The sequence below is a fragment of the Protopterus annectens genome, chromosome 13.part0, assembly GCF_019279795.1.
Source record: "Protopterus annectens isolate FY-2018-M chromosome 13.part0, PAN1.0, whole genome shotgun sequence".
Taxonomy (NCBI): domain Eukaryota; kingdom Metazoa; phylum Chordata; order Ceratodontiformes; family Protopteridae; genus Protopterus; species Protopterus annectens.
The window spans coordinates 621454340-621526428 of NC_056747.1; positions in this window are offsets into that span (position 1 = coordinate 621454340).

Here is a 72089-nt window from a genome sequence, read left to right on the forward strand (position 1 = left end):
GCAACCATACAATAAACAGGAAGCATAGCAGACAAATCTCAGTCAGGTAGACAGACAAGTAGCTGTCAACAGCAGAAGCTAAGGAAATCCTTTGGCACACTTCTTTATGCTGACCTGGTCATAGTATTGTCTCTAATACCCCGCAGTCTACATATTTTCATTAAATAAAAATCCCTTTTATGGATTTCCCCGTTCTTTGCTTTTACAGGTACTTTTCACTGTTTTAAAAGAGTATATTTATGTGTGTTCACCTGTGTTACTGCTGAATTATGGTACAAATTCTATATATTGTTTTCTTACAGCATTACTGATGCAGAGAATGTGTATTCTAAGGATGTGTCATGCACTGAGCTACAAATACAAAAATCATCACATATTCGTTTTATTTAAGACTTCGAAATGTATATTTCAGTCTAAAAGTATAAAGCAGTTCTTCATCTATTAACAATAAAAAAAGAAAAAAACGAAAAAGAAAATATATTCTAATATCTCTGGAATAAACTAATTTAACAATCTTGTAAACACCAAAATGGAAACCATTATTTTGATAACGCAGCATATTTTTTATCCATGATATGGAAGTTTTTAATGTTATCTTAAAAAAACACTCCCAGGTATCAACAAAAGCAATAAAAGAAAAGGTCCTCTTCAGTCAGTTCATTTACCTTGTTATCAAATAAATTGAAAAAATGCTATGTCTTGTTTTCATTCTTCCCTTTCTTTTCCCTGTATGTATATAAAGGAGTATATATACTAATTTGCTAAGAGCAATATATCCCACCAAATCTGCAATATGATATGAACTTTTGAAATTATTCCTCTTTAAAATGAACGCACATTTCTTCCTCACCACATTTCTTGTGCGAACATGACTGCCACCTTTTTCTACCACTTCATAGGTGAGTACTAGGCTTGTTGCCATCGTGGACAATTTTAAGCCTCGCCAATTACCATTTGCAAGAGTCAAACCCTGTACCTCTCACCTATGAGGTAAACACCTTATATATATAATGCCAACTCCCAACCTCTAGTTTTCTGTCTGTATCTCTATGTCTCTCTCTGCATCTGTTCCAATCATAACATTAGATACACATATCTGATCAGTATTACTTCTCCCAATGAAGTCTTGTTCTGGTGCCCTTTCTCACTTTACTTACATTAAACCATCTGTTCTCTATCAGGACCTCCACAGTTACTGATGAATAAAAACACAGTCAAAAGTTCAGAAGCATATTCTCACACAAAGATAAATCAGCACAGTTAGGAGGATACTCCCATATAAATATACATCTTCATGCCCAGATGCACATAAGCATGAATAAGAGCATACACACACACACACACACACACACACACACACACACACACACACACACACACACACATACAAATAAACACAAACATAGCATACATGCACACACAAATGCATGTGTACACACACACACACACACACACACACACACACACACACACACACACACACACACACACACACACACACACACACACACACACACACACACATACACACACACAAAATCATGGAATTTGTTGCCTATCCACACATCACTTGGTAAGTACTGAATGGTGACTCCATCTTCCTTCCCACGTGCCTGCATGGCACCAAACAGCAGCTGCTTTTTGTGCATTGGAGCTTGCACAGAGAGTGGCCAATTACTTTTATTCTCAGAAGCTGAGAAACTCATGAACTGTAATTGTATTTATGGTAAAAAAAAGTAGATTCTACATATCCTTTTTTACACACTTCAACACACTGGAAATACACTGTACTGCATATTTGCTACATGTGCAACACTTAGGAAGACAGAACCTAGTAATGCCAAGTGGTCTGGGAGATCTGCCTAAGGTTCTAGGCATGTCATCAGCTAGGAATGAATAAGCATAATATCTGCAGCTTCTTATGCTTCTACAATCACACAGCAAGTGCTACTCTTTTAACAAGGTGATGGTCGACATACAATGCACTTATTTGGTGGCAAACAATTCATAGCACAGGCCATTTTATTTTTTCAGAATTGTCTCATCTCTCTGAATCCAGACATTATAAACAAGCATCACATTATCCCTGACAACATTAGTATGAAGCCACACATTTACAAGTCAATGCCACTTTTCAAGTACTATAACTTTGTGTAAATGTGTCCATCTATTTTTCTCTTAATTTTCCAACAGCAGATTATTTTCTGTTTCCATCCAGACTTTCTTCAGTGATAAATGTCACACTATCATATACAATTTTCAAGATAGCCAGAACCTATCCTCAGTTTCAAATGCTAGCTGAGAGCTATTTACCCTTCCCCTAGGCTTAAACAGACAAAGGCAGTACATTTCTCCTTCCTTGCTTAACCTTCCTCTCTTTCATCCACTGGATGGATTAAAAGTATATAAGATATATTAATGGAAAACACTCACAGATTTACTTCATTAAATCAAACACATTTAAACACCAGCATCCATAAAAAAAAAAAAAAAAAAAAAAAAAAAAGAATTTTTACTATCATTAAATCATTCCCATTCTCCTAACAATGTAGCTGCCTTTCATTCATGGACTTTGAAGGTAAGAATGCTTGTACTGCATTTCTCACCATGATGTTTTACTACACTGATTATTCTTGTGTTTTGGATTCAGTGATATGGGCCTTTACAACGTTAAGAAAATGTTTTTGGCTCCTATGGAACAGACCATTGGGAGCCCATTATGGAACAGACCATTGGGTGCCCATGGTGCTTCTCCTCAGTCTTGGACGCTGGAAGTCACTGCTGACCTCTTCATACTTAATCTTAAACACTCCCTTTGCCTTAGAGGAAACTAAAGCATCCTGGTGTAGAATAACATAATATGGATTTTTTTATTTATATACCATGTGCATATCCCTGCCCCATGACCCAACCTGTAGTGACATAAGACCATTGCTTTCAAGAGCGTCTGTTGGTGTATGCCCCCCATCCAAGTATTTTGTAAGCAAGGGATCCATACCCTGTTTTCACCACTATGACTGCCATCCATACCTCTCAATCTCTTAGAGCAAGAAATCTGGGCAAAGCCCAAAATATCTGGGGGACAAAGGCCCAAAAATAGGGATGTATTTTAAATATTGCTCTTATAAACTTAGAAAATGGCTAGAATAATGGGATTTGTGTTAGCATGAATTGTTTGAAAGATATGAACCTATGAAACTCAAATGCATGTCATTATTTAGTGACATCAATAATTTGCTAGAAAACACACATTTTATGAGGAAGAGACCAAAAATATGCAGCAAAAATCTGGACATTCTGTGATAATCTGGAAAGTTGAGAAGTAAGCTACCATACATGCGTATAGTCCATCTCCTCCCCTTGGATAACCAACATGGAAAAACAGTGCTCCCTTTTCTGTCTCTCCAATAAGCTCCTCAATTGTTGGGCCCACTAGTTGAACCCAGGTTGCCTGGACTCCCTCCCTTTAAGCCATGGAGGCAACAAAGTTAGTGAATGACTTTGCCATTTTAGAAATGCACGCTCCTTACCAGCTTGATTATATACTCTCTAGTTAGCAGGAATGAAAGTGAACTGGAATGCATGGGAACAGACTTTCTGTAATTCTTTTATAAGAGGAATAACTTCTTTCTAGTGATATTAGAAATGGGAGTATTATATCAACAGCTTAATAACAGATCCAAAGCTCACTTCATTAACTCTTCAGACCAAAGCTTTTCATTCACATGCTTACATAAGAGTTCTTGTATTAGATACCTACCATTTGCTACAGTAGACAGTGCTCCATTATTTCAGCCTTCTTTTTTTCCCTTTATCCCAAGGGTAAGAATTAGACGTCTATGTCTATACAGAAATGATGGCAAGATCTGGGGTTGATGATCTGTGGATTATGCCTCGGTATTATTCTCACTTGTCTGAAATGTATTCATGTTCTTTACCAAATGTGCATCTGTGCCAGTGGGTCACAAGCAATCAGCATGCTAGTTTCCTTAGACTTAGATGAATATACAGTAGAAGAGTTTAAGCTCAGCAATTTCTATTCCCTGGCATGGAATTTCACGATCAATTTTTTCATAGGAATCCTTGCCTATATGTTTAAATTATTATTATTATTTATTATTATTTGTGTGGCAATAGTGATTCAAAGTGTTTTGGCTTTTCCTTTTTTTCTGTGTTTGCACCCCTAAGAAACTTGTATACGGAGGGCTTGAGGGACACTTATTTCTATATATTTATTTATTTATATAGTAGGAAAATCGGTCTTCTGACACTGCTACTATGGTTACCTCACAGGCATTAAAGCTATTAACTGCAAGTTTCTATTAACAACTACTCCATCTGCAGGAGCAAGATGCTTCCTCTTCAGATGCATGCTAAAATAACTAACAGGCTGTTTACAAAATCTCTTTCACCTTTATGGAATGGTCAAATGCTTAAATGATTCTCACATCTTTAAAGGTTTGGTTAAAACATATGACAAACACTCAGTTTACCATCCAATTTACAGAATGCTCTCATGTTTACTAAAGCAGCCATCTTTACTTAGTTGCTTAACATGTACATTTGTGGTTTTAAACATATTTTTTACCCATGCCTCCAGACATGATCTCAAGCCATCTTGGGTTGTTTTGTTTCTTCCTGCATAACTTTGGCAGTAGAAGCTTCATTTCAGTTATATTTTATTTTTTTATTTCTGATTTTTACTGTTGGTGGGCAGAAAGGGGTCTCTGTAGCAGGCATACTCCTGCCCACCCAAGGGACCAATATAGTTATAACTGGGTAGATATTCTAGTAAGACACTCCAGATCTAATCTCAAACCATCCTGCACTGTCTTGCTCTTTCCTGCCTAACTATTAAGCAAGAGAAGCTTTATTCAGTTTATATTTTGTTTTTCTCTACCTGCTTTTACTGTTTGCAGAAAGAGACAGGCGCAATCTACATCTGCCCTAGTTCAAACTTGAGTCAGAACTGTGAGCAGTCAATAACATGGGCTGTCACTGCAAAGACGCAAGTAATATCTCTGGGTGACATGCACAACTGGCAAGGTGGGTCAGAATAATTCCTTTATGAAGCACTTCACTTTCTATGAGGTTAGTTCCCTATATTACATTTTTAACATTACTTTGTATATTGTTTGTATGATTAACTTGGTACAATTTGACTTAATTTACTACTACTTCTAATTTCCATGAATTCCATCCCATGGTTATTGGTTTAATTATTTTTTTCTGTTCAAATTTTTTATTTGTATCACTGGTCAGCCTCAGTAAGAAGCTGAGATCCCTTATAAGATCCTCCAAAGCTAGCTACACAAATAAAATTGCCACTAAATCCAAGGGCAACCACAAAGCATTCTATAGCTATGTCAAGAATCTAGATGGCAACACCCAGATCTGCTCTGAGTTACAGCACAAAGGCACGAAAATTACAGAACCAACTGATATTGCCAACATCCTGGCAGATCGGTTCAATGCTAACTTTACCCCCCTCTCACCCCCTAAAGGGCCCATATCTATACAGGAAGAACGCAGAGTCCCTGTAATCACAACTATGCAGGTAAAAGCTGCACTCTCTAAAGCCAAAAACACAGCATCCATGGGACCGGACAACATCCCAGGCTGCGTTTTACATGAACTTCAGAACGAACTGGCTCCCCACTTAAGCAACATGTTCAATAATAGCCTCACATCGGGCTTTGTGCCCACTGAATGGCAAACAGCAACAGTTATCCCACTCCACAAAGGGGGAGCCACCACTGATCTCGGGAACTATTGACCTATTAGCCTGACGAGCCTGGTCTGCAAGGCCATGGAACATATCATCATGGAACTCATAAACAAAGACATTGGTAACCTCCAAACTCTGGATCCCACCCAGTTCGGGTTTGTGAAAGGCAGATCATGCCTCCTGAACCTGATCGACTTCTTTGAGGCAGTCACCAAAGCCATGGATGAGGGTAAGGTGGTTCACACAGCCTATCATGACCTCGCCAAGGCTTTCGACACCATCCCCCATTCTGGAATTATAGCTAAACTCACTAAACTAGGTATAAATCCCTACATCACAAGATAGGTTGCCAACTGGCTCACTGACAGAACCCACACTGTAAAAGTAGCAGACTCCAAATATGACCTCAAGGCAGTGACAACTGGAGTGCCACAGGGTTCCATCCTGGGGGCTCTCCTGTTTGGTATCTACTTCTCTGAAGTACAGGCTAACACAGAAGGCCTCTGGCTGATGAAGTTCGCAGATGACTGCAAACTAGGAGCCATAGTCATGTCCCCAAATGATGTGGACATCCTACAGAAGGGCCTCACTGAGACAGATGCCTGGTGTCAGAGCCATGGCCTCAAGCTCGATGCCAAAAAGTGCAGTGTCATCCCCTTTGGTAAAAACTCTGTACCCATGAACTACCACATAGGCAGCAATCTACTTCAAACTGAATGCGTGATAAGAGACCTTGGGACCCAGGTGGACAGTAGTCTCTCCTTTGATAGTCACATCGCCACAGTAGTCAGGAAGTCCTTCTACGTGGCACACCTCATCATAAAAGGGTTCTCATCCAGGAAAAAAGAGGTCATTGTTCCCCTCTACTCATCACTCATTAGACCCATTATAGAGTACAACGCCCCTTTTGGAATGTACCTCACAAGACAACTGCAGCAGCTGGAAAGGCCACAGAAGTACCTCACAAAGAGGATTACTGGCCTCAAACAAATGCCCTACACTGACTGCCTCAAAAAACTCCAGCTTTACTCCGTAGCATATCGCCTACTCCGAGGTGATCTCTGCCTAACATATAAAGCTATGTCAAACCCAGAGCTGTTGGACATGCTACACCTAAAGAAATCCCAATCCCTCCAAGCTACATGGTCTAGGGACCTAAACCTTGTCACCACAATAAACAGGACATGCTGGAGGGATAGATTCCTCTCCCATAGACTTCCTATACTTTGGAACAAGCTACCCATCTATGTCAAGCAAAGTTCTTCATTAGCACTCTTCAAGAAAAATTTTGATGAGTGGATGGGAAATAGGAAATACACCCCAGGGATCACTTCTGTGTCTCTGCTGGACAGTGGCACAGGAAAATAACTTTCTTGGGTGGCATAAGCTATGGTACCTTGCTGGCTAGGCTTACGTAGGCCCTTGGGCCGATAGCCTAGTACCTACCTATGAACCTAATGGATTCATTAAATAATATGTCACCAAAGATTTGCTGAAGCATAAGTATTTTGTCCAGTGTACTAAATTATGTGTATATATAAAGGTAAAACATGATACAAATGGAGACTTAAGTTTCTCATGTCAAAACAAAAATTTGATCACTATTTTTGATGATAAATCTAGACTTTCTGAGAGTGATTGCACTTTAGTAATTGGCACATCTTGGCAAGCTGCTTTTACAAATATTACTGACTGGGCAGCTGAGATAAATAATATATACCAAAATGCAAATAGAACACATTAAGAAAAGGAAGTACCCTCTGCTACTAAGATCATTCAGCATCTATTAAATTTGACATTACATCTATGTAATTTAGGAAATTAGCATATTATAGGATTAAAGGAGGTTACTAGGCTATTGGCCCTAAGGTCACTACAAGCCTAGCCATGTTATACCCTTGCTCCCTTATGGACCAAGATATCTAGTCCTTATTTGCACACACATCTAAGACCAGCACTGGCTGCTCCTGTTTAAGAGGGACATAAGTGAAACCCCCGGTGTAAATTTATGGTTTCCCATCCAATTGTCCAAGTTATACTTAAATAGGGTAATTGAGGAGCTCTGTTTTACATGAATTGTGAGTTTATTCCAGAGGACTGGCAACCTCTAGGAGACATCGCTTTCTCCATCATATCCTGTTAATATCACACACTAGGTTAAGATACCTAGTGTGAGTGATCTTTCCCCATTAGATTTGCGGATGTGCAGCAGCTTCATCAAGGCAGGGTCTGAGATTTCTCTGTAGGCCAGGCACAAGTCGCCTCTAAGCAGTCTATATGACAGTGAGTAAAGTGATAGGGCCTTCAGTCTGTCCATGTAGGTCATGTGTTGCAGGCCCTGAATTTTCTTGATGAGAAACCTCTGAGGTCTCTCCAGTTGTTGCAGATGCCTGGTGAGGTACATACAGAAGGGAGCATTGCACTCTATTATTGATCTGATGAGAGCTGAGTACAGGGGAGTTATAATCTCCTTAGCTTTGGATGCTATACCCTTGCTTATGAGGTGTGCAGTGTAGAAGAACTTCCTTACTACTGTGGATACCGGATGATCAAAATTAAGGCTGCTCTCAACTTGTGTTCCTAAATTTCTCACCACTGGGTTTGAACTTAGGGGGGTATTATAAGGTTGTAATTAGCAGGGGTTTCTCCTTTGCTGAAGGGGATGCTAATGCATTTTTTGTGTTTAGTTTATGTCCATGGCTTTGACACCAGATATTTGTCTGTGTAAGCCCATTTGGTAGTATGTTGACATCTTTGGGGGATTCAATGATTGCACTCAGTTTGCTGTCATCAGCAAAAAATGTAAGCCACAAGCCATCTATTTTCGCCCAGACTTCTGAAAAATAAATACCAAACAATAGGATGCCTAGTACAGATCCCTGTGGAATCTGGAACACCATTGGTAACAGGTCTGCTAGTAGAGTTGGCAACCACAATTTTTACCATATTTGTTCTGTTTGTGAGCCAGTTGCCAACCTATCTAGTGATGTAATGGTTAATCCATAACTGGGTGAGTTTCTCAATGATGCCTGAGTGAGGGATTGTATCAAATGCCTTGACTAGGTTAAGATAGGCAATATGAACTGTTTTCCCTTCATCCAGAGCCTTGGTGACATTCTCAAAGTCGTCCACCAGGATTAGCAAACAGGATCTGCACTTAATGAAGCCAAACTGGGTTGGATCAAGAGTTTGAAGGTCACCTATATCCTTGTTGATAAAATCCATGATGATTCTTTCCATGGCTTTGCAGATAAGGCTGGTTAGGCTTTTGAGTCTATAGTTCCCAGGGTCGGTTGTGGGACCCCCTTTGTGCAAGGGGATTATGGTTGATGTTTTCCACTCAGCTGGGACAAAGTCTGTGTTTAGACTGAGACTGGACTGAACAGCATGCTTAGTGGTTCTGCTAACTCCTATTTTAGAATATTTAATAGGCAGCCTGGGATGATGTCCGGTTCCCATAGAGGCAGTGATTTTGCCCTTGGAGAGTGCGGCTATGACCTGCTCTCTGGTGAGATTAGGCAGAGAACTGGTGACAGGTATGTTATGGGGTATGATTGGTGGGGACGGGGGGGGGGGGTTGTGAAGTTTTCACCAAACCTGTCCACTACCAGGTTGGAGGTGTCCTCAGGTTCAGTATAAGTGGTACCGTCCACAGCTAGTTCAGCACAAAGCTGGGCCTTTCATTTTAGATTCTGGATGTAGTTAAATAATGCTTTGTGATTTATCTTAGCTAGGAATGCTAATTTAGTTTCATAATTAGATTTAGAGGACTTTACAAAATGTCTAATCTGCTTGTTTATGTTTTGGAGGGAGTTCTTCCTTTGCTGGGACCATTCCCTCTTGCTTTTTGACAGCAGTTTCTTTCTCTTATTGTAACCTCTTTATGCTGGATGTCCAACAGGGTGGCTTATTTTTTGTGAGGATCTTGATTTGACTGAGTCTATATACATTTATATAGGTGTTTATACAGGACATTTGTGTACACCTCAGTATAGGGGTTATTGCTGTCAGTGTTGGCAGGAGGACTGAAACTAGTGATGCCATATCTCAGTAGGCTATAGTTTTCATTTGGAGAAACTTTTAACCTTTTTGCTCCTAGGGGTGGGTCAGGTATGATCATTACTTTGAACAGTGATTTATGATCGGACTTTATCAGGGAGGGCCCAGCAATGATGTTTAATCCGTTCACCCTCCGGTCTTTTCAATCTTGTGATATAGGCACCCTCTATCTCCTGGTTTTAAAGCTACTTAGATAAATACAAGACTGTCAAATGGCAACAGGAACTCTCCAAATTTCAACCAGTTACTGATGGTGTACCCAAAGAGCCATATTAGAATCTCTTCTGTTCAACATATTCATTAATAACCTAGATGCTGCCTCTAAGCAAACCACTATTATTCAATATGCAGATGACTGAACCTTATCTGCACTGCTCCCTTCAACAGTTACAAGATGTGATACCCATCACTGCCACCAATACATGATGGCCACCACTGCCACCAATATGTGATGTCTCCATGCTGGGTCAGTAATCAAGGATCCTAAAATCTTTACCACTGACACTAGAGAGGGATGTGGACTTGGAATACAAATGGATACACTCAGTATTTCCAGATGCAGACCTCCCTGCATCAATTACACTTTCTCTTAAGAGCACACAGGGAACACACTCAGCCCAGGGTCTGGATTTTTCTATACTGGTCTCCCTCAAGGTCCCCAGTAAGACTCCCCACTGGTACAGCTTTAGGGTTAGGTCACCAGCAGAGTGTTCAAGCCAAGTCCTCCAACACCTTCTGTGTGAACCCAATGCTTCATGTCCCTGCCCCAAATAGCTGACACACAAACTCTAAGATTTAATTTTCACACACACACAAACACACCTGGGAAATGCTGGCACAGATTACCCGCTCTACCAACTTTACCCAGACTGTAAGGTAGATTCACTGCCACCAGTCAGTTACTATAAGGCTCTTAAAAGGGTATCCAATTATGCTAGGTGAAGGTAATATTAATACAAATGATAGTAGCTGTCCAAGACAGCTAGGCCTTCTGCAGTGGCCCACACAGTGTGTCACCAAATCAATGTAAGTACTCTCAAAGGTTAGATACTTTCTACAAGGACCAGCCACAATACATTTTTTAAATATATTTAATAATAAAAGAACATGAAAATATTGAATATATATTTACAGTAAACCACAGAGTCCAAATCACAGAAAATATTGAAATTAACATTAATGATCAGACTCCTACAAATAAAGAAAAACACTCTCTAAACTATGCTTCACTATATTCCTGACTAAATCTAAGAGAATTTACTGTTCCCTAACAACTTACTTGGTCAAGGCAAGATGAAATATATGAGCCACGTCCCCAAACAGAATACTCAATAATCTTAGACATCTCTTTGTAATATCTAAGATAAAATTCCCAAGAGGGCTGGCAGAATGACTTTATCTGACTCTAGGTTCTCGGAGTATTCCCCTTTGAAGCTTTGACAAGAATTTAGCATAGACAGCTACAATACACATCTAAATGTTTATTGCATTGCATGGGGCTTCCTGTCTTTTTACTGAGCTAATGAACAAAAGCTTTTTTCCCCAGACCTGTAGTCTCTGGTCTTATTCACCACTGTGGGATGCCATTTTAATGGTTTAATAGCTCATTTACATTTCCCTTATCTGTCTTAAAGTAAGCTAGCTGGTATATTTAATTCAGTTGCAGTAATGCATGTACATTGCTTTTCGTTCCAGCAGGGTGCACTGTTGATAGATTTTAACACAATCAAACCTCAAAAATACATTTTCAGCACAAGCATCTGTACAAATCAGTTTGATATACAAATGACATACAGTTCTAATACATTTGTAACACAAGCATCTTGTATAAATCAGTTTGATATTTAAAGGACATATCCTTCTCTACAAAACTCTAGCTGCCTATGCTGGCACTTGCCCATATGATCACACAAGAAATTGCTTGAGTCTTTTATGGCTTGATCAGTCACAACTCCTACTGAACCCCACCCCCAAAAACAAATTTCTTATTTTTACCCCCAAAACATTCTCACAGAATAATCTCTCTTTAAAATTAATTATTTAAATAATACTCTCATCAAACAGGTTTGTTTGTGTCTTTCGGCTTTTTCCGGTTAGGGGTCGCCACAGCGGAACTCCGGTCCGCTAATGATTGGCAGTAGATTTTTATGTACTGGCTTGCCAAGCCTAGCACACAACCTTCAACGAAGAAATGCCCATTCATGCATGTTGCCACACAGAAGACGCTCTAACTGAGAATCGAACGAGCAACGTCTAACTGTGAGGAGACAACGCTACCGCAGCACCACCACTGCACGTACCCCAGACTAATCTGTGTATCAACATCAATGACTCAGTGAAATTTGACCTACATTTTATCAAACAAGACTCATCAAAAACTCAGCTCCTATATATTTCTAAAGCCTTTCTCACCAACAGAGCAAGGAAAATTATAATCAACACCTACCTCTTTCCAACTCTTCTATATACCTTCTCCTTTTAACCAACCTACAAACATTCATTCAAACTAAGCTTGAGCAATGCCTCTTTAGACCCCAACACTGCATGGCTCTTAAACAACTGCAATGGCTAGAACTTCCCCACAATGTCCATTATATTCAACTATTCCTAGCCCATAGTACAACCTATTTCCCAGACAAATACCTGTAGTAAAAACATGCTCCAACTCTATCATCCTTACAAAAGCTCTTTCATCTAAACAAAAACTCTTCCTCACTATCACAAAAGCCCAAAACCCCTCTGGAGCTTAATTATATTTTGACTCTATTGCTACCCTCTAGAATGACTTCCAGCCTACTCTAAGGCTTCACCAAAATCAACATTCCTTCAAAACCAGCCTAAAAGGTTTTCTTAGTATATCCTGGCAACATAAATGTTTAACTCCAAGTTACAATTATAATCTCCTCAAACCCTTTCTCATCTGTCCACTCCACATCTCATCCTCAGCTCTATATAGTAATATCTTTATACCCTGCCTTGCACATAGCCTCAGTCTATACATTTTTTCTCTCTTCCTACTTCTCATCTTTAAATAGCTTTAATTAATTTCCATTGATATAGACCAAAGTCTCTACATCATTGTAGCCATATTTATGAACTGTAATTAATCACTAATAGTATGTCCATCTCTGTGTGCCTATTTCCTTATAGATGTATTATTTATAATTACTTTGCCATTTGTTTCATGTTTGTATTAAGATTATCTCTTTTTATGGTTTTCTTGATTTCTTTGTTTAAGCAATTCTTACTTGGTACGATGTATTATTGTGGAACTTACTTATATACAATGTATTGTCATGGAGCATTTCTCCCCGGGCCTCCACTGAGAATGAGCCATTGTGGCCAGATGGACTTCCCTAGTCAACAAATGTTAAAATAAATAAATTTGGAAATTGCTAGGTATGTGCAGGAACAGCAACTGCTGTACGCTATAAATCTATGAGGCAACAGAACATACAGGATATAGTTTATGTTCACAAGGAGATGTCTGTTACTTTATATCAAGTTTTACCACCTTTGATGTGCAGTGATCATGGGATTATAAAGTTAAACTACTGCCAAATTTGTATGCCAAAATGAAATATAAACCAATGCAGAGAAGATTAATAACTGACTACAGAAGCAAAAGACTCACTGTGTAAAACTGCAAAAGTAATTGGAGTGATACATTCATTGGAAAGACAGCAGTAGGAATAAAACACATTTTGAAAGGGAAATTGCTTGAATGTAAAACATTGAAAAAACTATCATGATCTAGGCTGACAGAATCAGGAGAACCTATTTCTATAAGCACAAGATACCAAATTAAGATGAGAGATGAAAAAAAATAAGAAAACTGAAATAAACTCTAGACCCAAATTTAAACATAGTATGAGATAAGACCAGGAAAACATTGAGGTCAGTTTATTTAAATATGTTGATGATAATAGGAAACCATTTTATAGATATATAAGATGTAATGTGAATAGAGACATACAAAGTGAGTGCAGTTTCTAAAACTTTTATCATATAGAACAGATTGCAGATACAGTTACAGAAAATCTTATGCAAAACAGTTTAGCTCCACAAAGGGGAAGGTAATTTGTGATAGTAACATCCAGGAACTTCAGGTACTGAAACTAAACAAGATTGTTCTGAAAATGTAATGAGCAAACTGGTCCCTAGTAAAGCCCAGGAAGGAGATGGCATTGGTAACAATGACCTGAGGACACCTGACAGTGAATTGCAATACTATTATACCACTTATTCACTAAGTCATTTAAGTATGGAGCAATTCATCAAGATTGGAGACATATATATTTAAAAAAATCTTAACATACATACATACAAATATTTCAAGCATGGGCATTAATACCCTTTTAGCTTGCCAATACACCAAAACACTTGTTCCCATAATAAGTGTCCAGGCTGTTCTTAAAAATGTCTAAACTAGTACTTGATTTAATGTAATTTGGTAGTTTGTTCCATGTATCGGCTATTCTGTCAGAGAATCAGAGAACCAATTAGTACACTTCTCATTCCTATAGAATCTTCTACATAGGTTGTCTGATGATTCTCTAGTACTTTTTGATAACCCCAAACATTCCCAGAGATAGTTGTCTCTAAATGCCCTATATACCTGAATAAGATCTCTTCTTAGGTATCTGTAAGAGACACTGTACAAGTTCAGTTATTTTAGTCTTTCATAATAACTTAATTTTTCATATCCATGGATGCTCTTGGTGTATTTCTGCTGTACTCTTTCCAGTTTATGTATTTTATTTGCAGTTTGTTAACCGGGGAAGTCCATTGGGCTGAAAATGAGCCCATTTTCATGGAGGCCCAGGGAGAAAAGCTCCATAAACAAATATTACAAAGCTAATATCAACAAAGTTAACAAGTACAATACAATTTTCAAAAACTGCTAAAACATAGTAACATACAAGACAGAATAATAACATTTGAGCAAGGAGCTGTAATTAATCATAATTGTTTTCTTATTGGGTTTCCATATTGTTATTCCATACTTAAGTTTGGTTTAATGTAACTAACAAAAAGTGACTTTATTATTTTTGATTTCCTAGACATTATAAATCTTTTTATACAACCTATAGTTCTATAACTATCATTAACCAATTGGGTGATCTGATTAGAAAAAGTCATAGCTGAATCTATCCATATACCCAGGTCCTTAAAGGGAAAGTGGACTAGGCGAAACCCAGAATCATATAGATCCATAAGTCTACTTTCTTCTTGTAAAATAATGCAGAAGGGTTTTATGATAAATTATTCTCAGAACTGGAAAGATTAAGGTTTGAAAACATGTACCAGCATGTGGAAGTTGAAAATAGGTCTATAGCTAACTATCTATAACATGATGTTCTATCTAACAGCGTTAAATTAAAAAGTGTGTTGTGACATAATTTAAGTAGGCCTATCTTTAGCCTTTGATAGGGTCCTACACAAACATTTACTGATAAGTAAGAACAACTAGGCATTAATGTAATCTTAATAAGATAGACATCTGCTTGGGTTGCAAACAGGACATGGAAAGTATCATGCAGCAATTAGACAGGTGGAATTCTAGAATTCTAACATGTCTCTCAAAGCTTTCCTCTAGGCCAATATTTGTTTAGAGTGTATCTATTTCATAGCTTAATGGGTCCTAGGCTATCAGGCCAAGAGCCATTTTAAGCCTAGCAAGCTTACCCAAAATTTACCAAAATATTGCTGATTTGTCAATACTGCGGTGGTGGCGCTGCAGTAGCGTTGTCGCCTCACAGTCAGACGTTGCCCATTCGATTCTCAGTTAGAGCATCTTCTGTGTCGACATGCGTGAATGGGTGTTCCTTCGTTAAAGGTTGTGCATTAGGCCCGGCAAGCCAGCACGTAAAAATCTACTGCCAATCATTAGCGGACCGGAGTTCCGCTGTGGCGACCCCTAACCGGGAAAAGCCGAAAGACAGTTTATTGCTAATTTGTCAATACCACAAAGAATTTTGCAGTTATAATATAGGTGTGTGCAAATCAAGCATTCACAATCTCCCCCTGTCATTTAGAGATATAGGTGTCAAACTAGGGATGAATTTGTGATTTCCCATTCACTGATCCAAGTTACATTTGAATAGGGTTAAGGATGAAGTTTGCTTCACAGTAATAGGAGGCCTGTTCCAGAGAAAGGGTAATCTTTATGACACATACCTTTTCCTCAAACATGTGATGTTTATGTTGCAGACAAGGTTTAGGGCCTTAGAATGGGCAATTGTGATGCTATTTGTTTTGTGGATGTGCAACAGGTCCATCAGTGTGGGATGCCTTGTATGCTAGCACTGATTACTGTGCAGCAGTCTGTTGGAAACAGAGTACAGATAAGGCTTTGAGACAGTTCACATAAGACTTGTTGTTTACCCCTTGTATTCTTTTTTGTGAGGAATCTCTGCAGTATCTTAAGCTGTTTCAAGCCTGGTCAGGTATATGCTGTAGAGTGTGTTGTACTTAATGACTGGTCTGATGAGAGCTGATACAGCACAACAATGACCTCATTTTTTCTAGATACCATGCCCTTACTTATGAAATATGCAACATACAATGTTTTTTCTCACCACAACACACACATGGTGTTCAGAGTTCAGGCTACTGTTAACATGTGTTCACAGATGTCTGACCACTGAGTCTACTTTTAGGGGTGTAATATTAATGTGTTACTTTCCAGGAGTGGCCCTCTTTCCAAAGGCCACTATCATTCATGTTTTCACATTACATTTTAGTCCATAGCTCTGGCACCAGCTATATATCTGTCAGACCCTCTTGAGAGATATTTGTGTCTTTAGGGGATTTATTGACAACACCTAGTTAGCAGTTGCAGATTTGGTCAACTTGAGGCCCTTAATGTTTGTCCTGACTTCAGAGAAATAGATGCAAAAAAGGAGAGGCCCAAGCACCTATCCCTGTGGGACTCTGCTAGTGACTGACCTCTTTGTGGGGGTGGATTCCCTTATCCTTACTTCTTGTGTCCTATCAGTGAGTCAGCTGGCTATCCATCAGGTAATATATGGCTTAATGCCTAATTGTATAAGTTTATCTACAATGCCCAAATGAGGTATCGTGTCTAATGCCTATGCCAGGTCAAGAGAGACAGTAGGCTCTGTTTTGCCCTTGTCCATGTCTTGTGTACAGAGAGACAAAAAGTCATAAAATATCAGGATTACAGGCAGAAATGAGAGCAATGTGGAAGAAAGATACCCAGACAGTTCCAATAGTAGTAGGAGCAATGGGTCTTATAAAAAATAATCTACAATCATATTTATATATGTTACCAATACATGTAACCCCATATGAATTGCAGGAGGAGTCATTACTGAGCACATTGCGGGTGCTGCGAAGAGCACTTCTGGCTGGCATCAAAGAGTGAAAGAATACTAATTTCATGAACTTTAAGCATACTTTAACTTAGGAATGTGGTCCGTTCCCGTCATGGTATTAGAAACCCAAAAGATTTGGAGAAATTAAAAAAAGAGATGGAAATTATTTATTGTTACTATTAGACAAAAAGCCCAGAATTTCTAGACACAAGATATACATACAAAAAGATTAAGAGAGAAATTAGAGGAAATAAAAATACTTCCATAAGAAAAACTGCCAGAAGCTTTAAATAAAACATTTGTGTTCATTAAACAGATTTGTGAAAAATAGTACATAGATCAAGAAACTTTGATGTGCTTGGAAAAAGAAGCATCTGAGGAAGTGCGAAAATATAAACAACAAAACCTAGAGATTTTTGAAAAGTATAAAAAGGAAATATGGACATGGGAAAGAAATAGAGATTTGATAAGGTGCAATATTTATGCAACAGCAAAAGCCAAATTAATCAATATAAAGATGGCAGCTCCAAAACTATTCAGAGAGAAATACAGGCAAAGACAACTAGATATGGAAAATTTCACAATAAAAAAATTATCAGAAAGAGGGAATGTAGAAAAGAAGAAGTTAAAAAAATAGAAGTTGAAGTTATGGAGTGCCTGAGAAGAGAAGGATTTGGTGTAGAGGATCTACACAGCATAATGGAATAAGTCCCCAGAGTAAGGAGAAACAGGAAGATCAGGAGACATCTGAAGAAGAAATATGGACATGGGAAAGAAAAAGACTTAATATGGTGTAATATCTATACAAAGGAGAAAGCAAAACTAATCAATACAAAAAGAGCAGCACCAAAGATACTTGAAGAGAAATACAGGCAAAGGAATCCAGACATGGAAAACTTTACAATACAAAAAATAAGAAGACAAAGAGGAAAAGGAGATCAGTAATGGAGAAGTTAAAGAAATAGAAACTGAGGATATGGAGTACCTGTGAAGTGAAGGATTCAGTGTAGAAAATGTAATTCAGAAAGCGGCAAAACAGGATAGAGCAATGGACATCCAAATTTAGGGGAAACCAGTGGAATGTGAAGCAACTGGTCAGGTGTCATATGAAGATATTATGTAGCCTTCCACAGGAAATCAGTATAAACATTGACATGAAGCTGGATAGCAAGGGAAGGAACAGGAAACTGTGGAAACTCTGACACAGTCAGTGTTGTGGAGTGATAGGCTAGTGAGCTCCCATATGACAGAGTAATGGATGGCACATGATGAAATGGAGATTGTGGCACAGGATGATGCTACAGAACTTTCTGTAGAATGCCTGCAGGAAATGGAAAACAAAAAAAATGTGCCCTCAGTTTAGAAGAAAATGAGCTAAGAGAACAGTTTATTTATTTAATAGACTTATAGACATATTAAAATAAATGAAAGAAATAGACTGCAGAAGGTCAATAAAACCCAAAAAGTCAGAAGTTTGATAAAACAAATGAACATTGTAATTAGGACAGTCCATAGAGATACATGTGACATAAGAGAAGTAAACAGGATATATACTGTCACCAATGAACGGAACTCCAACTGTTAAAATCCAAAAAGCACTGAGTCCCAAATGGCAATAGTGCTTCCAATAAGTTTAGTCACACTTCCAGTTAAGCCACATAAAAAATAATAAAAAGCAGTAAAAAACTCCCACGTGTTGTTGCTGGAAATTGCAACTATAAATGTAAAGCGCTTTTCGTCCGGATTCTATCCGGACTTCTTTAGACCTGAAGACTAAGAGATCAGATGATAACAACACGTGTGAGTTTTTTTTACTGCTTTTTATTATTTTTCATGTGGCATAACTGGAAGTGTGAATAAACTTGTTGGAAGCACTACTGCCATTTGGGACTCAGAGCTTTTTAGGATATATTACTGTGCAGATAAACTAATAACTGATAAAGTTCTACCACAAGAACACAGGGTAGTGAGGGAAAGGAAGGGGAGAAATCGAATGCCATCATGATAGTATGGACCAGAGAAAACTATAAAACAATTAAGACAAGAAGTGTCACTGTTAGAAGAGTATAGAAGAGGTCAACAAAAATATTTAGAAAGATAGATGTGATACAAGCAATGAGCAGTATTAGAACAGATCAGAATCTATCACACACTATCGCACATAAACTAAAAATCTCAGCATGGGTGGAAAAACTTAGAAGATACACAGATAAATATAAAGGAAAAGTACAAAATAGGCAATTTATTGATGACCCAAAAAAGTTTTATAGAGAACTGGGAAACAAGGCAAAATGAATTGAAAGACCACCATAAAAAGAAGAAATATATATATTTTGGAGAAGTATTTATGAAGATCCTGCGGTGGTGGTGCTGCGGTAGCATTGTCACCTCACAGTATGACGTTGTCCTGTTCGATTCTCAGCTAAAGTGTCTTCTGTGTGGAGACATGCGTGAATGGGCGTACCTTCGTTGAAGGTTGTGCATCAGGGCTGGCAACTCGGTACGTAAAAATCTACTGCCAATCATTAGCGGACCGGAGTTCTGCTGTGGCGACCCCTAACCAGGAAAAGCCGAAAGATACAACATTTATGAAGATCCTGTGGAACATAACAAAGATGCTAAATGCTTAGAAGAATTAAAAGAAAGAATAAGAAGTTTAAAGGTAGAGGATATGACATGGGATGAAGTAACAGCCAGAGAGATTGAAACAAAGTTAAGAAAAGCCTCTAATTGAAAAACTCCAGGCCCAGATGCAGTACCTAATGTCTAGATAAAAGTATTAACATCTTTGCACGAAGATTTAGCCATGAGTAAGAACTATTTATATGCGCACCCCAAACAGACACCAACCTGGTTAACAACAGGAAAAACAATGGTCCTACTTAAGAGTGAACCTGCAAGTTACCCTAAAAACTATAGACCAATAACTTGCCTTCCAATGACATATAAACTATACATGGGAATTGATGCTAACAGAGTTTATAGTCATTTAGAAGAAAACTCAATTATATCAATAGAACAAAAAGGTAATAAAAAGAAGTCACATGGAATAAAGGATCATTTGTTGTTAAAGTCACAGTGGGGAATTGTAAAAATGAGAAGAATCTAAGTATGATATAGCTAGACTACAAAAAAGAATTTGACAGTATCCCACATTCATGGATAAAAGAGTGCTTAAAAATGTATAAGATACACCCTACACTGATAAATTACATCACAGTGACAATGAAACAGTGGCAAACCACTGTGCAGTTAAGTCATGATAAAGGACAAATTATTATTCCAGGGAAAAAATGTAAAGGGAGATATTCCAGGGTGACTCTCTGTCACCTCTCCTCTTTGTCTTGCCCTTAACCCATTAAGCTGTCTGCTTAACAGATTAGCTCATAGATCCCAGAAAGCAACAAAGTGTAAAGGCTTCTCATCTTCTCTTTGCAGATGATTTGAAACTGTACAGCTCATCAGATGAAGCACAACTGCAAGTAGTCAAAACTTTTTTCAGATGATATAAGAATGTCATTTGGCCTTGATAAATGTGCAAAAGCAACCTTTGAAGCAGGAAAGCGGCAGCACCAAGAAAACATTGCTTTGGGACAAGAATGTGATATAAAAGAACTTGAGCAAGAGGGGGGGTGTATAAATATGTGGGAAATGATGAAGGATCAACAATAAAATATGAATAAATGTGAAAAAAGATTAGTAAGGAATATTTTAGAAGACTTAAATTAATCCTGAAAACAGTGTTGACATCTAGGAACAAGGTTCAAGCTATAAACCAATTTGCTCTTCCTCTCCTAACTTAGTTTTGGAGTGACTGACTGGCCCCAAAAGGTACTGGATAAATTAGAGAGGAAAACAAGAAAGATGCGTCATGCTAATGAAATGAATTATAAAAATCAGTGCATACCAAGATTTCCCATTCTGAAGGAGGTATGGGCCTCCTTGAAACTGATTACATGTATATATCCACAATTGTGGGACTGCATACATATTTGCTGACCTCACAAGACCCAAACATAGTGAAAGTTTTAAAACATGAGGAGAACAAATCTAAAAAGACTTCCCTACTTAGTCTAGCAGAAGCATATTGGCATCAAGTGGGAATGGAAATAAAACCAAAAGTAGATAAAAATCAGGCAGCAACTGGCTGTGCCAAAAAAAAAAAAAAAAAAAAAGAAAGAACATAAGGTGAAGGATCAGATGATGAGAGGGCAAGAAATGTGGAAAATGCATAAATATAGTTGCAAGTATAGAAAACTCTTGGAACAACCTAATGTTGATCAGGCTCAAATGCAGGAATGGTTAAGGAAAGGTGAATTCAAACACAAAGACGAAAGGTTAATATAGGCGGCCCAAGATTGTGGACTACATACACATTCGATTACAAAGTCCATTGAACATGTTGAAGAAACAGACAAATGCAGGTTTTGTAAAACAGAATTGGAAACAGTTTCACACCTTGTTGCTGGGTGTGACATACTAATGACAGAAGGACTGTACACTGAAAGGCATAATAATAATATGACAAGACTGTTGCACTGGGGATTGTGCAAACATTATAATATTGAAGTAGCTGAAAAACACTGGAAACATGAGCCACAAAGCATCATAGAAAATGATGAAGTCTGCATCACATGGATTCACCCACCAACAGTTCAAAAGATAGATGCAAGAAAACCAGATATAGTGGTCCGAGAAAAGTAGCATTGATCATTGAAATCATCACACGCAGTGACTATAGTGTCTTGTGTACAGAGAGACAAAAAGTCATAAAATATCAGAATTACAGGCAGAAATGAGACAGTTTCAGTAATACCAGGAGCAACAGGTCTTATAAAAAAGAATCTACATTTGTATTTAGATATGTTACCAATATGTGTAACTCTGTCCGAATTGCAGGAGGAGTCATTACTGGGCACATTGCAGATGCTGTGAAAAGCAGTTTTGGCTAACATCAAAGATTGAAACAATACTAATCTCATGAACTTTAATCATACTTTGACTTAGGAATGGGGTCTATTCCCATCATGGTATTAGAAACTCAAAAAAGACTTGGTGAAATTAAAAAGGGAGACATCCTGGAATATCATCAGGGCCCATTGAAGCAGTGCTTTTGGATTTGGAGAGCACAGTAAGGGCCTGCTACCTAGTGGTACTTGGTGGAGAAATGGTAGACAGTATTTCATGGTGGTATTAGAGGGATAAAATTGGAGCTAAATTTATCAGCCGACAGATTTGTTGTATCCTTTGACTCTGTATAGGTGATTATATTTTTTACCTGAAGTGTTCTGTTGTCAATATACAGATAACTTGACAATTGGAAAACAGATTACATATGTTAAAGACAGGGCACGTCTGCAAAAGAACTGGACTAAACTGACCAGTTCAGCACAGGAGAATAATATGCTAATTAATAAATCAAAAACTAAGCATATGAGATTTGGGAGACAGATTGAATAGCAAATATTTAATATAACATGCAGTGATCAAAACTGGGAATTTATTTAAGGACCTGGGTATATTGATAAATCCACATTTGAGTTTCTCTGATCATATCAACCAATTGGTTAATGATACCTATAAAACTAAACACTGTATAAAAATATTTATAATGTCTAGGAAAATCAGAGATAATGAACTCATTATTTGTGAATTACATTAGACACAAAGTAGAGTATGGAATAATATTATGGAAAACGTATAATAAAACTAGTATGAATAAATTGGAAAGAGTACAGCAGAAATATATCAAGGGCACTCATGAATGTGAAAGCTGAAAAATTAAAATATCTGAACTTGTATATGCCTCATATAGATATTTAAGAGAAGGCCTTGTTCAGGGATATAGGGCATTTTGATACAACTACCTGTGGGAATGTTTGGGGTTATGAAAGAGTAGCAGAGAAGCATCAGAAAAACCTGTATGGGAGGTTAGTTAGGAATGAGAAAATAGTTGATGCCTGGAATAGGCTAATCAAATTATATTAAAGCAATCACTAGTATGGATATTTTAAAGAGCAAATTGACACGTATTAAGAGAATGACAGTTTTGATACACTGATAGGCTGGAAGGGCGTCATTGTTTGTGTCTGTGATATTTGAATGCATGTATGCATGTATGTATTTATATAAAAAGTACAGTTATTTTGACTGACTCATACTTCTCTGAATCACAAATAACTGAACAAATTTGTCTGAAAACACATTTGACTAAAAACTCATATTTCATAGAATTATATTTGACTGAAAATTTTTATTATAAAGATATACCTTAAAACTTGATTTTTACAAGGGGCAATCCCCCATGCACCACCCTCCTCTCTCATCACCCTACTTAAAAATATTAAATCCACAGTCAAATAAAGACATGAATACAGAAAAAAGACATGCACTGAATCACTGTTAAGGCACAAATACTTATCACAGAAAACTTCATTACAGTAAATATACCTCAAAAATTGCATTTTGTGGAAGGCAAGCCCCCCCCCCCCCATCACCACCACCACACCCTTTCTTAATTCCACTAGCTCCACAATCACACAACAGTTGGAAAAAAAGAAAAAAACTACATTCAGTAACGTGATTTAATTAAAATAACTGCTATCATCTAAAATGTAGACAATAGCAAACTACAGACTGGATACAAATAGAAAACCACAAACTCCTCCACACGACTTGCCCCCATGTATGCAAATCTTTTTATGTCCTATTTTGAAAAAAGATTTTTATTTAATTTAGAGTTTATGAAACAGAATGTACAGTTTTATTTTCGTTACATAGACAATTTAATTTTTATTTGTGACGGTGGAATAGAATTGGGTTGATAAATTTATGTTGGATGTACATAAAAATCCCTTTGGTCTGTCCTTTGATGGTTTACAGAAAGGTAACAAGGTGATTTTTCTGGACCTTGTTTTAGAAGGTACGGAACAAGGGAATATTTTTTCCAACATACATAGGAAGTTTTTGGATGGCAACCAATATCTTCATGCCTCTAGTTGCCATCCTAACCATGTTATGGAAGCCCTACCTTATGGGGAATTGGCACGAGTTTCAAAATTATGTAATGTTTTTAGTAACTTGGAGAAGGAATGGGAAATAACATGTAATATGTTTTTACAGAGGGGGTATGATCCAAATACGTTGACACAGGCACTTAACAGGGTGAGGAAAGAAAAGGGTTTAGTAAGGAATAACTTCCTGAGTAGAAGACATAATTTTTATTCCAAATGTACATCTGAAGTGAGGGACAAGGAAAGAAATAATATTTATTTTGTTTCCACTTTTAATGTAAAGAGCGAAGAAATTAGGGATATTATAGAGTACTATTGGAAATTTTTAACAGATGATAGATCTTTAGTAAATATTCTTCCAAGGAAACCCCTTTTTTCTTATAAAAGGGGTAGGAACCTAAAGGATATGGTAGTACACGGGAGATTTTTGATGCCTCAGGCCAATGTGCTGAGGACTTTAGATAATTTTGGTACTAGGTGTTGTAACAGGTGCAGTATTTGCAAAAACATTGTTAGGACGTTTGATAATATCAATGGGATTAAATTTGTCCCAAGAGAAGTTTTTACATGCAGGAGTAAGGGGGTTATATATGCACTTAGTTGTCCATGCGGATTGTATTATATTGGTGAAACAAAAAGAGAATTTCGCATCAGATTAACAGAACATATTAGGGACATAAGACATAAAAGAGAAAATAAGACTATTGCAACACATTTTATTGCATGTCATGAAGGTGATGTTTCTTTATTAAAAGGAACTGTTTTAGAAAGTGTTAAGTGTTTATATGGTGATGAAAATGTTTTGAAATATAAATTATTGTATAAATAAAGTGTTTTTATTTTGAAATATAAAACTATGGTACCTGTAGGTCTTAATAGTGAATTTAATTGGAAATGTTTGCTTTAAGCTTTTAATGGTGTTTAATTGAATAATTATATAATTAAGAAGAATTTATTAATTGTTTGATCTATATATATGTTTGCTTTTTTATATGCAAATGTTTATACTCTTGAAAGGTGGTAACACCGAGGCGCTGGAGAAGAAAGAAAGATATCCTGTTTCCTTGATTGCTTTCTTCTTTTTTACAGTCGGTGAAAGATTTTTCCATTTGTGGTCAGAGTTGTGGATACAAATAGAAGTTAGCAGTATTCTCACTAAGAACCATTAAAGACAATACAGCGAGAATAAGAAAACAAAAATATCCATATAGGACTTTGTGTTCCATCAGTACTGTTTAGCCCCATGCCTGCTAGTATGTTCAGAAAAACTGAGCATATTTAAAAAAAGTGAATAATTTATCCAAAGTATCTATAGAAAACATGACTACTAGCTTTGAACTGCTGAAGCTCTAAGGCTTTTCTAAATGTGCAGAGGAGGAAGGCTTCCAAAGTGTGAAAACTAAGGCTGGAAAAAACACATACGTTAGCCTGGTTCTCATTCTTGGAATCTCATGTTGAATGGAGATTTCATATGTGCCACACAAATGTAATGGAATTGCAGTTACTCTAGCCTGGAGTGTTTGAGTCAGAGGAGAAAAATATGTCAGATACTATAACTGTGGGCAGCAGAGAATATAAAATCAAGTCAGCAAGTTCCTTGACTGGTGGCTATCCAGCTCTGCTAAAAATAGAGCAACTGTAACATAGGCATGAGTACACACTTGATTATTCTGGACTGTACTGAATGTAGACTTCTGCAATAGCAGATCCAAAAATTTACCAATGAGGGAGCACATGTGATGAGATCTGTCATATGTGTGTCTGTGTGTGTTTCTACCAGATGGACTTTAACACTCCAGGTAGTAGTCCTATCCTATTAATAAGAAGCGGTGCACACATCCCTGTATCACCCCTGACACCCCCCCCAGCAGGACTCATTTCACCCTGTAATCCAACCACCATTCACAAAAACAAGAAAATACTTAGACCTATAAGAATGTAAGAGTCACTAGCTGTCATCTACAGGACATGTACACACATATTAATAAAAAACACCCCCTCTCCCACCTCAGATAGTGAGTACACATTAAGCTGTAGGCAGTCCATTCCTCAAAACAGTTACACACTTAACACTTGAGACTCTGCCTCTGAAACACAGTCACACAATGATGGCTACGAGTTTCTGGCCTCTTTTCATTAAAGAGCAGCCTTTACCACTCTCTGCAAAACACTTACATAGTACCCAAACAAAATCTGCCTCTTCTGCAGAATTCTTGACATTCCTGCTTAAAGCTGATCACCATCTCAGGAAAAACTCATATTACTATGTTGCAGTACATCTAAATATATGAAAAGAACACAGTAATGCTTAGACTGGTCTGTCATGTAAGGAATGCAAAATAGATGCAGAATTAATTCAGCAGAGAAGTTGACAGGTAAACGTGCATACAGAAAAATATGTAAATGTTTATGTATGGTGGAAAAAAACACAAGGTGAATTGTAGTAGTAAGTCCTTAGAAAGATATACTGCTTCTCAGATCTAAACAGTTTCTTCAGACCCCTCCCCACCTCCTGCTTCTAGTCAATATGTGCAATGCAAACAAACAGCTGGATAGAAAAGCTAATTACCTCAGATCCATTTTCTGCTCTATAATAAATAGTTTCACTCTCCCAAATGATACTTTATTCTAGAGATATTATGGCTCAAGTGCAGTAGTTTGCATATGTGCACAATAAACCTCAACTACCATATTCTGCCTAGTTAGCTTTTCTGGTTTCTATTGTCCATCGCAGGACAATAGCACAAAGTACACACATCCATTTATGTGACTGTGGACTACATCTGTGAATACTCCAACATATCTAGCATTCCATGTTTTGGGTACAGTCTCACAGCAGCTTTCTGATCCACACTTGGTCCAAGACCTCAGTCATTTCTCACTCTCTGTCTGCTCTGGATCTTGAGATCTCCTAGTCTGCTCACACCAGAAACAGATCCCCCATAAATATAACCATTCCTCTTCAACCCTGCTTGTTTATTCTTCTCTAATCTCTACTCTTCATCTTCTCCTTTTGGCTGCTCCCATTATGGGTCGCCACAGTGGAACACTGGTCCGCAGATCCAGTGGCAGTAGAATTTTTATGGTGTTGAGCTGCCAACACAGTGCCCAACCTTCCTCAGAAGGCACACATATCCATCCACACACACACACACACACACACACACACACACACACACACACACACACACACACACACACACACACACACACCTAGGGCCAATTTAGAGTGTCCAATCCACCTGCAGCATGTCTTGGGAATGTGGGAGGAAACTGGAACACCCGGCAGGAACCCACAGGAACACAGGGAGGACGACATACAGACTCCGTATGTTGCTGATCATTGCTGCAGGCCAGAGGTGTGCAGTGGGCATTGTCCTTAGGAAGACAGGACTGTAGCTGCATCACCAATGGGGTAGTGTTAGTACATCAGCAATGATTGCAAGTTCTTCCTGAATATGAGATGCATAGGGGTAGGAATGCAACCATGTATCAAAAAAATCTTTCTAGGCAGCAGTATGACATTTGATCTCCTCACCAGCCCTGGAGGAGGCTTGCTGGATTTGTTAGACAAAGTGGATGACAAGAGTTTCCTGGGAACAGCTGTAGGAAGGCAAAACATGCACTGCTCAAGACAACAAAACAAAATTATTATAATGACAAAAGAATTACTACAATGATCAAGAAACGAAAAAAGTAGGGTTATGCATTAAAAAGATATAAGAAAATAAGAATAGCATATTCAACCAATGGAACACAGAGTGTATATATATATATATATATATATATATATATATATATATATATATATATATATATATATATATATATGTATAAACAGATTTTTTTTATAAACATTGTAGTTCTCAGACTTGCAGGTAACAGCAGTATAATCCAATCTAAACCATATTTTTAAACATTTCATCTCTGCAGATTAGAATGAGGTTAAATGCTGACATTACTAAGAGATCAGATGATAATATGCATTTGCAAGTTGTCTGTATAAGCATAACGCAGTATGGCATGAATAACAAAAGACACAGAACTGGCAGGCAGAACTTATGATGGGGCTCTATAAGACAAACATGCAAGGATGATTATCACAACTGAAGTATATATGTAATATACACTCATCCTTTTTATTCAATTTATATGCTGTATATATCACGAGAAATGCTGTGTTAGATGAATCTGATACTGGAATCAAAATCACCAGGAGAAATAGTAACAGCCCCAAAATGGAGGGGTACAACTCCAATAGCTAACGTGAAGACGCACTGAAGAGCCTGTTGCTGAAGGTGAAAACAGAAAATGCAAAAGCTGGCTTGTTGCTCAACATTAATAAATAAATAATACATACATTCATACATATATTTCTTTATGTCATTTAGTCCTGGTAATTCTTTGCAAAAAGATGGAGAAGTGGATCCAGTGATATCTTTTTATTTTCCTAGTTTCAAAAGAATGGAAAGGTGTGGTAAATCTGGATATGATTTTAAAGAGCAAACAGATCACATTGTTAACAAAGATGCATAATGTCAAAGCTATGTTTGTCTAGTAGTAACATATTACTGTGAGAAGTGGACTTTAAGTATGGTTGCGCTGTAAAAATCGATGCTTTTGAACTGAGTTGTTGGAGTCAACTTTTGAAAGTTTTATGTACTGAAAGAAGATCAAATCAGTCAATTTTCAAGTAAATCCAGAATGTTCACTGGAAGGCCTGATAGTAAAATAAAAACTCAAAGACTTTGGCAACATAATGTGAAGACAGGATTCAATAGAGAAGGCACTGATGCTGGGAAATGCAAAGGAGGCGGCCTAAAAGCTAAGGTGTGTGGACAGACAGCATTACTGAAGCAATGTGTATGAATTGGCAAGCAGCAGTTCCTGACAGACTGGCCTAGCATGTTAATGTCCTTGAGGTTGCAAAGAGTAAAATTTGACTAAACAATGACAAAACAATTTGCATATATAAAGAAAGAGAAAAAAAACACTTTCATAATCTGCTAAACTAAAAACATAAAACCACTGTCCCAGAAAAAAACATATTCCATCAAATACTAAACCCCCCCAAAAACCATCCTACTTCCTAAATGTGACCTGTATATGAACACATGTACAACTTCCTCAGAAAAGGAATACAGATTTTTTCACATCTGTACTTTATAGCTGACATATTATTCACACCTCTTGCATGTCAGACAGCTCAGTACACTGAAAACAAACATTCATGTCCCCACATACCCTTACTTTCTGATGACACATTCTCTCAACAGTATTGCAATTATAAAATAAAACAAAACTTAGCAACGTATATTCAATTAATCGTGTAATCAATGAAAAGTGCATTCAAGAAATCACCACACACAATCCAAAATGCTGAAGAAATTAATTTTGCCATAATACATTGCACCTTTAATACCAATTAGTTATTAGCCAAGAGATATGAGTCCATTTTCAGAGAAGAATGGCTTGCAACTTATATCACTACATTTAGATGCTGCATAGGTTCGCTGCAATCTGCAGTCATTTTATCTTACCAGCTATGAGCTGTGACTGATGCCTTTATGAAAACAGTGGCACTAACTCCATTGCCTTGTCGCTAATAGCTCTCAGAACCCTTAATCCTAAATCAATAACAATGCTTAAAAAATATAGAAAAGATCTTAGAAGAATCAGAATGCTTTAATAAGATATTTTTAATGTATTCTATGAAGAATTCTAATAGTTCTGTGCTTCCTGTTTAAAACAATGATTTTACAAGGTAATTTGGAAACACTTCAGGTAAAAATAAGTGAAAGTTGAATGGATCAGACTGTTAACTCTGCTGTGTTTCTTCTTCATATCTGGGACTAAGACAGTGGGGTATGCAAATGAGCAAATATTACTGAATCACTAAATGGGAGACCATTTTTTGGCTGCACCTAACAGTGTAGAAGCTATAAGGCAGTGGTGAAAGCAGGAGAAGCAGTTGACATGAAAAGGGGGTGTGTCATGCTTGGTGTAAGCACATTGGAGCTCCACGACTCCCATTTGAGCTTAGCTAAGCACAGCTAAGCAAGGGGTGTGTCTGAGGCTGTATTGACTTATTCCATGAAGTAAAGAACATGTTCATGTTTGGGGAGGAACATTTCTGCTTCAAAATGTTTACTTTAGCTAAATTGGTTTGTGTGGTGTGCACTGGATCTTAAAAAAATGGAAATAGCAGAACTGTTTACATTTGGGTAGCGGATTTGCATGGCACACCTTGAGGCTTAAAGGGGGTGGAAATGGTAAGGAAAAAAAGAAAAAATGGGAAGTAGCAGAATAAAAGCAATCAAGTACAAATAACACAGCTGGCAGGTGGAATGCATCATAGTCAGCCAATCATGCAGACAGCATCTGGAGCACAACAGTATAAACTATGCAAACACCTTTCGGTGTGTTTTTCCCACAAACTCTGCACCATTGGTGTAAACATTTGGGGGAATTTTAACTGACATAATGTTAGGTTCTGCTGTCACTTTGATACATCACTATGCGCTAGAGGCTGATGGTGGTGAGGAGGATAATGCTGACTACTGCCACAGACTGAGGAGGAGGAGAAGAGTGCTCAGACCCAGGGTAACCTACCAGGGGCTACATGATCTGGAGATAGTAGAACACTACAGGGTAGACAGGGACTTACTTCAGCAACTGATCGAGCTGTGCCGGCCTCATCTCAGACCCAGAGACAACAGAGGGGAACCCATCCCAGTGGATACCGTGGTATGTGTAGCCTTAAGAATACTAGCTACAAGTACTTTCCAAAGACCTACTGGGGACATCATAGGGGTCTCACAGGCATCTGCATCCAAGGTATTCCACCAGTTCCTGGATGCCATGCGACCACATACCGCTGAGCACATTTACTTCCCCAGCACCCATGAGGAGAGAACCAGCAATATTTGCCTCTTTCATGGTGTAGCAGCCTACCCGGAAGTACTGGGTACGATAGACTGCATTCACATCCACATCAAAGCATCACCCGGTGAGCAGGGTAGGGTCTACCTAAACCACAAGGGCTTCCACTCCATCAAATACCAGGTCATGTGCAATGCCCTGAGCATTATCATGAATGTGTGTTCTGGCAGCCCTGGAAGCTATCATGACTCCCACATCTGGCATTCCTCACAGCTGTATCAGGGATTTGACAGGGGGGGACATCCCATATGACCATCTGGTGGGGGATGCTGGCTATGCACTGGAGCCATGGATGATGACACCCATCAGAAATGCACACATACCCACTCAAGACTGCCATAATGAGGCACATGCACACACCAGGATCATTATAGAGCATTTGTTTGGGATGTTTAAGTCACGGTTCTGCTGCCTTGACATATCTGGTGGAGCCTTGCAGTACTCTCCAGCCACATGTGCACACATGTTCGTAGTATGTGCCATGCTACACAATATGAACCTGTGGAAATAGATGCAGCAGGAAGAGCACGAGGAAGGGCCACAAAGTCCCACACCATTGCCAAGGTCCCCCACAGACACAGAGGGAATAGGAAGAGGAACCCCCTGAGCCAGCTTCTGTAGGTAGATGGAGGCATGCCCAGTATGCCCTGGCCTTGGCAAAGAGGCAATGCATAGCACACATACTGACACTGTATGGATTCAGGGACTGACACCTCTCTCTGACTTGCGCACACAGTAAAATGGATGACGTACACATCACGCTACCTGTAACTTACCATGTATAGGCAGTGTACTGCATGCATCCGACATAGGCAGCCCTCAAGCACCATCCGCATAACTGCATAACAGACACAAGGTAAGTCAGTCTTAACAATAAATGAATGCATTAGTATGTTCTGGTAGCATATCTATGGTATCACTGCATGCATGCAAGGGAATGGGATGGCCTACTGGGATAGCAGCAGACAACTGACAACTATGTAGGACACCAGTAAATGTTTGCCCAATACTGGCCTGCCCACATTATGCAGTAGTACCCAAGGTAACAAATCCCTCTGCAGTATATGTGGGGGGGGGGGCAGCTAACTGGGAGGTTATAGGTCACATGCATGGATGTCGGTGTGGGGGTCCCATACTCACCCCTCAGCCTCACTCAGCAAGTCAGCTGTAGAAAACCATAAACAAATATCTGGCAAAGGCCTGCAAATGACAACAATGATGAAATATCCCTCTACAGACCTACACAGTGATAGCACAGCAGGTATTGCAGTTGCAGTAAGGCTCTGAAGGGTAAGAAGTCTGAAACTCAAATGTATACCATTACAATCTGACCTGTGGTCTTTACTGATATGCCTCTAGTCTCCAAGACAGGGCACAATACTATGCTAAATGGAACCAAAATGTAAAGCAAATATCAGTACAGTCTGTGCAAATGTGTACAATTCACAGGTGTGCCCCCCATACCCATATTCCCATAGAAATGCAGTAGCATGTATGTTTGCAGGGAAATAGCAGCAGAGTGCACATTGTCAAGGCTGCCCAATCAGCATGATAACTTGTTGCATGTCCACAATATGCAGGGGTCAATGAGCTATGTATATGTGTGGTTAATACTGTCAGGATGTGGCGAGCACTTACTCCCGGCTGTTGTGTTGTAGTGGTCTAGGTACAGTGCTGTCTTTGACAGGACCATGTTCCAAGGACTGCAGTGCCAAGTATTCTGTATGTCAGCTACACCTATGGTAGGAGTAGTACACACTGTCCAGATGTAAATATCTGCAATGCAGGAAAGCTGTACAGGTCATGGACAGGGGGCCACACATATGGACAGTACACAGCTTGGAGTAACCTACACAGTGCCTATCATACTACAGACCTATTGCAGAATGTCCAGAGGTTTGCATCATAATTGTGGTCTGTGTAACATGAAATAATGGTAGTTTGGCAATACACTGGCAAATCACGCCAGACTAAGGCTGGAAAATAATGACAGATTGTAGTGTCAGACTTTATACCCTATAGAAACACGCATGCTAATGCAAAACCTGTTATTGAATCACTTTTCTAGGTTTGTAAGGCCAATACTTAAAAATGGTCCCTATATTTAGGCCTCTGTCCCCCAATCACTTATGGCTTTGTCCAGATGTCTGGTTCTCAAAAGTTGAGAGGTATGGTGCCTAGCAGGACAGCAAGTACCTGAATGTCAGTGTACTGCCAGTGTATAAAAGGCACTGGCCAACAGTCATACCCCTGGAATGACACAGGTTGTCACAGAAGGAGCACAGGTAGGCCTTGTATATCTGTTCTGCATGTCCTAACATTGCATTTGCCTGCCAACTATTCACAAAACAAGAAAGGGTAATGTCAAAACAGCAATGGCAGACAGTGGGGAAGCAGACGTCAAACTCATAAGCGCAAACAAACAATTACCAAACCAGTCTCCCAACTGTCTATGTTTGGCAGAACGTTATTAACATCCTGTCCCCATGTGTGGGCGTTTGTCTGACTGTCATATTTGGGACTCTCCAGATGTCAATCTGTGATGGTATGACAGCTAGTCCCACATGTAGCCTCATAATAACATATAGCAACACAAACCGTCTAAAAACCACAGCAAATGGAGTGATGCAATGATGAACCACCTGCTAAATAGGTACACTCAGAGGTGTGCAGTCCACAACCCTGTGTGTGATATAATGGCATGTACCCCACCCACATCAGAATTACAAATATATAACAGCAGCCACTCTGGCCAAAGCCTGTGACTGGACTACAGAAGGACAAAGAGACACACATAAGGGGAAGAGGAACCACTGGCCAGACAAATAGAGAATGTGCACACCAGAACAGATTGTGCAGTAACATAGGTGCCATGCAGTGTAAGGAGTCAGTAAACACCACCTGCAAATACACAACACACACCCATATAAGTGGAGGTCCGCAACAAAACAAAACCCAAACAATGGACACCTAAGAGGCAAAATCACATGAGAACTCCACAAACATACACACCACAGACCATGTAGGCTCCACACACCAGGGTTTTGCAAGGCCTTACCCCAAACCCTAAACACCTACCCTACCACAGATAGGATAAATGCACTGTCCCTCTACCCCATTCCATACAGACTCTGCTGAGGTGACCTCTGTCTGGCATACAAAGCAATCCAGACCCTGCCTTGATGGGACTGTTGCACATCTGGAACTCAAGGCCCACTCCATCAACCTGTAGGCACAGCATCAACATGGGCTATGATATCAGTATGGCTTGTTGGTGTGACAGATACGTGTACCACACACTCCCTCATCTGTGGAATACACTTCCGGTCAACAGCAAGCCAAGTGCCTCAATACCCCTAGTGATGTGTTGCCTGTATAACTGCACGGGAAACACAAAATACAGTCCTGTGATCCCATCTGTGTCCCTGCTGGACAGGGTCTCTGTGTGCTGACATGTTGTAACATGGGCTACACTCTTGCCTGCATGGGTTCTCAGGACTTCAGGGCCAATACCCTGCTAATGTCATAGAAATCTATCAACCTATACACAACTGTCTGTCAGTGGTTCACCACATAACTCTGTACTGCTCTGCCACTGACATACCCTGGAAGTCACAGTGCTATGTGGAATATACTACACATATAATGGACATGTCTTCATGGTAGAATGCACTCTGTACCCACACCCATACCTCCCAACTTCTGACAAGAAGACATCTGGACAAGGTCATAAATATAAGTGGGACAAAGACACAATGATAGGCATGTGTTGTAAATATTGCCCTTACATACTGAGAAGGTTGGTAGGATAATGGGTTCTGTATTAGCAGGAATTGTCTGAAAGTTATGAAGTCTGAAACACTAATGTCTGTCATTATGTTTAACATTAGTCTTCAATTATTTGCAACTAACTTGCCACAAAACCACAAGTTTATGTAGACTGGATGAAACATCAAGACAAACACCTGGACAATCTGCCAAAAAATATACAGTTGAGAGGTATGGCCACAACAGGATATGATGTTTCAGGCAAGAAGAATACCACACAAGCAGGTGATCCCAGCCAGTATATCACCAAGTTGCTGGACTGTTTACACAGCTTCATCAGCCAACAGGCTGTAGCCACACCTCTCAATTGGCATTTTTTGGCAATAATGTATATAGTCAGGTTCATAATATTGGTCTGTGCATCATACATCTTGTATTCCTCTGGTAAAGCACTGTGATGATCTTAAGGATGTCAGTCACTAGGTAATGACACAATACATTGCAGTGTCAGACTTCAAATATGTCAAAAAATGTCTGCTAAAACAAACCCAGAATCTGTAGGAAAGTCCTGTTTACTTTTGAGAGGTATGGCTGTAGCACACAAAACCCCAGTACAGATAGGAGTACACCCATCTCTGGAATGGAGTCCCCCTTTCACTATAGAAGGTCACACTGGGCATGTTCCTACACTTAGAGAATCACAGGCCATGTTGGAACCCACATCGGACTATATAACTGTATTGTGCATATATGTCTTTGCATACAGACAGCTATGTACACCTTAACTGTCCCCACACACACCCATCAGACAGAATTACCCTCAGCTAGCTGTAGGTGGCCTATATGTGATATATCTGCATCTGTTGCATGTGATACATAGACATATATATGGGTAACAGATACCAATATGTCAAGCATACCCACACATAGACGTGGGGAAGAGAGAGACAGTGATAGAAAGAGACACACAGGGGGACACACACAGAGTGAGTCACACACACGGATACCCTGAATGGCATAGAGTGATGTCCTGTGGGCGGACAGTGGCATACCAGTCATAACCAGTTACACGTGCCAGCATGAAGGCGAGCTCCATTGTGTAATAGTACTGAGGTGGGGGTTATGATATCACATAACCTGCTTCTGTGTGTGTGTGTCTCTCTCTCTGTAGGTTTAAGTATTAGGAGGCTGTTCCCACTCAGTACACTTCCCATTGCCCTACTTCACAAGATCTGGTGTTGTCATTCACATTAGAAGTACCATTGGATACCTGTCTGCCCCATAAGCTCTGTAGCATGTGTGATAACTGTGAAACACTATAGTACAAATAACTAGATAGGTAGGGGTTCTAATCTCAGGCCTGGAAAATGTGTGTGTGTGTGTGTGTGTGTGTGTGTGTGTGTGTGTGTGTGTGTGTGTGTGTGTGTGTGTGTGTAGGTGAAACAGTTTTAAGCCTTCCCACACAGTACACTTCCCAGTGACCTACTTTAACAGTCCTGCTGATGTAATTCCCCTTAGAAGTACCTTTGCACAGCCCCAGCCCTATAAGCTCCGTGGAACTTGCAATAACTATGTAACAGTATAGTACAAATAAATAGGCAGGGATTCTATTTCCAGTTCTGGCAAATCTTTGTGTGTGTATATGTGTGTATATAATTGTGTGTAAGTCTGTATGTTTGTAGGATGGAGTATTTTGCGGACTTTCCCATCCAGTGCCCTACTTTAGAAGTCCTGCTGTCATTCACCTTAGAAGTACCTTTGTGCACTTGTCAGCCCTGTAAGCTCTGTACTGCATGTAATAACTGTGTAACACTATAGTACAAATAACTAGATAGGTCAGGGTACTAACCTCAGTCCTGGCATATGTAAGTGTGTGTGTGTGTGTGTGTGTGTGTGTATGTGTGTAGGAACAAGAGTTTTAGTCCTTTCCCACCCAGTACACTTCCCATTGCTCTACTTTACAAGATCTGCTGATGTCATTCACCTTAGATGCACCTTTTGATCGACCTCAGTCCTATAAGTTCTTTGGCATGTGCGATAATTGTGTAAAAGTATAGTGCAAATAACTAGATAGGTAGGAGTTCCACTCCCAGTACTGGCAAATGTGTGTGTGTGTATAAGTGTGTAGGTTCATAGGATAAAGTGTTTTGCAGACCTTCCCATCCACAACATGCCCCAATGCCCTACTTTACATGGGCTGTTGATTTCATTCACCTTAAAAGTACTGTTGGACAACCCTCAGCCCTATAAGCTCTATGGCTCATGCAATAACCATGTAACAGTATGGTACAGATAACTAGATAGGTAGGAGTTCTACTCTCAGTCCTGGCAAATGTAAGAGTGTGTGTGTAAGTGTTTGTAAGTGCGTATATTTGAAGGATATGGTATTTTGAGGCCTTTCTCTCCCAGTATACTTCCCCATTACCATGCTTTAAAAGGGGTGGTTATGTTATACACCTTAGAAGTACCTTGGTACACTCTTTAACCCTATAAGCTTTGTGGCACATGCAATAACTGCATTAACACTGTAGTACAGACAACTAGATAGGTAGGGATCCTAAACTCAGTGCTGGCAACTGTGATACTGTGTGTGTGTGTGTGTGTGTGTGTGTGTGTGTGTGTGTGTGTGTGTGTGTGTGTGTGTGTGTGTGTGTCTGAGAAGCATATTCCCTGTTACTGTTGTGTGTGTTGGTATACCACTTTAAGGTCTGTTGACTCCCTCACCATGGCATTACATTGCAGAGCCAGTTAATGGCATCTGCTGCACATACAACATGTTAAACTGTACAGCCCATACCAACCATCTGTACATATGTATATGGAATACCCTGATGTTTGTAACCAATATGTTGCCTGTTACCCCTAACAATGGGCATTTATGAGACACATTGCCAAACTGTCACAGTCACTGTAGTGACACACATCAGTCTCTAGAGCCATGGACAAGGGTAAGGTGGTCCACACAGCCTATCTGGACCTCACAAAGGCCTTCAACACCACCCCCCACTCTGGAATCATAGATAAACTTACTAAGCTGGGCATTAATCCCTACGTCACTCGATGGGTTGCCAACTGGCTTACTGACAGACCCCACACTGTAAAAGTAGCCAACTCCAAATCCAGCTCCAGACAAGTGGAGTATCTCAGGGTTCAGTCCTGGGACCGCTCTTGTTTTGCATCTACTTCTCTGAAGTACAGGCCAACACTAAGGGCCTCTGGCTAACAAAGTTCACAGATGACTGCAAACTGGGAGCCATTACTGAATCCCCAAATGAGGATATTCTACAAAAGGTCCTTACAGAAACAGATGCTTGGTGCCAGAGCCATGGGCTCAAGCTCAATGCCAAGAAATGTATAGTTATCATGTAACCGTGAATTACCACATAGATGGCAGTACACTAAACATCGAAAGTGTGATAAGAGACTTAGGGACAGTGGTCTCACCTTCTATAACCACATCGCCACAACAGTCAGGAAATCCTTCTATGTGGCACACCTCATCACTAAGGGCTTTTCATCCAGGAAAAAAGGAGGTCATTGTCCCACTGAACTCCTCCTTCATTAGACCCATTATAGAATGCAATGCCCCGTTTGGTATGTACCTCTAAAAGACATCTGCAACAACTGGAAAGGCCACAGAAATACCTCACTAAATGAATCACAGGCCTAAAGCAGATGCCCTATGCTGACCGTCTAAAAAAATCCACCTATATTCTGTAGCATATTGTCTCTCAGAGGAGATCTCTGTTTAACATACAAGGCCATGTCAGACCTGCTGTTGGACATGCTACACTTAAAGAAATCCCAAACCCTCAGAGACACACACTCCAGGAATCTAAACCTTGTCATCACAATGAACAAAACATGCTGGAGGGATAGGTTCCTGTCCCAGTGATAGCATAACAGGGTTTGCATTAGCATAGATGCTCTGAATGGTATGAAGTGTGCAACTCCTAATGTCTGCCATTATGGTATGGCTGCAGCCTACAATGGTTTGGCAACAATGTGTCAAACAGACACAGGTGTATGAGAAAATACTGATATATGGCATGCATCAGGACAGTCTGTGTAAACTGTATGGTTGACAGGTATGTCTAAACCATGTTTGGCAGGGTGTACCTGTGCTGACAATTGAAACAGTTAAAAGAGGTCCCAGAAATGTGGGGCAAGAAACATGTCATACAGATCTGCACTTATTGCATAGAGACGTGATTGCACATCAGAAGCACCTTAATGTCATGAGAAATACTGTAAGTGAAGGTAATGTCATGCAAAGAAGGTGTCTTACTGGCATACCAGCAGACATCCTGTGTGTTGCACTTGCTGTTGGCATGCTATGTGCTGCCAACTGTCTCATGACTACAACTTGTGTCCCCAACTCCACAATTGATACTGTCACACACACATTGCATGTTGCCTATGTGTGTGCAATATGTAGACATGACAAGGCCCTGTGACTACTGTGTGGCTACAAGATAGATGAATCTGTTGGGGTTAAGGTCATGGCTAGGGTTGTGAGGGACCTAGTGCCAATACTCTGGTAACCTCCTCTGTATCTATGAGCCTATGGTACTACAGAACATTGAGGTGAAATGCATGAAGGCTAGCTGCCTGTGCAAGGGGTATGTATGCAAGGGCACGCTGTTTGCCAACAGGGTCCCTCACACACTGCTACATGTATACATACCTGGTAAACATGTACATATACAGCTGTACCTTGGCTATGAAACTGTTGATGCATTTCCACTCTGCCATACTCCATGTTGGTAATGTCTGCAGGGCCACTGCCTGCAGACACACAGACACCTGGAACACAAAGAGAATACAGCATGTCAGACTACATTTCAGTCAGTGGTACTAACACCAATAATGCATCATGGCTAATAAGGTACATGCACTTTGATGTGTACCCATAACAAATGCAAGCAGACAGCACCTTACACAGCACTGCAGCGCTACACTATACTATACTCACCCTGTGCATCAGACCCATATTAGCACATTCCTGTATCGATGGTATGGATAACAGAGATGTGGCACAGATATCATCATATGCAGAGGGTGTGGTGTGGGTTTGCCAGAGGCCTAGGCTGGGCCATATGGTTGACATCATGTGTGTGCGTTTGGAGGGGTGTTCTAGAAAGGGGCTGTGCAGAGGTGCTGTGTATCTGGAGGTGACCTGAATGTGATATAGATGTGGGTGTGTGTATGTATGCACACTGTCATGTCATGTGGCTGCCCTACACAGGGGTATGATGGACAGCTGTGGACCATACATGGCAGGGTGTACAGTTCACCATCTCTGTCCATGGACATGAGAACTGGTCCTTCCAGGGGTATCACTGGCACCAGCAGGCCCAAGGCCAGATGCAGTACTACTCCTCAATGGTGACTGCTGTCTGCTGGATCTGTGTCTCTGATGAGACTGGCCAGGACCACACACCCATGGCCTACTCCGATGTGGTGTGGACAGCACCCCTCTTTTGGTAGTGCTGTTGGTACTGCCACTGCAGGAGTGTGAAGGTGCATGGCTCCATAGACTCTCAGCTGATCTTGGCACTGACCTACATCCACATGGCTGACACCCATCTCCCACCACACACTTCAGCAGACATTCCATGGTCGAGGATTGCCAAGGTCTCACCCCCACTGTCTATTCATGACTTCAGTATTGTGATGCGTGGCCTCCACAAGGTCACATAGGTCATCACGGAAGCTAGGAAGAGTTGTATCCAAGACCCTGAGTATTTATCTGGTGTTGCGTTTCATATACTCCTGTGCCTCCATGATGGACCGAAACAAGCGTCTGTTGACACCTGCTGTGGCACTTGTGACAGGGGCTTGACAGGCAGCAGTCCTCCTTTGAGCACCCCTGTCCATCTGCCTGTGTGGGACCTTGTTTGCACTCCGGTTATGGCTAGTGTTAACACACTTGCCATAGTCAGCACACTAGCCTGTTCCATGCCACCACCCAACTGTCTTATCTGTGGCCGCTGGGGATGGGGTATGTTTGGGCATTGTGACTGTGTGCGGAGACATTGTGGTGACAATGGGATGCCAACTGATGGCACAGATTCAGCCTCCGACAACCTCAACTGTGCCTCACTATGACCACCATCATTGTCAGAGTCTGCAGAGACACTGACATCAGGTTCTGAGCGGGAGGGACCATGACCCCCATCACCACCTATGAGGGGAAGACAGCATATGTAAATTAATACCTGCACTTTAAGGTTGGCTAGGACACACGCACGCGCACACACAGACACATACAGGTGAGGTGGCACAAAGGCATTACACAGACCTCACAATATCCAAATGGTGACATGCACGATACATAGTCAGACCACAGCATACACACTCTGGAAAGGCCCTCAACATCATGGAGTGCAGCCATTTTTGACTCCATGTTATTACTAATATACACCTCTGGGATACATGAGTAGTGTCGTGTTGAAAGGTGAAAATCCTCCATCTTCAGCATTCTGGCAGACACCTGAAGGTTTTGGGCCAAAAGTGACTTGTATTTGAAACTGTTCATAATTACCTCCACCTTGACTAAAGCCCCAGTTCCAGCTTATGAACAGCAACCCCAAAGGAGGACAATGCCAACACCATGCTTCACTGTGGGGATGGTGTTCTTTTGGTGATGCAAAGTTTGTTTGTGCAAACATAACTTCTGGAATTGTGGCCAAAAAGTTCAACCTTGGTATCATTACATCATAACAGATTTTCCCACATACTTTTGGGAGACTTGATGTATTGTTTTGCAAATTGTAGACAGGCCTGGATGTTTTTCTGTGTGAGACAAGGCTTCCATCTTCCAACCCTATCCCATAGGCCAGACATATGGAGAATATGGGAGATTGTTGTCACATATAGTACACAACCAGTACTTGCCAGAGATTCCTGCAACTCCTTCAGTGTTGCTGTATGTCTCCTTGCAGCCTCCCTGACCAGTTTTTGTCATGTCTTTTCATCAGTTGTGGAGGGATGTCCATTTCTTAGCAACGTCACTGTTGTCCAATATTTTCTCCATCTTTTGATGACTGCCTTCACTGTGTTCCATGGTATATGCAATGCTGTGGTAATGTTCTTGTACCTTACTCCTGACTGATAACTTTTAACAATGAGATACCTTTGATGCTTTGTAAGCTCTCTGTGAACCATGGCTTTTGCTGTACCAGGCAAATGAGTAAATGTTAGGAAAACCCTACTAGGACAGCTGACCATTATTTGGTGTTACTCAGAGTCTCTTTAATTGATGGCAGGTGTGTACCCAAGCAGACTGAATGATGTATTAAATCAAAGGGTGCTTCAACAAAGTGTTAGTTTAAGGGTGTGCACAGTTATGCGTCCAGCTTATTGTATGTTTTTTTATTCTTCAAATTTTGTCCCCTAACAGATTTGTTTGTTTTTCAATTGAATTGTACAGGTGATAGGTCACATTAAAGGTGGGAAAAGGTTTGGAATGATTTATTGTGGTCTCATTTTGTTTGTATCGCAAACAACTGGCATCTTAACAGGGGTGTGTACACTTTTTATATCCACTGTATAAGAATAATATTTATGATATGTCCCTATTTTGGGGCCTTTGTCCCCCCATTTTGTCAGTGTCTGTCCAGATTTTCTGCACTGACAAGTTGTGAGGTATGCTACAGAAATGTTACATCTCCTGCAAATAGTCCCATGTCGTGGTGACCACTGTGATGCAATGCAGTTAACCCCACCACAAGTGAACATGCACATATCGCAATACGGCTAGGAGCGACAGTTGTGTGCATGATAAAATGCATACCATTAACATGCCTGGGGTATTGGTGAACCACAACAGGACAATTCCATACTCACCAGCTTAAAGCTGCTGTCCCACATCCAGACCAGAAGGACTTATGTAGTTGTGGGAGAGAGGTATTGTCAGCATACTTACATGTGGCATTGGCACAAGATGAATGCAGCTTTTCTGCACATTTACAGAGCAAGCTCCAATACTACACAATTTGCTGTCCTTCACCATAGATGTGCACTTCTATGCATTAAAAACCCACCCATAACTGCATTTTGACCTGACATATGAGTCTAGATCCTCTACGTATGCCAGTATGGCTGCTACACTAGTGAATTGATGGGCATCTCTTGTGGTCTTACCTGCACACTACTCACCTGTTGACTGGGTTCCACCTACCTCCACAATGTGGGTGTCTTTACTTTGATGTTGTGTGGTGGGTGTCCCAAGGCTGGCAAAGAGCTCTTTGGTGGGTGTAAGTGAGGCCTGCATGGCTGGACCCCCACCTGTGGCTATGCAGTCCCTGGCCACAGCAGCAGCCCTTCGCCGGGCATGATGGATTAGGTCAGTTGCAAGATGCCTGACCTGCTCGTATGTTCGTGCGTGCAGGCCGACATCATTCACCCTGTGGATAAGGTCATCCCACATGGTGGTCCACTCTCACAGATGTTGTTGGCTACAGCCAAACATGACCCCATAATGCTGCTGTCGATGATCAGAGCAGTTACAGCTTCTTTGTATGCCAGCTGTCTGGTGCGATGCATTGCACCTGGAAGACATAAACAGGGAAACACATCACAGGACCTCATACATTTGTCAATGTTATTTACAGAACCTGCACATCAACATTGACTAGCACTAGCCACCACTGATGACCACATCATACCCCTATCAGCAATCAGCACAGTATGAGCTTGCATTCCACTCCTGGTCCTGATGTGTCATGTTCTCCCCAATGAGAGCCAGTAAATTGCATAATCCCCTATTCATCATTCACTTCTGTGTAGAGGGATTACAGTGGCTGTCTTCCATGCAGATGGGGTGTGGATGGAGCTCAGGCTTTGTTTGACTACAGTGTGTAATGGAGCTGGGAGCACATGCCTGAGTTCATGTAGGATGCAGACAGGAATCTTATTAGGTCCAATGGGAACTTCAGTTTGTTGCCTTTGAGTTGGCATTATGAACCTGCTCCCCGATGATGAGGGGATGGATGCAAGTGCTGGGCATATCCATCTATACTGATGGGGGGACAGGGTGGTGACATTTTCACTTAACCTGTCTGCAGCGGGTTGGCTAAAGCTATGGTATGTATGTATGTGGTGTGACTGACCACCAGTACAGGGTGGTTTGGGTTGTTGCCTCTGAGATTGAAGACATTTGTGAAGATGGCCTTGTGATTGGCCTTGGTGGAGTGGATGTGTCCAATTTGTACTCATAGTTATCCTTACCGTGATTCACCTGTGACCTTATATGCTTGTTCAGACAAAGGTGGACATGCTTCCAAGTTGGTGCCTGCACCTACTTGGCCCTGTACAGCCAATATAGCAACCTATGATGTGGTTTATGTATTGCTGTTGTCCACCAAAGGTGATTACTCTACCTTGGTGAAAGTGGGTTTTGCAAGTCAGGTTTTGCTGAGTCCATACAGCTATGTAGGTGCTCATATAGCTGTTTGTAGTAGGCATGGACATAAGGTCATAACACAGTTGGACACTTCTCCAATTTCAGCAACAACAATGTATGAAAATAACTGCAACAACCAGATCCAAACCAATTTTGGGAACGCACAGAAGAAAGCGCACAAGTTATAAAATAAAAATATTTATTCTGTAATAAATTCTAGTGCCTCGGTGTCACCACCTTCATGGAATATCAGTTCATTTATAAAACACACTTTTATATCCTTCAACTTCTTAAACACCAGTTAATTAACTAATTATATAATTAAATACATCAAATACTTAAAGTAAACATTTCCAATTCATTGTTTAGTACTGAGGCGCTAGAATTTGTTATTATAGAAAAAATATTTTTATTTTATAACTTGTGCGCTTTCTTCTGTGCATTCCCGAAATTGGTTTGGATCTGGTTGTTGCAGTTATTTTCGTACATTTTTGTTGCAGTTATCTATGGCTTCAGATCCTAGCTTGGATGTTCCTCGCGTTTTCAGAGAGGAATCTAATTTTTTGGGAGGAGTAAGTGGTGGAATGGTTTCCGTGTGGGGAACTCAAATTATGATGGAACATTTTTTGGGTGCTCCACAGACTTTTTCTGCTCAGGTTAATGAAAGTCATATAATTAATTCAGGTACAGGACAGCTTTTGAGAATGAGAGGGCTAAAAGAACATCTAACCCTTTCATAACAATAGGCCAAACTTTGAATTTGTTATCAGCAAATAAGAGAGACTTGTGCGACAAATTTGAAAAATTGCTTGAAAAAGAAACACGAGTACATTTTAATATACTGGGATTACAGAGATGTATTGAATTAAATATTACACCTAGGGGTCTCTGCTTTGAAAAAATCCTAGTACACCATTCGATATGAACTGTTCTGTGGACAAGAAATTTAAAGAATGGTGGTTAGCGGCATCCCATAAATGTGTTTCAGAGTGGCTGCATATTTTGATAGAGAGGGATCAAGTTAAACAGAAAAAATTGAAACAAGAATTATCTTTGTTGTCTAATAATATATCTAGTTTCTTAGGTACTCAAAACATTGATAGTTTCATGAGTAAAATTAATGAAAAATTATATACACTTGAAGAAATAACAGACCAAAATAAGACGAAACTGCAAGGTGACATCAAAGATTATGAAAGTGGGTGGGATTTTGTTGCGCCGTCCAATGAAAAATGGAAGAACCAACAGCGGGACAACAGAAGTTTCAAAAGAAGGGCTTCAGTATCTTTTATTTCTTCCGAAGGAAGTAATGTATCTGGAAGTGAAGGGAGTAGAGAAGAAGAATTCCCTCACTTACCACCAGCTCAGTAACCTGAAAATTTTCGTTAGCATTTTCAAGGCAACGGAGAATATAATCAATGACAATAAGGGCAGAAAAGAGGGAGGAATAATTATGCGACCCAACAGAGAAGGGGTTTTGGAAATGGACAACACAACGGACATTATGATGGACAATACAACAGTAAGAAGTTTAAAAAATAATGTTAGTGATACAAAAACTAACAATTCAGTTATTAATTTATCTAAATATGATTTAAATAATGAACAGTATAAAGTTTTGAATTTGGGTTTTAAATTCATTCCCACGGTCATTCCTAGGGCACATGTAGTTAAGCAGGAAATTTTTAGATTTGTAAGAAAATTACATTTAAGATATATTTTTTTCTGAGGATGTTCATAGAAATGTTAGAGATATAATACATGAAGAGTCAGATGAAAGTTTCCATTCATGTTGTGAAGAAATGTTTGAACACGTAAATGTGAATGGTTATTGTAACATTGATACCTGTGAAGTTTCAGTAAAGAAGAAATGTATTCCAACATTTGAGAATGAACAGATAGCACCTTTTAGTTCAAGGGTTAATTTTGAAGGGGAAAATATATGTAAGGAAGTCATGAAAAATAAGTCTACTATCAAGTATAATTTAACACGCAAAGAATGGCATTCTTTAAAGGAATTACAAATGAATGCCAATTTAATAATAAAACCAGTGGACAAGGGCAATAAAATTGTAATAATGAATACAGTTCAATATTTAAATATGTGTATGGAACACCTTAACAACAGGGATGTTTATGAAATAAGTGATACAGAAAAGTATGAGTCATCTTTAAAAGAATATGACAAATTGATAATCAAGGGCATTAGATTAGGCTATTTTACAGATAATGATTTTAAAGATAAACTTTCTAACAAACAGTGTGAAATGGCTATATTTTTTTGTTTACCAAAAATACATAAGGATATGTATAACCCTCCTGGTAGGCCCATTATTTCGGCTTGTAAATATTTTTTACATAATACGGGTTTGATTTTACACAAGTTGTTACTACCTCATGCACAAAAGGCTTCAACATATATTCAAGATAGTTTTGATTTTTTGGAAAGCATTTTTACAGTTAAATGGAAAGATAACTATTGGCTAGTAATTGATGTTAAAAGTTTGTATACGTCAATCAAACATATAGATGGCTTAAAAGCTATCATTCATGTTTTTGGAGATAGTCCTTTGTCTCATTTTATCACTGAATTAGTAGAATTTTGTTTGAAAAATATTTTTTTTTTGTTTTAACAAACAGTTATATAGGCAAAAACAAGGCACGGCTATGGAAGCACCATTTGCTCCCATGTATGCCAATATTTTTATATCATTTTTTTGAAGACACTTTTATATCAACAACAGTTTGTGAAGATGTATGTAGTCATATTATAGGTTTATTGATGATTTAATTTTTATTTGTGAAGGTGGTTTCAATGAAATTGAAGATTTTATATCACAGTTGCATAAAAACCCATATGAATTAAGTTTTGATGGATTACAACATGGTAATAAAGTAATGTATTTAGATATGATTCTGGAAGGCAAAACAACTGGAGAAGTGGTGAGAAGAATACATAGGAAGTTTATGGATGGTACACAGTATTTGCATGCTTCTAGCTGCCACGCTCCGCATGTTATTAAAGTTCTTCCGTATGGGAAAATCTTGAGGTTGTCCATAATTTGTTCAGATAAGGATGATTTACAATGGGAAATAAAAACAACTACTAACATGTTTATACGAAGGGGATATGATCCAGTGAATGTAGGCATGGCAGTTGATAAAGTTTTGTGAGATATAAGTATAGACGGTGAGAAACAAAGGGGCTATACAGGAGAATGTGTTTATAACATCCAAAAAAATAATAAAATTGATCCGGTGTATTTTGTTTCTACATATAATGTTAGAAGTAATGAATTAGTTAAATTAATTAAGCATAGCTGGAAATTTTAATACAAGATAAATGTTTATTCATTATTTTACCTAACCAATCTTTCTTCTCGTTTACTAAAGGGAAGAGTTTAAGAAATATGTTGGTTCATGGAGATTTTAGTATGCCAACAATTAATCCCGCTAGACCACTGAAAAACATTGGTACAGTGAAATGTGGAAGATGTAAAATTTGTACCCATACTGTGGAGAAGGTTGAATATATTAATGATTGTAAATTTGATGTTAGAGGCACGTATTCATGTGAAAGTAAAGGTGCTATATATGCTTTGTTTTGCCCTTGTAAGTTATTTTATGTAGGCGAAACAAAACGGATGTTTTACACTAGATTTATGGAACACTTGAGAGATGTTAAACATCAGAGAGAAGACAAAATAATTTCCTTGCATTTTAAACATTGCCATCAAGGCAATGTTAACCTTTTAAAAGGTACTATTTTAGAACAAATTGATTGTATGTGGGATAATGAAGAAGTGATGAAACAAAAACTATTATATAAAGAATGTATTTATATTCTGAAGTATAATACAATGGTCCCTAAGGGACTAAACAATGAGATAAACTGGAAATGTTTACTTTAAGTATTTGATGTATTTAATTATATAATTAATTAATTGGTGTTTAAGAAGTTGAAGAATATAAAAGTGTGTTTTAGAAATGAACTGATATTCCATGAAGGTGGTGACACCGAGGCGCTAGAATTTGTTGTTATAGAATAAATATTTTTATTTTATAACTTGTGCGCTTTCTTCTGTGCGTTCCCAAAATTGGTTTGGATCTGGTTGTTGCAGTACTTCTCCAATTTCATACTGATAATCATGCTTATTCTAGTACCCATTCCTGTTGTCAGGGCAATGCAACAACCATTAGCTGTAGACATTTCTGTTGGATGCACTGTAACTCAGATTATATATGTGCACAACATGCACAGTTTATTTACCTGACTACTTGAAACTCATGTCTGTTGTTTTGTGGCTTCCAGCTACACCTACTCATACATACATGTGCACAGATGATACCTGATATACATTTCTGTTCTATGTCAGTATGGCACACTGTATTTATACTTTTGCTGCTCAGTCATACCTTCCAACCTGTTAGAGCAGTACATCTGGACGATGGCACACATAAATGGGGAGCAAAGCCCCAAAAATAGTGACACTTTATAGTAATATTGCTGTAACATACTTAAGTCAGTTGATAGCACAGTAGGCATTGCAATTACAGAAATACCCTGCAGGATGTCCGACATTCATAAGTATTCTGTTATGTTCTGATGTCAGTGTTCACCGATTTGCCAATGATTTGCCAGACATAACACAGCTCTATGTTTAAATGACTACAAATATTAGGCACACATGGTTAGTGTGCAGAACACTGGACAGTTGAATGGTATGAGCTCAGTATATCATATGCAGTTTAACACACACCTCTGTGACAGTAGTTTACTGTGCACATACCCTGTATAGTTCTCTTAGATTTGCATGACAAACATGTATCATAGTTGTATTCACAAGTAACATATGGGCGTTTACAGCATCCCAGTAGCTGGCCTAGCGGTGCCACAGTCAGTATTCTTTGACAGACACTCCAGTAGGAGTTATATGTGAGCTGTCCTTTTCTGGGGTGATTCAGGGGCCTGAGCTGTGATCTATGTCACTGCAGACAAAGCCAGATGCTATGGCCATAGGTGCTGATCAGCAATATAGCAGTACAGCAAGTCTTGTTGAGACATATTTGTTTAACTTCAAATTTCCCATTATTACATACTCCCTACTGCATTCAATTAAATGCTTACTTGTTTCACATATCTGTTCTTTTTTTTTCCCAAATAGTCTTGAATAGTTGGTTTGTTTGGTTGTTTCTCTCTCTCTCCATCTACTTATGTAGAGGTATAGACCTGCTTTGCATAGGCAGCTTTTTGCCTTTTGTAGGTAATGCTCATGAGCAGGTGATGGCCTGTACACCAATTGGTGTCCCCCACTTTCTAACTGCATGCAGAACAGCTGTACTGTTATTCCAATAGGTAATGGCATGCCAACACACTCTTATAATTGAGTACTTCATGTGGACATTGCCCCTTTTCCTTGCATGTGAGGAGGACATCATGGACGTGTGTTAGCTACAGCATCACAAAGGGTAGGTGAGAATATCTCTTACAACAGGACTTGTGGAGACAGCCCAAAAAAATGGGGAGAAGGTTCCAGTCCAGACTTAGGGACAGAATGTAAGTATTGCTGTTATATAGTTGGAGTAATGCTAGTTTAACAGGGTTTGTATGGACATGCATTTTCTGCATGATTTTAAGTCTGGCAGTGTTATGTGGATGACATAACTCTCAACTGTAGGGCTATATGCAGAATGGCCAGAAGTTTGCCTGTTATGTTTGGTTGGTTCCTCAGAATGTTTTTGTCCTTGGCAAATCAGTAGAATACTCTGGGGATTGCAGTCAGTAAATTATAACATCCATTTGTGTTTCTGACTTCATATCCCTCAGAAAAGATATGTTAAAACAAACCCTGTAACACCAGCAACGTTCTCAGTTTATAACAGCAATATTTCCAATATGCCCCTGTTTTTGGGCCTCTGTCCTCAAATTATGTCACGCTTTGTCCAGATGTCATGCACTAAGAGGTCGATAGGTATGGTATAACATTATTTAGTGCCTTCATTCCTGATATCATCCCAAAGATATAGCAGGCTCCCAGACATGTTACGAGGAAGAGGCCATATATATGAGGATAAAGCCTGGCCATTCTGTAGGAATCTGTACAGTTGAGAGGTATGTGTATGTCTGGCTATTGTTAACAGACTGTCAGGATTGTGTAGCAGTGTAGTGTGTAAATGTTAGTTGGGCTGTGTAGGGAGGGGGGTACATGTGAGAGTCATGGGCCCTTTCTATCTGACTGTCCATGCTGCTCTGGTTTCTTGTGGTCTATTGGCTGTATATGTTTGTAGGGGCAGACTGAGACATGTCCCGTACCACCTCAGGATTCCTCTTACACTGTGACTTGGGGCAGTATATGTAGGGGTAGTGTGTGAGAGGCAAACAGGATATTCTTGGTCACACAGTCATTATACTCTAGTGTTCAGTTGGCTTACTGGTATGTTGCTGTGACTGTGGTGCAATTGGTTGTGGGTATGCACTTTCACACCGGTGTCTGTTTTTCACTACTGTTACATCCCTGTAGTGCTGATATATTTGCAAATGCATGTGTAAATCCCCAGAGCTGATTTAATGTAGTGTTGTGTTGGTCTGACTATAGTTTGGGTCATAGGTTCATAGGTTGGTACTAGGCTATCGGCCCTAGGGTGTATACAAGCCTAGCCATAACAATTCTCTGGCTATTTCTTCCCACAATATTTACTTCCCTGGACCCCTGTCTAGCAGGGTGACTGACATGATCCCCAGTGTAAATTTCCTATCTCCTATCCAATTGCTAAGGTTCCTTTTGAAGAGGGCCAAAGATGCACTCTGCTTGACATGTATGGGCAGTCTATTCCAGAGTCTGGGGAATCTCTGGGTCAGGAACCTATCCCTCCAGCATGTTTTGTTCAGTGTGATGACAAGGTTTAGATCCCTGGAGCGTGTGGCTGTGCTTGGTGACATGCTTGGCAGCTCTGTGTAGTTTCCCTAATGTTATGTTATGTCCAGATATTCATAGGATGTCCAGTTGTGTTACTCATATCTTTGGTCTGGTCCCCATAACGGTTGTGTATTTCTGACAAATCAGTGGGATGATGTGAGGATTGAGGTCACTAACTAATGAGAAGCAATTGAGGCTCGGGTTTATGATATATCAGTCAATATATGTTAGAACAGACGGTGTTACTGCAGCAATTGTCTGAGCATATATATATTCATATATTTCAGATATGTCCCTATTATCATGCCTTTGTCCCCCCACTTTGTCAGGCTTGGTCCAGATTCATTACTGTAAGGGTTTCTGAGCATACCCCTCAACTGCCAAGAGTTTCACAGAATGTCCAGATGTGTGACTCATATTTTTGGTCTGTTCAATAAATTATTTGTATTTGTCAGGTACATCACTGTGATGATCTGAGGATTTATGTCAGTAAATAATGACATTTAGTTTCAGACCTCATATCCTTCAGAAAAAGTATGCTGAAACAAACCCTGTTACTGTAGCAACTTTCTAATTTTATAAGAGCAATATTTCAAATATGTCCCTATTTTTGGCCAACTGTCCCCCATTTTCACAGTCTTTGTCCAGATTTCTTGCACTAAGAGGTTAAGCGGTATGATTTTGAGGTATGACTGCACTGCATGTTATATACATATATATATATATTTTTTTCCCCCCATATGTATCACCATATATATATATATATATATATATATATATATATATATATATATATATATGTGTGTGTGTGTGTGTGTGTGTGTATTTATATATACAAAACATGACTGATTCCACAGAGCTTTTTCCCTACTGTTGAATGCCTCTACTGCATATGTTTAAACAAGCATTGGACATTCCTACAGCTCAAATGGTGTAGTGGTACATTGCTCTGACTATAGTGTACAGGGTCCTGGGTTCAAGACCTGCCAGAGCAGTCTATTTTGTTGCTGGGCAGAACAGGGGCTGATGGAGAGAGAGTGATTAAAGCAGTTTTAAGTGGCTTTAACTGGGTTTGCATGGTTTTGTGTGAAGCTAAGCAATGCTAACAGTTACATCCTCTTAGCATCGCTTAGCGGTGCTTATTTCAGCTTACACTCGCCCTAATTTTAAATAAAGAAAAGAAGAAAATGGGTGATAGGAAAGTGGTGAAAAAGGGGCATGTAGAGAGAAAAACAATATGAAAGGTAGCTAGGGATGTGCAGGACAGGTGTAGGGAAGGTCCATAGCTGTCCATTTCTTCTACAGCAACAGCTGTGCATTTGTACAGAATTTGTAGGTGAATTTGGACCCTCAAACCCCAGAGTGAGGGGTGAGGACAACAGAAATATGTTGTCAAGCCAATTAGACAAGATTCCATGTGTCTAGTAGACACATGCGAAATGGACAGCTATGTATGGGGCAATATTTTTTCTTTTGGGACATATGCCTTTTTTTTGTAAGGTGAGAGTAGGATGTTGGGGAAGGATTATAGATACTTCTGGGGAGGTAGGGAGGCAGACAAGACAGAAGACACAGGTGATGCATGACACGTGGTGGGTAAACACCTTGGATGGGGAGGGTGGTTGGGAATCAGAGGCCCATGAGCCCCCATATGGATACAGTGGGACTGACATCCCCATCTGCAGGCAGTCACCACTGCACCTTCACAGGCCTAAAGGTAGCTGTGCTGGGGCTGGACAACAGGGGCAGTCTGCCCCTCTGGGTGCACCAGGCAGCCCTCCACCTGGCATAGCTGCCCAGCCAACTCGGAGTGGATTATGCTGCACACCATACCTCGGAACTTGCAGTGGATAACAGGGTCCTCTCCATCCCACGGACATTTATCCTACCTTGAGGGAGATGATGTTGTCCTGCCATGTATTGCTGAGTCCATACAGCTCTCTAGGTTCCCACATAGTATTGTGGTGTAGGCCTGGACACTACTGCTAGTTCCAACTGATGGGACATTGCCTGTGAAGCTACTTCTACCTGCTCTGATGAGATTTATAGTCATTTGTGTAAAGTTAATTATGTTTGACCCTGACAGGGGGGGGCAGGGGAGATGGTAACCTGAGCAGTGATGTCTATGTGGGCAGATCTTACCAAGGGGGATAATACTGTAGGAGTGCTACAGTGACTACTCATGTTGGTTAGAATCAGGTGCAAGATATTTCCACCTGTCATAGCAGTGCTGACTGGCTGATCTACTGCACTGCCATTGGCAAAGCTGAGGAATCTATTTGCATTCATATTCAGGTGGCATAGGTCTTGCATACTATGGTTGGGTAGTTGAAGTCACCCAGAGCAGGGTAGGCAATTGAATCTTGACAGATTCAAGCAAATCCCAGTAGGTGTGTTGGGTGTCCATAGTCATGGTTGGAGGCCTGTAGCTAGGTGTGATTTGAGTAGGTGTTTTGTCAACTATTAACTGCACTCGGGATGTCTCCTGTGCATCATACTGTTTTGCCAGCCTGGAGGTGTGTATGGGTATGATAATATTCAATAATCCAGGTCCTGTGGCTTTGCAGCCCTCCATTTGGGGTCTAAACATATGATGGGATGAGTAACATGGCAAGGTTAGTGTACTGTCAACAGCTACAAAGCAGGTGTCAGTGCCTGCACAGATGTTGGCATCCTACAGGACAAGGTCGACTTGTATTGACAGGGGTTTCATGCTAAGACACCCAGTTCCTGTTAGAGCAAGACACCTGCACAAAGGCACACATCATTGGTGGGCAAAGGCTGGAAAATAGTGTCACTTTATGAATCTAGCTGAACACACACTTAGTTGCCAGCAAAGACTAATTCACATTCACAGGTCTACTCCACAGGATATAACATCTGACAATCAAATGTATGCTATTATGTTATGACTTCAGTCTTAAATGGGTTGCCAGTGATGTGCCAGACAATGCACAACTGTATGAGGCATTGCCTACAAATATGAGGCAGACATGTGGTCAGTCTGCAAAACTCTGGATAGTTGTCAGGTATGGGCACAGTGTATAACATACAGTTCAACACACACTTCTGCGCCTGTTGTGTACTATGCACATACCCTATATAAGTCTCTTACATTTGTAAGACAAGCATATGTATCATCATAGCATTCACATGTGACATATGAATATTTACAACATCCCAGGTAGCTGGCCTAGCAGTGTCACACACAGTATTGGACAAGAGACACTCCAGTAGTAGTCATACATGAGCTGACCTTTGCTGGGGTGACTCAGGGGCCAGAGATATAATCCATGTGAATGCAGACAAGGCAAGCAGGAATGGACATAGGTGCTGGACATCAGCATGTGAGTCCAGCATGTTTTGTTGCAACCTAGTGTTGAACTTCCTATTTGACAGTGTTACATCCCTTTTTCTGCATTCCATTACAAGCTTATGTGATTCACATACCTGGTTTAGTGCTGAAGAGTTTCCTCAGAATAATGCAAATGGTTAGGTTTGTGTAGTCGCAGTTTGTCTTTGTGTAGATGGGGTCAGAACTATGCTGCATAGGCAGCAGCTTACCTGAGTAGGTAATGCTCATGAGCAGGTGATAGCCTGTGCACCAGTTTGTGTCTCCCATGTATTACTTGCATCCAGTGCAGCTATGTTGTCTTTCCATTAGCCAATGCCATAGCAACACAGTGTTATAATTAAGTCCTTCATGTGGGCCTTGTCCCTTTTCCTTGCCTGTGTGGAGGACATTATGGAGGTGTGGGGGCTATAGCTTCACAGATGGTAGGTGGAAATACCTCTCAGGACAAGACATGTGGAGACAGCCCAACAACATGGGGAAAAAATTCCAGAATTGGGTACAGATTGTAAGTAGATACTGCTGTTATACACATACAGGATTGCTAGATTAACAGGGTTATCTGGACATGCATGTTCTGTGTGACTTGACATCTGACTGTGATACGTCTCTGACATACCTCTCAACTGTCCAGATATCCACAGACTGCCCAGCGGTTTGCCTCTTATGTTTGGTCTGTTCTTCAGACAATTTCTGTTTTTTGTGAAATCAGTAGGATAATGTGAGGATTGTAGTCAGTAAATGTTGACATGCATTAGTGTTTCAGACATCATATCCTTCAGGGATGTTTTGTTACAACAAACCCTGTAACACTAGCAACTGTTTCAGTTTGTAACACCGTTATGTGAAATATGCCCCTCTTTTTGGCCCCCTGTCCCCCAAGTATGTCATGCTTTGTCCAGATGTCTTCCAGTAAGAGGTTCAGAGGTATGGTATATCATTATTCAGTGACTGTACTCCTGATATCATTCCAGTGACTTAGCAGAACCCTGGAAGTGGTATGCAGCAGTGGCCATAAATATGGTCTCAGACCCTGGACATTCTGTGGAAATCTGTACAGTTAAGAGCTACATATGTCTGGCCATTGTTAACAGACTGCCAAGATTGTGTAGCAGTGTTGTGTGTAAATGTTTTTTGGGCTGAGTAGGGAGAGAAGCAGGTGTGAGTGTCAAAGATCATTTTCTATCTGACTGTGCATGCTACTACAGTTGCTGGTGGTCTATCAGATGTATATGATTGCAGGGTCAGACTGAGAAATGTCCTGTAACACCTCAGGATTTCCAGTAGACTGTGACTTGGGGCAGTAAATGTCAGTGTAGTGTGTGACTGGCAATCAGGATATATTTGTTCAAACAGCAGTTCTACTCTGGAGTTAATTTGGGAAACTGGTATGTTGCTGTGACTGTGGTGCAAATGGTCGTGGGTGGACATTTTCACACCAATATTTGCTTTTCCCTACAGTTCCATCCCTGTAGTGCATGACATATTTGGAAATACATGGTTAATTCTGCAGAGCTGATTTGGGGTAGTGTTGTGTTGGTCTTACTGTGGGAGTCAGAAGGTGCTGGGTGAAATAATTAGTAGCTTTCGCTGTTTTTCCTCTTCTGTTACGTGACTGCAGTCATACCGCTCCACCGTCCAGATGTCTAGACACTGTCCAGATGTTTGGTCTGTTCTCCATTACAGTTGTGGGTTTCTGACAAATCACTGGGAAGATGTGAGTATTGACGTCAGTAAATGATGACATTCATTTGTGTTTCAGACCTGGAATCTACCGGGAATTATATGTTAAACAAACCATGCTGCTCTAGCAGACTTCTACATAGATAACAGTCATATTTCAAAGATGTCACTATTGTTTGCCCTTTATCCCCCCACTTTATCAGGCTTTTTGCAGACGTCTTGCAGTAAGAGTTTGATTTATATATATATATATATATATATATATATATATATATATATATATATAGCTCCCCTTCACAAGATCGAATGGATGGAAGCTCGAAATTCATAATCTTGAGACCAGAATCTCGAACTACCATTCACTCAAAATTGTGAATGGGGGTCTTAGGTTTTAAAAAAAAAAAAAGTTAACTTACCTTACTGCAGGGGGCCAAGTCCCCCTGTACCCTAGCAGTTTAAATGTGAATGTTCCGTGACCGCACTATAGCGGAGGAATGGAAAATCTTCCGTTTTGCGCTTACACGTATAGCGCGGAATGGGAGATTTCCCTTTCCTTCACTATAGTGCAATCTTGGTGTAGGTATATTTAAGTGCGGGGGTGTGGGGGGTGCAGGGAGGCGAAGACCCCCTGCAAAAACATTTGAAAGGTGTTAATTTTTTAGTTTTTTTGTCCCTTTCATATGTTCGAGTTTCTCTAAATTCGAGATTCTGGTTTTGAGTTTATGAATTTCGAGTTTAGAGAAATTTGATCATATGAAGGGGAACCATATATATATGTGTATAAATATATATTTATGTGTGTGTGTGTGTGTGTGTATATATATATATATATATATATATGTGTGTGTGTGTGTGTGTGTGTGTGTGCACAAATATATATATATATATATATATATATATATATATATATATATATATATATATATATATATATACAGACATACATATATGTAGATATATATATATATATATATATATATATATATACATATATATATATATATATATATATATATATATATATATATATATATTTGTATCTGTATATACATATATTTGTATATAAGAGTACTACAGATATATATTTTTCCCTTATGTTCAATGACGGTAGTGCATGATATGTTTGTAAAAACATTACAAATTCCTACAGCTCAGATGGTGTAGAAGTACATTGCTGTGATTGTTGTGTACAGGGTCCTGGGTTCGAGACTTTAAAGTGATGACTTTTTTCGTTAATGTTAAATGACCAGAATGCGTATGTTTGTAAAAGCATTACAAATTCCCACAGCTCAGATGGTGTAGTGGTACGTTGCTGTGACTGTAGTGCCAGTGTCCTGGGTTCGAGACTTGGCAGGGCTGATTTTTTTGTTGCTTGGCAGAACAAGGGCTGATGGAATAAGAGTGATTAAGGCACTTTTAAGCAGTTGTAAGCAGGTTTGCATGATTTTGAAAGACGCTAAGCAATGTTAAGTCCTCTTAGATTCACTTAGCACCACTTACTCCCACTTGCACCTACGCAAATTTTAATTAAAGAAAAGAAATAAGGGTGATCGGGAATGTGGTGAAATTGGGGCAAGCAGGGGGTAAAACATTAGGAGAACCAGCCTGGGATGTGCAGGATGGGTGTAGGAAAGGACCAAAGCTCTATATTTCTTCTGCAGCAACAGCTGTGAATAATGTGTAGAATTTACAGCCTCACACCCCACAGAGAGGGGTGTTGGAGACAGAAATTTGGAGAATAATAACTCATTCTGAAGGGGGCTTGTACATATCAGGGTTACAAACTTGACAAAGAAGGGGTACCCTGCAATGATCTTATGTGAGTCTGCTACTAGCATAGTTCACCGGGATTCCTATATGTGTCCAAGGTGATTGGCAGCAGTGACCACTAGCTGTGAAAGCGTGACACTTGAAAGACATGCATCAGGAAGAGGGCATGGTGCATGTACCTATCATACTGGCATTTGCAGTCATATGGGGTTGGACAGTGGAACAGTTTTACACAGTGTATTAGTATACCTTTCACAGAGCTTCTACACACATTTCTTTACCTGTACGAACTGTGGAGAAAATATCTGTTAACACCTTCTGAATGTTTCTACAAATATTCAGGTGTATTAACATACCCTTCATACAGCTACTATACACATTTCTTTACCTGTAAGAGCTGTGGAGAAAATATCTGTTAACACTTTCTGACTGTTTCTACACATATTCAGGTGTATTAGTATACCCTTAATACAGCTGCTACACACATTTCTTTACCTGTGAGACCTGTGGGGAAAATATCTGTTAACACAATTCAGGGTTTCTATTGTTTATATATGCACACATGTCTGTACCACTCCCTGGATTTGAACCATGTCTGGGTGTGCTAAAATGAACAACAATGCTGTTTTCCATCACACTGAGCTATTGGGGAACTGCTTTTTCTTGCTTCACTGATTTCCTGCTACTACTTTCTGGCTGGACAGTCTGACCTTGTAATCCTGAAATTCATGCCTGGCAGATAGTTATTCTACTGTATAATACTCTATTGAAATAATACAGTCTGGAAAGCAAAGGTTAACACAAGACTGCAATGCATATTAGCTGTTTCCCAGAAAAGCCGCAGTTATTTCATGCTGTCAATGCCATATTCCAGTAAAAACCTGTACACATTATATTTCTACAACATACCAGAGTAAACACAGCAGTTTGTTGTATATTTTTATTACAGTGAAATGACACTTATTAATGGACATCCTGTAGATAAGTATTAGTGTGACAAACATGTTTTATTCATTAGACACAGTACACAATATACCTACTGGCAGTAAACAATGTACTCCTACTTTATGGCACTATATACTGCAAGATAGATCTGTACTCACCAGCCTGTTGGCTCATCCTTGTCAGTCTGTTAACATGGTCCTCAATGTTCATAGCCCTCCCTTCTGCAGCTGTATGGGTGAGAAACAAACATTATGCATACCTGTCTATCACATACTCAGGCTACAATTTGGTACAACTATATCTGGGATACTTACAAACTGCTGGAGCATGCTGGTCCCGAGCATCATGGATCCATTGGGCCAAGAGCCCTCCTTCCTATGCTTTAGGTTGGCATAATGGTGCTGTACCTACTCACCAGTTCGGGGAATTCCAGTGGCACTGGCAAGGTCATGTGCCAGATGGTCTCAGGCCTCTACTTTGTACTGAGAGCCCTGGTACTGTCCCCGCCACAGTCTGTTATCACGGTGTTCTATGAGGAGTCCAGCCATGACCCTGGACTCCAGGGTGCCCCAGCAGAGAGCTCCCTCTCCAATGCCATACAACTTCCTGCAGAGATCAAACTACAACAGGCTATGGCTGTATTCCTGCCTGCACAGTTTAAATAAGGCTATATTCCTGCCCTTTGCCATCATTAGACCATTTTGAAAATGCTGAGCACAGCTTAGCAATGCGCAAACTAGCTAAGCTGGGTTGAACAGTACTTAAAGGGGTAATTGCTGAGCATTGCTTAACAGTGCACAAATTGGTTTAGCTGAGCTGACTGCTGCTTAGCATTCACATTTAAGCAATCCTTACACTGAAAAAGCATTAGCTGAGCACTGCTAACCATTGCTCACTTCTCAATTTAAAAATGTCAGAATAATGACTTAATTAATCATTACTGACATACTGGTAAGTGTATATGATTTACTTTACATAACGTCCCTCTATGTGCTTTCATTACATTACCATGGGGTGTGACTATACTGTATGGGGCATTTGTGTATACATGGGTGATTTCACATGTTATATGCACTCACACTTATATTTTAGACCAGCTACAGTACCCTGGTTTAACAATATCAATTACTACATAATTTAAAATTAAAATAATTTTAACAATGCTTTCCCATGGAAAAATAAAGTGTCTGTCTTGATACTTGAACCATGAATGCCTGCATGCAAAGCCAGGACTCTAACCACTACACTATTTTGGCATGATGATTTTAGCTGTATAATTTTATTTATCTGCTATGGGATGTTTAAGCAATGCTGAGCAAAGGGCCATAATGCGCACACCTGCTCAGCTATGCTTAAACATACCTAAGAATGGGAAAAAAATAATAAACCCACTTTATTTACATGCATCTGTACTCCTTGTCAGTCACAGTAAGGTAAATTGTAAAGGGACAGATTTTAATCATTGCTCTTACAAACTTAGGAAGTGTGACTGTGGTTTCTAGCAAATCATTGGCAAATCACTCGGGGTTTAAGTCAGAACATATTGACATTTGGTTTCAAACTTTATACCCTTCAGGAAATCTGTACTACTGCAAACCTTTTATTCTATCAACTTTCCGGGTTTGTAAGTGCAATATTTAAAAGGTGTGCTTATTTTTGTGCCTTTGTCCCCCCCCCATTATTTTTGGCTTTGTACAGCTTTCTTGATCTAGGAGGTTGAGAGGTGTGTGAGGCAGGCATCTGGGCATTCTGCGGAAACCTGTACAGTACAGGACTATATGCCATATGGCACTTTAAAATGGCAGACATTTGGGTTTCAGTCTTCATACCCTTCAGGAAGTGTGGATTTCCTTGCAGATGTCTTGATAGGGAATGATTTTGATAATGCAGTATCTTGTGTGCATGCAGTAATACACAGTCAGGCTTGGAGACAGGCATGTGTGTCTGGTAGCCTTGGGGAGACTCAGATAGAGCCAGCACCCAAAACCAGGGCTGGTGAGGTGGCTATTTCAGGGAAGGAGCTATCCTGCAGCAGTGAGCTTGAATGTGAGCCACACCTGCTGGTAGGTAAGAATATTCCCCTGGACAGACTGACTGCAAGGGCAGAGGTGAGTGGTAGCACCCAGGCTGACAATGAGGCACTGCTGCCAGAGGATATCAAGCTTCTTGTAGAAGGGGAGCTGGGAACAGTTACAAAGATAATGTTGAAACAGGCTCAGCTCTCAGACCCTACACCAACAGGCTTGCTGGAGGTAGCTAGGGAGACACCTGATTTTCAAGGAAAAGGGCAGTCTGTATACTGGAACAAATGGTTACTGTACAGAGAGTGGACCACTGAAGGAGGGCTAGAGGGTGAAGTAATACAGCAATTGGTAGTGCCCAGATCCTACTGTCTGGCACTTCTAGCTATAGCTCATGACATTCTTTTTGCAGGTCATATGGGAATAAAGTGTACCAAGAGACGTATTATGCAGAACCTTTATTGGCCTGGGATTGCAGGGTACTGCAGGACCTGTTAGCAGTGCCAAAAAGTAGGCAAGACAGAAGACAAGCTCAAGGCTCCTTTGATGCCTTTACCTGTGATTGAGGAGCCATTTCAGAGGTTTGCAAGGGGTATTGTGAAGTCTCTGTGTACCTCATGTTCCACAGGGAAGAAGTATATCCTGGTGGTAGTAGATTATGCTACTAGATACCCTGAGGCGGTGGCTATGTCCTCCATTGAGGCAGAGAAGGTGGAAAATGCTTTGTTAGAGATTTTCAGCAGTTTAGGTTTCCTGAGAGAAATACTCACTAACAAAGGTGCCAATTTCATGTCAGACCTGCTGGCTTGTCTGTGTAAGTGCTGTTGAGTGAAGCACCTAAAGACCACCCCTTACCATCCCTGGACTAATGACCATGTTACAGACATTTGCAGGTGAGTTTAAGAGAGAGTGGGACAAATATTTGCTCCATCTGTTAGCATACAGAGAGATACCACAGGAATCCACAAGTTTTTCACCCTTTGATTTGTTGTATGGGCATAGGATAAGGAGGCCTTTAGATTTGATTCATGATGAGTGGGAGGGTGAGTGTGAATCCCACAAGGAGTCTCTTGTGGCATATGTCCTAAACCTCAGGACAAGGCTTGGGGAGCTCATAGACTTGGCCTCGAAGAACCTGACAAGAGACCAAAAGCAGAAAAAGGTCTGGTATGACAGGAATGCTCGAGCATGAGAGTATGCAGTGGGACAGCCAGTTATGATTCTCATTCTTGTCAGACACAGTAAGCTGCAGCAGCTTGAAAGGGACCCTTCAAAGCGGTAAGGAAGGTCAGTGATGTTAACTACACAGTAAAACTGCTAGGCAGGGGGCAGAGGCACATATTGTACCATGTAAACGTGATGAAGCCTTACCATGACAGGGAGGCCCTGGTGCTGAATATTTGCAGTGGGTTGCAGGAGGAGTCTGAGGGGGATCTATGCCTACATTAAGCTAGCCAGCAAAATGCCAAGTTACTAAGGTTGAGCCTAGGGTTTCAGGCATATGACATGCCAGTACAGCACTGTAGTGGGGTCAGCAATGCCAATGCAGATGGGTTCCCAAAACAGGGCATGGGTTAATGTAGCAAGTCAATTCTCTCAAGCAACATATTTTAAGGATCACTTGAAAAACTAGCTTGAGTCTTCAAAAGGAGAGAGATGTGATGATGTGGGGTATTGCCAGCTATGCCAGTAGAAGTAGGGCAGTGAATGTATAACATATACCAGCACAGCAAGCTGGAATTTTGTAAATAATTACATGTCACTTGTATATCAAACTGATTTGTACCAATGCTTGTGTTAAAAATACACCAACAGTGGGCACTGACTGTATTGTAACTGATTAAATGTATATGTTTTAACAGAGGATACTGGAAGTGAAGAGGTTAATCTCAGTCCATCTGACTTTGAAAAATAGTAAGAAATTAAATTGATTAATTTAGGCCATAAAGACTGTATCTTACAGTTCTGACTTCAGCCAGAGATGAAATGTCTGTGCCAGAGAATGGTTTACTAGCTCCTGTAGGTACAATGGAAGTGCTTTATTGTTTTATGACTTCCAGAAGCTATAACAGATCATAGCAAATCTCTATTCGTGTGTATTATTGACACATATGTGCTAAATCCTGGCAGCTTCTAGCCAAGGGGCTAGTATGGTAACCAAAATCATATGACCAGATGTGTGTGATGTCATTCTGTAAACCAGCTCTGTAATGATATTTTAATACTAGATGAGACTGAAGTATCAGAGCACTCTGTTTTTGGAACCTGACAAAGAAGGACCCCTGACCTATTTTATTTTGCATTCCTCTAGTAAGTTAACCAGGAGATAGTAATTCTTTAGATCAGTAAGGAGAATATAGTGAGATTAGTTAAGTATTGTTTTTTGTACCTGTGTGAATCTATTCATCTGTGTTACTTTAATATTTCATGTGACTGAAACTCTAATGTTTATTGTAAATAGATATTCCATTTTTCATGTTCTTTTACTATTTATTATTTAATATATTTAAAGGCTTAATTGTGACTGGTCCTTTAGAGAATATTTTAACCTTTGAGAGTACTCATATCTATTTGTTGACTCTGTGGCCACTCCTGAAAGCCTTACTGCATTGGTCAAAACTCTACCATTCGTATTAATCTTAATTTCACTCAGTATAATTGGATAACCTTGTAAGAGCTTTAGAAGCTGGCTTTGGAGGGTTTAGTGGCAGTAACTATCTTATAGTCTGGGTAGAAGGGGGCATAACTAGTAAATCTGTGCCAGCCTTTCCCAGGTTTGAGTGTGTGAAAATCATGTCTCAACGAGTGTGTATGTGTCAGCTGCTTGGAGCAGGGAAATGAAGCACTGGTTTCACAAAGAGGGTGCTGGAGAACTTGGTTTGGATACACAGCTGTGGGCTCAATTCTATTGCTGTGTCAATGGGGAGTCTTACTGGGGATCAGGAGGGAGACAGAGACAGAAATCCCGACCCCGGGCCTGTGTAAGTTTCCTGTGGGCTCTTAATGAAAATTGCGCTTGATGCAGAGAGCTGCATTTGGAAATACTGTGTGCATCTATTATTGTTCCAAGTGAACATCCCTCTCCAGTGTCAGTGGCCAGGATTCAGGCTCCTTGATTACTGGCCCAGAGTAGGGATGTAACAATCCCTGTTATCCTTAACATCAGATATAGCTTGTTAAAGAAGCTCATATCTGTACTAATATATGAGGTATGTTTGCACAAAACCAAGGGAAAAAACAGTTACTATATAAATAGAAAACAAATTGTATAACAATTGTAAGTCACCAGATGCAGTATATACTCCTTCCACAAGTCTCACGTAACAGTACAGCCCCTTGGCAAATATCAAAATCAGTATGTTTATTCAGTTAACAATCAATATAATAGTCATTCAAAAAGACAGTATAAGTCTCTGAAAGAAATAAATTAACACTTGCTGAGGAGAAGAGTAAATAAGATTATGTTTGCTAATGAGTTCATACTATACAAAGCTCAAACTCAAGTAGTCTGTCCTGTAAGTTTTTAATTCAAAACTAATAAATAAATACACCCATTAAGTATAATAATAATAAATATTGCAAATATCTGATATTTACTCCATCCATAAACATGGCACTATTTATATTTTAGTGATGAGGGTACTGACTAATTGGAATATTCTAACTGCTGAGTGACTCCTCTCTATATACTGAATCTGATGTAACCCCAAAAGCCCAATCTCAAAGAATTCAAAAAGTAGTTAGCAAGCCCAAGGATGAGGAACAGAGATGTCCTAAGTCACAGACCATCACCTGATGGTGCCTGGCGCTTCACTGCTAATGCTGAGACACATGTAGACATATGTAAGGGTTTACATTTCATTAACTGGACTATGTAGTCTACATTGTCATACATATTGTATTCACTCTTTGCCTTGTTGCTTGGATCATGATCTTTTATGAAAGATTATCTGCACCTACCTTATTAATAATCATTTAGTTTAACAAATCAAAATTAAGGTACCTTTTACATTAGTTTTACTCTTAACAACTCAGCAAGTAAATATCCATAAAACTGTATTGCAGCTAGACAGATACAAGGCTTTTTGTCTGACTGTTTTTACATGTTATTAATTCTAACCATTTAGTTTTTGATTATTATTTTAAATAAATGAGTGGAAAAATCTGCAGTTCTACATTGGAGAACATGTTGACAAATGGTGCCTTTAAAGAATTCCCAGCCATGTAGCATCAGCCAGGGTGGCTAGTTCAGCATGCTGGTGGAATGTCCATCTGCCACAGTCCATGTATACACTCAGATTAATGCAAAATTGTGAATTTGCACCAGTGGGCAGTTGTTATTGTAAAGGTGAAAGTGAAACTACAATTTGTTGATATTAGTACATATCTGTGCCTTTACATAAACGATTTACAGCTCTCTTAGCCAGCCAAATAATGGGTATCTTATCCCTCATCAGTTGTGAATGATATCTGAACAAACACGCATGCGTGCACGTACACACACACACACACACACACACACACACACACACACACACTGCTTGACTCCAGTTTTTTTCTGTCCCTTTCCTGACATATAGAACAAGCTGTAGTTACTTGCTAACCAATATTGTAGTCCTCTCACATCCTAAATTTCACTAAAATGTAACATGTTGTCTTTTGTTTCCACAGTCTTCTCGGTAAGTCTATTAATACATCTAAGACCTTCCTGTGATTCTTAAGATCATTTAGAAGATGCTGTCAACTACTTCAACACATTATTTCTAAATACTTTAGCTTTGCTTCACTATGTAATAATAGAATCAAAATCAATCACTCTCCTTGGCTCTCTAAACCAGGGATGTCAAACTCATTTTGCGGGCCACATTTCATCAGAGTATACAGTACACGGGCCAGATAATTATCAGTGGATTGAGTCCACTTATTAGGGGAGTAATATAATAATAATTATAATAATAATAAAAGGTGAATTTAGTCTACACGCATGTTCGCATGTAACTACCCAAAAAATTATAACCAAATAAACAAATCACCAAATGGAGATATTATTGCATCAGTATGCTATCTTAAAAATGTACTTTACTAATATGAAGAGTAATTACCTTTTGTCATAGTTAAATCATGAATAAGCAGCACTATAATCCTTCAGGCGAAAGTGGATATAAAATTAGGGACACGGTTCCACCTGCAAAAAGCAAATATGATACAAACTATTAATATCAAAAATGTACTTTTCACATTGGCCATTACAATGACAAAAATCACACATACACCATTAAAACCTGCCTCAATTCAGTCAAAAACACAGGACTGGCCACTACAAGTACCTACCCACTTATTTTTAAAAACAAGTTGTTTTAGGACGTGTTCCGACTATCCCACACTAATAACTTTGAAAACACTGATTTGCTGTGTTCCTTATCCATGGACTATTTTTGGCTTTGACTCTTATACTGGTGCTGAATGGTCAATATGTGCTTACAACCCAAATATTATTCAGTCATGAATTGCAATCTCGTGTTTTACTCGTCAAATTATGCCAACAACAGAGAGGTTAACTACTTCATAGATAACTCGTCTCCTAACGCTTACATCAACAGCTGTTTTCTTACACTGATATGCCAACAAATCAGTCCAAAACATGAGCTCGGAGCATGCAGCACACTATTAGACCACCATCCCAAAAACATGTCATGAAGTGTCTCATGTCAAGAGCTTACTTTCTATGCCTACAACTATCGGAGCCATAGTTCAGAAGACAATCGTAATACACTTGCCCTCCTATACAGCTCCCCTTAAATCTATTAACATCCACACATGATTTATCAAACACACTCTATGATGTTTTATGCCCTAAAACACCAGCTAGCACATTTCTACCAGCCACCATAAACACCAACTTGTAACATTCCTATAATTTTCCCAAAGATTTTACAAATTGCAAACAAAAGACCCTTTGACGATAATATACAATCACACATGTGTTCTGTATCATCACCACCCTCATGATCTGCATTATTTACCCAGATATGTATATTTGAGAGAAGATTTACAAATCCATTCTGATGCCTTTTTGATGAAAAATGCTGTTAACATTTGTTTCCTCAAATATGACAAGTCATGGTTTCAAGACAAACATTTTCAATTCCACTTGATAATTATTCAATTCCACAATATCAAAGGAGTCTCAAATACTGTACTCCCCTTTCAATACCGCTCACTGACATAAATGTACACCTACACTTCAGGCCCTTACCCAAATAACACAGAGCAACCCATGGTTAAATAACAAAAAAGGATCAGCAAAAAAAAAACTCACTTTGGTCCAGCAAATCCTGCCCAATTACAATATCAAAAGAAACAAGTGAAATTGGAGAGCACAGGGGTGCAGTGATTGGAGCTGTCAGCTCACAGCAAGAGGTTCTCCAGTTCAATACTCAGCTGGAGTGTCTTCTGTGTGGAGTCTGCATGTCACCCCTGCATTCATGTGGGTTCCTTCAGGTGCTCCGGTTTCCTCTCACATTACAAAGACATGCATCTGGAGCATTTCTCCCTGGGCCTCCACTGAAAATTGGTTCATTCCAAGTTGGACTTTCCCAGTAAACAAATGTTAAATAAATAAATCCTTAATGGGGCAACTTATACAAGAACTTACCACAAGAGCCCCTTCAGTTAACCTGACTGGCATCTCAATAATGATCAAGTCACAGATATGTAATCATAATGTAACCTGCTGCAATTCAATCAAAAGCACAGGACTGGCCACGACCACTACCTACCCACTTATTTTTTAAAACAAGCCAACATTTCAATTTGTAGGTAGGATGTTTTCCGACTATCCCACACCAATGACTTTGAAAACATTGATTTGCTGCATTCACTGTCTGTCATAGGCCTTTTAATCCCCCTCATAAACAAACCCATGTTTGTAACATTGTTGTGTATGTGTAGTTGTGTATGTGTAGTTTTCAACTTTGTTCATACATAGTTGATGCAACAAAATGGCCATTGTTTAAGTAAGACATAAGGTAGGCCGACTGTAAGACTGGAGCAGTCAGTCTGCATATAGGAGTGTGGTGGGCCACATGTTTGACACCACTGCTCTAAACAGTGCAAGAATCTTGTGATCAGTAGAGATAAAGCATGGAAAAAGAGAAAGATACACAAAGCAACTAAGAACCTACACATCTTTAGGCAACTTCATAACTTGGTCAAAAAAGTAGGTAACAAAAAGAAACACTTATGCTCAACTACAAATCAACCACAAACAATCTGGAAAAAATTCTGGTCTTCAATTAGTTCACTATTAAACCGCTGGTAAAAAAAGAACTCAGGTCATCCCCTAAATACTTCTCCCTACAAATTGCAGTAGAATTCAATACTTTCTTTAAGTATTACCTCCTTAACCAAAAACTCACCACCCCCATCCAGCCCTTCCCTCAGACACCTTCTAACTCGCATCCTGCTACCTCCGCCTCTACCAATATTACTAGCAAATCTCCTTCTATTTCTCTCCATTCTATATCCAAACACATCACCATTACTCCTCCCTCCTTTACTTTAAATCCTGTCCCCATTACTATAATAATGATAATAGTAATAATAATAATAAAACTATTACTTAAGCTCAAACCCTGCTCCATTTCTCAAGGCAACCTTCCACCACAATATCTTAGTTGATGGGGTCATAGCTTACCTAGTAAGTGTCCTAATCAACAGATCTAAACTTGAAGATTATGGTCCCTCCATATGGAAATTACTTTATATTATTCCCCTCCACAATGATGGTAAATCAACAGATATATCTAATTTTTGACACACTGTAATACTGTCCCGTCTCTTAAAATTCTTAGAAAAATGTATCCATAAGCAACTTCTCCACTACCTCCTTCATAATCACCTCCTAATCTCTACTCACTATGGCTTTTGGCCCATCTATAGTACAACCTCTGCATCACTGTTCCTCAATGGCACTGCAAACAAAGCTAGGGACTCAGGCAAACTGCTCTCCCCAGTATTCGACCTCTCTAAGGTCTTCAATACCATCTCACACTCTAAACACCTACATTTACTATCTATCATTGGTCTATCACCTCACAGCTAGCTGAATAACTACTTATCTAACAGGCAGTAAAATGGCAAGGCTTTGTCTCTCCATATCTACCAGCATCACTGGTGCTCCTCAAGGCTGCATTCTCGGTTCCCTCCTCTGTGACATTTTCATCAACTACCGTCACACATTTTCCTGTCAAGCCTCCCTAATACAATATGCAGATACTTAATGCTCCTCTATCTGCAACATCTTCAGCAAATTATACAAGAAGGCTTTACTTCCATTGAAACTTGTCTCACTAACCCAACCTCTGCTTAACCCCAAGAAAACTATGCTTCTCTGATTCACCCCAAAACACATAGTCAAGACAAAAACAAATTTAAACTCTATTCATTGAATAATACTAAGATTTATTCTTGAATTACTTATAGGATAATCACAAAATGCTTTGGTCCACTCTTTGATCACCACAGAATGCAGGGCACCCATACCTGTTTTTACCAGGACAGCTGCCTAACTTAGGCAAATCCCAGACAGACAGTTGGCCAATTTACCAAACTTCAGTTTTCAGTATTTCCCTAACCTAGGCACATAATCAGAAATCCAGTCTCATCCCTTCACAGCCGAAATGCTTTTTAGGGATTATCCTAGACACAAAGACTTGCAGGGTGTCACTCTCACAGGAAAAGATTGCAGTCACACCTCTCACCTGTCCCAATTTTTGCTTAATATGTTTTGCGTTCCTAATATAAAATTTGTGGTTTTCTGGTACATCACTGAGTATTGAAATCTCTAAATAATGATGTATATTTGAGTTTCAAACATCATCTCCTTCAAAAAAATGTATGCTAACACAAATTCTATTATTCACGGAATGTTCTAAGTTTGTAAGAGCAGTAGTTAAAATATGACCCAACTTTTGAGCCTTTGTAGCCACAATATCATATGCTTTGTTCAGATATCGTGTGCTAAGAGATTAAGAGAGGTATGACTGCAGTGCTCAACTCTTTCTTGTCCCACGCTATCACAAAACCATTCATAACTGCAAGGTCCACCTGAGGCTCTTTTCCTGTTCAGTCGTCATAGTCCCATTGTTAAAAACATATGTAAGGAAATTGCAGTAGTACCTGAGAAATCTCCGGTGCAGTAGCCTCATTTTCTGGAGACAGTTATTCCCTTCATTGTCTCCATCAACAAAGAAGTCTGTTGGTGTGTGCACAGGCAAGAGCATATCCTGGGATACCATTTGTGGCACTCAACAGCAAGAAGAGTCTGTCCTCAGATGCCCTGACCTGGCTTAGAGAGTGCACACTGATATCCTAAGGACATGAGCAGATACATAAAAAAGCAATACTTGCCATTATATATTATATATGCTATTCATTACTTTGGACCAGTTTAACAATATGCAGTCCTTAGCCTGAGTGAAAACAATACCACAGAGATGTCACATATTAACAAACATGGGGTTACATATTCTATCTCCTGTGCAGACTAGAGCAGCATCTGGCATCAAAACAGAACACCCATGTTTGTGCCCACATCATTCCATTGGCACAAAATGCCCTGAGAGATCTCTGATCACATAAGCAGGTCTACACCCACTATCTGGGAGTGAAAGTTCAGGCAAAAAGCCTTTAATGAGCACACACACACACACACACACTGGGGTACTTCAGACACAAACATGTTTACCTTCATACAGAGTCATCAAATTCCAGTCTTCTTCTCTGAGTACCCTGGCAAGACAAACCTAGCAGATGATGCATTTTACGTTCCATGGAGAAATGCATTTTCTATTCCCTGTGACACAGGTATTCTGTATGCCTTTCCTCCCTTACCTCTAATATGCAAGTTGCTGAGAAAGACAATGCAGTACAGAAACAACTTGATCTTAATCGCACTCCTGGGGTCAAGATAGCTCTGATGCTCTCTGCATAAGAAGCTGGGTGGCAGAGATCCAAGGGTCTTCTCCATTTGCACAGTCTTCCATTACAGAAACAAGGGACCCTGGTGTACCTAGACCTAAAACACCTTAAGACTTGCAGCCTTAAAGATACGGCATTGATCCTAGATAGGGAGTCCTCCACTCCTGAGGTTCTGAGGATTGTTAAGACAGCTAGAATGGACAGCATCAGAAAATCCTACCTGGCAAAGTGAACTACATTTTCACTCTGGTAATGAAGCAATTCTTGAAAGAAGTATTATAGCTGAGACCACAAAGTAAGTAAGTAACTCTTCTGTGGGACTGAAAGTTTGGTAACCATTTAAATGTCTAGGGCGCATAACTATGAATCTCAAAACATTGAGACTGAATGTGGAACAGGGTGGATGTGTATAATGAATCTGAGATTGTCGTGTGTCTGAATATTCTCTCTTCTCCGAGATATAGTGATCCTATATGTATATACATACACACATATATATATATATATATATATATATATATATATATATATATAAAATGTATGTGTGTGTGTGTGTGTGCATATATCTATATATCTATATATATATATATATATATATATATATATATATATATATATATATATATATATATGTGCACATCTGTAGCTATCTATGGTCTAAATGCAGGTTTAATGAAATCTGTTTAATCAACTGCATTTGGTCGATATATGCAAATGGTAGATGTGTGTGTGCGATTGACAATCCCTGGGTAGGAGAATATTCCTTTTCCCCAGGACCCAGGGGTTGTGAGATCTCGGAGGTAGTATATATATATATATATATATATATATATATATATATATACATACATATATATATACATACATACAGACAGACACACACACACATATATATATACCTATATATATACACACACACACACAGACACATATATATATATATCTATATCTATATGTATATCTATATCTATATCTATATGTATATATATATATTTATCAGTAATGGGCATGTGGGGGTGGTGCAGCCCCCAACATCAAGAGATGCAGTGAGACATTCTCCCTTCAAAAAAGAAAAAAAATGATTTAAAAAAATAATCACAGGTCTTGACATTATTTGCTTCTCTCTCAAATTCCTGTTTTGTCCTTTTCACAATTTTAGGA